The sequence below is a fragment of the Mytilus trossulus genome, chromosome 6, assembly GCF_036588685.1.
Source record: "Mytilus trossulus isolate FHL-02 chromosome 6, PNRI_Mtr1.1.1.hap1, whole genome shotgun sequence".
In the NCBI taxonomy this organism is placed as follows: domain Eukaryota; kingdom Metazoa; phylum Mollusca; class Bivalvia; order Mytilida; family Mytilidae; genus Mytilus; species Mytilus trossulus.
In genome coordinates this window covers 32724731-32796819 of record NC_086378.1, presented here as the reverse complement: position 1 = coordinate 32796819, position 72089 = coordinate 32724731, and the positions used below count along the sequence as shown (strand labels likewise).

General features: G+C 30.8%; 1 protein-coding gene across 3 annotated transcripts; it reads right to left on the bottom strand.

Moving 5' to 3' along the window:
• Positions 1-16642: 16642 nt before the first annotated feature.
• On the bottom strand, positions 16643-69227 carry LOC134721143 (ras-responsive element-binding protein 1-like). Of its 3 annotated transcripts, none has more exons than XM_063583939.1 (17): positions 69041-69227; positions 49191-49318; positions 37954-38247; positions 37421-37477; positions 33463-33667; positions 32597-33102; positions 30994-32146; positions 28784-28961; positions 27237-27909; positions 26428-26785; positions 25228-25517; positions 24046-24256; positions 23349-23522; positions 22256-22452; positions 21077-21674; positions 20346-20611; positions 16643-19821 (listed from the first exon to the last, which is right to left on the bottom strand). In XM_063583939.1, the coding sequence occupies exons 1-17, from the start codon at positions 69078-69080 to the stop codon at positions 19618-19620; spliced, it is 5532 nt and encodes a 1843-aa protein (XP_063440009.1). In that variant the 5' UTR covers positions 69081-69227; the 3' UTR covers positions 16643-19617. The 3 variants fall into 3 exon arrangements, with proteins under 3 accessions (XP_063440009.1, XP_063440008.1, XP_063440010.1); XM_063583938.1 differs by lacking the exon at positions 69041-69227 and adding an exon at positions 62966-63209; XM_063583940.1 differs by lacking the exons at positions 37421-37477; positions 69041-69227 and adding an exon at positions 62966-63210.
• Between the last annotated feature and the right edge of the window lie 2862 nt (positions 69228-72089).

The following is a 72089-nucleotide window of genomic DNA, read 5'->3' as shown; positions in this document are numbered from 1 at the left end:
ATAAGTCAAAAGACATAATTTAAAAGTATAATTCTACTTATTTTTTTCCATTTTAATTACCACACTTAAACGTCTTTTTAAATTACAAAACGCAATGAATTCGAAATTGTTGATTCGAAAAGTCTTTATTATCCGTTGTGCATAAAAAATAAAAGTCTAGTTATCTCAATTAAAATGTTACATATTTTTCATGTCTGGTTATTTTATAGCAAACCATACTATATGGGTTTTTCTCATTTCTAAAGGCTGTACAATTTGCTATAATTGCTGATATCCAGTTCATTCGAACTTTAAGGGATAGTTGTCTTGTTGGCAATCATACCACATCTGCATATCTTTATACCTTTATTATATTTTAAAGTTTCAGAATAATATCACCAACAGTTATCAAAACTAGAAAAACTAGATTTTGTCCATAGTACACGGATGCTCCATCCTCATTATCGTTCACTGGACAGTGAAAACGGTGTAAAAAATCTAATTTTGCATTACAATTAGAAAGATCACATCATAAGGTCCATGTATTCTAAGTTTCAAGTTGATTGGACTTTATCAAAAACTACCTTTACCAAAATCATAAATCTGAAGCGGGACAGACGGACGGACGGACGCACAGACCAGAAAATATCATGCGCATAAATTGGGCATAAAAATATAAGATCCAATGGTCGTTGACACTGATAAATACAATATGTCAGGAATTAGATAAAGTAATTTTAGACAAAAACTAGTATCGTCTGGAATATTTCAATAAACTGTCCAACTTGTTTCATTGGTAGATAACTTTTTGATTTTGTATTTTTTTTACAATAGTTTAATTATATATTAATAAATGTTTTATTAGTTGAAGTTTTTGCTGTCTTTAGATTCTAAATGCTCTAGTGAATCTTTAAAACTGAAAATTAATAGAAAATAAAATTGAATAGCTTTCAAATAGCTTTAATTTGTGTGTTTCTTTGTCAATTATGTTCTCCTATTTATTTATATTGTAGTCCTGTAACGTTGAGTTGCCATTTTAACACATGGCAATAAAAGAGGGAGGTTTGGCATGCCACAAAACCAGGTTCAACCCACCATTTTTTCCTTTTAAAATGTCCTGTACCAAGTCAGGAATATGGCCATTGTTATACTATAGTTCGTTTCTGTGTGTGTTATGTTTTAACGTTGTGTTTCCGTTGTGTCTTTTGTTTTCTCTTATTTTTGAGTGTGAATTCACATGCCTATAAGACGTGTCTATCCCAAATTCATGTATTTGGTTTTGATGTTATATTTGTTATTCTCATAGGATTTTGTCTAATGCTTAGTCCGTTTCTGTGTGTGTTACATTTTAATGTTGTGTCGTTGTTCTCCTTTCATATTTAATGCGTTTCTCTCAGTTTTAGTTTGTTACCCTGATTTTGTTTTTTGTCCATGGATTTATGAGATTTGAACAGCGGTATACTACTGTTGCCTTTATTTTTCGAATGTTTTGTATTAACTGATATTCAGAATTGTTTTAAGTTATGAAAAGTCTACTTTTATTTGGTATTTAATACACGTAAACCGTTTAGACCTTCGAATTTGATACATCTTGACACATCATTCCTATCTGTTACACCCTGTCATGACTTTTCTCCCAAACAGTAGGTATTTTCTACTCCAGGAATAGATAAATTTAGCTGTATTTATAAAAGCCTGAAGAATTGTAAGTCCTCAATGCTTATTGATTTCTTGCTTGATATGACCTTTAAACCTTTTCATATTCTAGTTTAGAGTCTTTTGTATGCAAAACCTGCGTCTGGTGTACAAAATTTTAACTTAAGTTTGTAGTCAAATGGAAAGACTATACGAAATCAGACAGCTATCATATGTATATTTAAGAAATGTGACCAACTTAGTCAGAATATATGATTTCCCAGGCTTTTGTTCTGTTAAAAGGATAACAACAGGAAACATTAGACAAAAGATGAAACTTTGAAATGTACATAGACGACGACGGGAAATAGAAAAGAAATGATTAACACTAAATCACAAAATGTATGCAAAGCTTCAAACCGCAGAGTAAAAATAGGCTAAACTTAAAGAATTTACGTTATCTAAAAGACACTACACAGGATGCAGATATTGTCGCCGGTTTATAATGGTCTCAGTATATATGTATTTATTTTCAATCATAACAAGATCTTTGGCGCAAGCATTCCCCGTAAACGACAAGATACAATTAAGAATCTTTGATCTTATAAAATGTATGTCTTGAAACAATTACAGTGCCTGAACATTTGTCAAACTAAGACCTAGGTTGAAATATAGAAATGTCTTGTTATAATCTGAGTACTAGGTACTTCTGCACTGTCATAAAAATACTAGAATTATTTTTATAGGTGTGATAAATCGTTGCAAATTAAAGAAATTCAAAAGGATTCAAATGAATGCTTATTATTCTTTTGCGGGTCTTGCTTAACTTTTGAGTTTTTGGGGTGAAATCGTCTTTTATCTATTGGTGTATGATTTTTAATTAAAAAATATGTGGAAAATCTTTTAATTTCATTACAGATGGCATATTTTTGTAGTAGTATTGAGTCACTCATAGGGTCTAAGCATCGGAAATAAACATATGTATTCTAAGACCAGTTGTTTGCATGATACTGTCTATGATCTTCTCATATACTTTATAATGTGTGTATGATATTAAATCTTGAAAGGGAGGGACCAATATTTATGTGAAGAAGACATTATTTTTCAATCAGTCTGATTGAGGTCTGGAGCTGGCATGTCAGTATCTGCTAGTATTCCATTGTCAATTTATGTATTATTGTCATATACCTCAGATTCTGTTGGTTCATACTCTGACATCAGACTTGGACTTCTTTTAAACTGAGATTTACTGTGCGTATTGCTTTGTGTTTCTTTATTCGACATTGACCCGAGGTATATGAGAGAGTTGAAATTTCACAAAACATAGTGGGTAGCCTTGTATCCTTTTGTTTTTTCTAATTTTTAGTTCATTTCCAGTACGAATTTCGTTGCTCTTCAACTTCGTACATTATTTGGCCTTTTTAACATTTTTCGATTCGAGCGTCACTGATAAGTCTTTTGAAGACGAATTCGAAACCTGCGTCTGGTGCAAATAAAAAATTTGAATCCTGGTATCCATGATGAGATATTTTATATTCTATGACTTTAAAAGTTTTTTCCATTGATTTCATAAAAGTAAAAAGAAGAAAACTAAACACTTATCTTTAGCCTTTCTCTGTCTAAATGTACCTTTCACGTTGCTTAGTGAAAACCCTTAAATTTTATAAGAATATGTTGTTTAGTCTGCAATATGACTCTAACCTTTTTCTAACTCTAACGTCTTGAAACATTGCTTTCAATATTGAAGTGAATCGTTTATACTTTGTTTTATTTTGGGACAAATAAAGATTTACTAGTATGCTTCAAAATAAATGTAAAAATGTAAAAATTTTGGTATATTACTCGTTAACTTTATCCCAAATTGTACTTATATATTCCTATCTTTAAAAAGTTATAAAAATGGATATAAATTTGCTCTACATTCGACAGCATCATATGTATGGAACTTATCAATCTTAAATACCCTATACCTTATACGCTAATCAAATTATTTAAAAGACTTGCATGTACGTAAGCAAGTTAGTATCTAATTTTAACTTAATTATAACTATAAGTGCTTTACTTTATCGAAATAGAATGTTTTTGTTTCCAGGTTGGATTAAACGTGAAACATGAACGTAAATGAAATCTTCTTTACGGCTCCTAAAACTGCATCATTAGTTACGCAAAATATCTGCAACTCCGAGAAATGTTCTGCCACTACCACGATGAACTTTTAAGAAACACCCTAATCGGTATTCATTTAATGCTGTTTTAATTAATTTGGCCTTTTTGGCTTTTGATTGATGAGTCTTGTCGTTACAATTGATAAATTACAAATCTTAAATATCCTATACTTTATACACTGAACAAATTATAAAAAAGATTTACATGTACGTAAATAAACTCATCACAGATACCAGGACTAAATTTAGCATATACGCCAGACGCGCATTTCGTCTAAAAAAGACTCATCAGTAAGCCATTTGGTATTTTATTATTAATAAGATTTGCTTAACATTATCGCAGTAGGATGATCGTTTATTGGTTTTAATGAAAGCGAAGTGTGATTCAATAAAAGCTTCTTTATGGCTTCTCAAAATGCGTCATTAGTTACGTAAATTTCGGTAATTCAATTGACAGTTTTTCCCCTATCAAGTAAATCTTCGTTTTCAGTAGCTGTAAAAAAGAGAAGGTCCAGTAAGCCCCGTTTTCCCCAAACAATAGCAGTTTTACAGAATTGCTAAATCAGTTCAAATCTTTCACTTAAATTAATTGAATCAACTATAATAGACACATGAGTGTTTGAATAGTGTCCAAAATCTTTCGTCAGATGAACCTGAAATTTGAGGCCGAAGTCGGACCTACTCTTTCCTGGTTTTAATGTCGGTCGATGCACTTTATAGAACCAATAAACTTAGATATTGTTAAGACGTTCTTCAATAATTTGATCCAAGCGTCTCTGATGAGTCTGTTGAGAACGAACAAAATTGGATTAACATTAGTTTCATCAATTACGCGTTTGATATGACTTTAAACAGTGAGCAAATTATAAAACAGATTAATATTTACGTAAGCAATTTGGCATCTTAAATGTATTATTAATTAATCGCTGTAGGATATTCGTGTATTGGTTTTAATAAAGGCGAAGTGTGTATGAATGAAAGCCTCTTTACGGCTCCTTAGATACCATTCATTAGCTGTTTTGTGTAATATCATTTGTCTGTTTATTTTTTTTTTTTAGCCAAGGCGTTGTCAGTTTGTTTTCGATCTATTATTTTGACTGTCCCTCTGCTATAGTTTGACCCTCTTTTATGCAAATTTTCGATAACACGAGGGACAGTTTTTTTTGCTACTAAGCAAACCTTCATTTTCGGAAGCACTTTAAAAAAATCGGCTTTCGTGACGGTTGGTATTCTTTATAGAATCGACAAACTTGAGAAGTTGCTTTTCGACTTAATTTTACCATTCTAACTTTTTTGATTCGTGCATCACTAGTGAGTATGTTGTAGACGAAACGCACTTCTGCCGTACAAAGTTTTAATCCTGGTATTAATGATATATCTATTGATTCTTGTCCTTGATATATATATCACGTATTTGCTACTGGACGTTAAAAATGAAATTTTATTTTTAAGACAACGAAATACATGCACACATTTATGCATTGCATGGCTATGGCAGATATCCAACAAAGAAATTAACCTTCTTCCTCTTAACCGTAGATATGATTCCTAATCATGCAATTAATGTATGTGATAATACAATAAACTAGAACAATCTGACTTCAAATAGTTGTAGAATTCATTGTAATCATATGTTTTACATGCGCTGGGCACATTTCAAATAAGAAGAAAAAAATGTATCAAGTTTAGCACGTGCATTTAACCTTTAATTTAAGTGTGTGAGAGTTTATATATCAAAGTGGATTCATCAATGGAAAGCATGTTATCATGCTCATGACTTTCCTGACAATTTCTGAAATTAGTTCCAACATAACTTTTGATTTTTAACCCTGTATTCCACCATTCCACATGTGAAATTATAATTTTTTTAATAAAAAAATACTTTGAACGACAAACTTATTTTATATGTCTTCTTATGTGACGTTACATGTTCTAACGTAGTATACGCGAAACAATGATTTGGTAAATTTGAAAGATGCTTTTTGTGATTTTGTATTAAATATCGGTAATCCAAAAGGTCCAAAAAGTATATCCAAATCCGTGAAAGGAATTAGAGCTAAACCTCTCACTTGAATGACAGTCGCATCAGATTCTATTATATTCAGAACGATGTGTGAACAAAACAGACATAAAAGGTAAAATTATCACAATATGAGTATTTCTGTCTTTTTTGTGTCACAACTTTTATATAAGGTTTGGAATTTAAATATTTCGGCCACGAGCATCACCGAAGAGACATGTATTGTCGAAATGCGCATCTGGTGCCGGAAAATTGGTACCGTAACAAAACGGCATCGGAGATCAACATGAGTATCGTGAACTTTTATTGCTTTCACTTTTAGCCAAAGATGAATAACAGGTCTTTCATTAACTGTTTTGGCTACCAAATTTACTTAAGTGTCATAACAGTCAGCTAACTGCGTAACGAAACTTTTTGCAATATAATTAAATCAAAGCCATGGTTACTGTTAATCTATCCACCTATTCGGAGGGCAGTGTGAATAAAAAAAAATGAATACTGAACAAATCTAAATATCCTTAAAAAGAAGGGCATTATATACCAGAGGGAAAGTCAAACTCACAAAAGTACATAAAATTTGAGTCTTTTTCATGTTGCTAAAGTGAAAAAAGAAATATAATCACTCTTGTATTACTGATTTTTAAGTCAAAGATTGATTGAAATGATCAATCCAATTATGTTCCATTTAAAAGAGCTAAACCAGTATACAAATATATACAAATATAACAATTCTAAGATACAGTCAAATCAAAGATAGTTGAGTTTTTAGATGTGAACATATCTAATGGTTTTGGAGTTAAGTGGTTTTTTATACAGGCAATCGGCATTGCTAAGATTTCAGTTTTTAGTTTTTGAATTCCTTTTTTTTATTTGTAAACTGTTGTTTGTTTCACGTCGTTTTTATTTTTCTACCATGGTATTATGGGGTTCGCTTCGACTTATGATTATCCCTTTTATTATCTTTGGGGGGATCACTTATGCAACTGTTCATATTAAAAAAAAGTCATTCGTTAAGTGTGTGGTTGTTCGAAGATTCGAAAAGAATGGGATCTGCAGATGTAGAATGTACAGTATTATCAGTTCTGGTTGTCGTGCCATTTAATATTTTACTTGATAATATGAAAATAAAAGTTTAAAGGAGAGACAATTCTCTATTTTTAATTTATTTATGACCGTATCCATTGATTAACTTTAATATTAAGAAGTGTTTTAAGAGAAGAAAAGTTGAACCTCAAACTCGTTTAATTTTGAAAACGCATTTCTTTTTGTTATGGTACTGTTATTGTTAAAAGTCATGAAAAAACTATACTAAATCAAACTAATATCGTGAAAAGATTTATAAGAACGTGACTACCTTTATTAGATTATCTGATTTTCCAGACTATTCTTTAGTTTAAAGGATAATAACAGCAAACATAAGATAATATATCAAACTTTGAAATGAATATAAAGGATGGCAGAATACAGAAAGAAATTGTTAACACTAAAAAAGAAAAGATTGAGCTCTTTATAACAGCAGTAAATAAAAATACTTAACCCACAAATTGTATTTTTTATAGCAGACATCTCAAAGGAAGAAGAGATAGTGTTGGAATATAAAAATCCAATCATACAAAAGTTTCATTTATTACTGGATTTTTTTCTGGATTTTTTTTTTTTGGCATTTGCTGTTAAAGACAAGGTAAAAGAAAGGATATTTGATGTATCAAAATACAAGTATAGAAAAATGTTCAGTGCCTAATGAAGTTGTCAAACAAAAATTAAGACAGTCATATAGAAATGTCTTGTAAGCGGATATCTTTCTTTTATGAAATTTTAAATTATTTAATCTTTAGGGATGTCTTTAAATATAGGAAAGAACTTTTATCACGCAAAGCTCGAATTTTTCTTGACTGTGCTTTATCGTTTAGGGCTTCTCGGCCTTCATCCTTTGAATCAGATTTTGAATTTTCAAATATGATGCCCTTAGACATCACTGAAAACACCTTATATGCCGTAATGTACATTTAGTGCAATAAATCAATAAACTTCTAACTGTTGAATATGATGTTGATATATTTAAAAGAGTGGCGAAAGATACCAAAGGGACATTCAAACGCATAAGTCGAATTTTACACTGACAACGCAAAGGCATGAAAAAGAAAATGACCAACAGACAAACAAATGTACACAAAACAACATCGAAACCCAAAAACTGAGTAAAACTAACCTCATCAAAATGTTGGGGTGTTAGGGTTCAGTACGACAAGTGTGAAAACGTGTACGCATGATTATATTTTAATCAACAATGTAACTTTTTTGTCATAACACTTACTGAGTACCGATGAGGGAAATGTTTTATATATTTTATGTAAAAAAGACTATTCAAACAGGTGTCATTCGACCAATTAGTTTAATGGAGAGAAAACATGTAATAACAAAAATAATAATAAACCACTTTCGTTAAAACATTCTCTGCAAGATAACGTACTGTGCTGTTCTGATACAATGTGAACAAACCTACCAGCACAGAATCAGGACCCACCAGCACCCGTCAGGACAGAATCACCAGCACAGAACCTTCTGTCGCAGGACAACTTTACCCACCGTGATTCTGACAAAAAATGGACCTAGTTTAACAATGGATAAAAATGTAGGGAAAACTTTCATAGCATCTGTTTGTAACTACTTAATACCTATACCTGTCACTGATATCAAAATACATGTCATGCTATTGTGATTGCTAAGGTACTTTAAGATTTACAAAATATTTTGAAAACTATTGAAAATCCTAGCATGATCATCATCGGTTTTCTTTTTGTATTCGTGACTTTTTAACTCCCAATTTGACCTGACAGTCCTTTAAAAGACCTGAATATGAACTGGTTTACTTGCTGACATTGAAATAGTAGAACTTAATGTAGTGAGACTTACTTAAAAGTTAAACTTAGTAATAATTTTAAATATATCATAAAAATGATTTATCTCTTTTTATATTTTTAAAAGCTTTTGGTTATATTTAGCGCAAGGTCTCATTTATCACTTTAGGAATGGAATGAAATTATTCAGAAATTAGAAAGTGGGTCTTCTATTGACCCAATCGTGAATTATGTATCAGATCTGACTCATCATCTTTCTATTAATTCGTAACCTCCATTATTGTATCAGATTTTATTTCATCATAATGGTTTAACACGAACCTATTTTATTCAGATTTAAGCCCTCTAATAGCCCTGCAAAATTATGAAGGATTTTGAAATTAAAAATTACGAAAAACATGTGTAATATAAAAATTGCAATGTGACAAAAAGATGTTATGAACGTTTAGCCCTACATGGATGCACACACTTTCATAAATTGTACTACTATATGTATTATTTTGTTAGATTGATTAGACGAATGTAGCTTTTCATTTTGTTGTTATTCCATTAAAACAATTGGATACAAAAGACATGTTTGAATAAACTTATTCATAAAGTTATTAAAAGTTCTGTTATACTTTTCGGTGTCTGTACTAAAATTAATGTTTAGATTAAAAGTTGTATTGATGATCAAAATATAATGATGCTAACACGTTGGTGCATATGTGGTACAACATCCTAGTTTAGTTTAGTTTAAACATATTTATTTTTAGTTGATTAGGAAACAAGCTATGCAACTTATATTAATCCCTTTTAACTTTACGGGTGCGAGTGCTGCCTTGTAGCGGCACTAGCCTGTTCTTTTTCGAAATCTGCAAGGGTGTCTTTTACATGCAAGATATATGGCTCTCTCTTAACACGGGTCAGTCATTTGATGAGACTGTCGTAAAAGTGTGAGGTTTGGCGTTATAAAAGCAGGTTCAATCCACCATTTTCTACATTTGAAAATACCTGTACCAAGTCAGGAATATGACAGTTGTTATACATTCGTTTGATATGTTTAAGCTTTTGATTTTGCTAGGGACTTTTCGATTGAAATTTCATCGGAGTTCAGTACTTTTGTGATTTTACTTTCTTTGTCAATCTTAGTCAAATGCAGTATGGTAATGAATCAAATACTTCCAGGCAGTAGTGTCTTTGTCCTTGTCGTTTGAGTATTGTTTTATAGACATTTTAGTATAATCCTATGTTTTATTTGTGTTTTAACTTAGCGGAGTTTTATCTTTGATATTTAGTTATTGAGCATTTGACTTTTAATTGTGCAATTTCAAGTTTTTTTCTTGTTACCATTTCGAAACATTATTTTGTTCTTCGACAAACTATTTTTAACTTGCTGTTCTCGTGTAACATACAAAAATAGAAATATAACATAACATTGTTTAGAGTATCAGTGATTTGAAGGATTTTTCATCATATATCATATAATTATTACTTATTTGTGAACAACTGTGAAAAAGGGTCGAAAGATACCAAAGGTACAATAAGGAAAATAAACTGCCACGAAGACTCTACAAACGAACCCCAGACAGATTTTTGGGTAATGCCAGGTGCTCTGAAAGGTTAAGCAGATCCTGCACCATATTTGCTTAAGTTAGTCCACTATACTCATGATACACTGCAAATATTGCGGACGCCTGACGCGTCAAGACGCGTTCCATTTTTAAACACAATATGTTCAGTTATTAACATTCGTGTTCCACATTGAACGCCAGCGTTAAAGAATATAACACATTGTGTTCAGTCTTTGAACGCACATGTTCAAGACAAGTGTTCTAAATTGAACACTAGAAATGTTCTAATATTGTAATGGGGAGTGAAAAAATATTTCATCGCTTCAGAGTCAAACAGACGATGAATAAGGGTGATTCGCACTATAATTTGACGATAAATGTATTTTAGCTGTATCAACATAAGCAAATTATAGTTTGGTAAAAAAAAATGAAAGAGCGTATTTATATAAGCGTTCAAATGATTGGTTTTTAGTATAAATCTTCTTTCTAAAGGACTTAAGTTCTTTGGGTATATTTTTTTACAATGTAAATGTGTAAATGCTCATGAAAACGTTGCTATTGTAAAAGCGTTCTGGCGTCGAACATGATGCGTTCAAATTTATCATTTCCCCCCGAACGCCATGTGTTCGAAACATGCCCGCGTACATAACAGCGCGTGACGTATTTAATGTACCGGAAGTTTGGTTTTTGATCGTGATTGAAGAAGCTTCACTGAAGAAAATTACAGCAAAGCTTGATTTAATAGGTATGTTTAATTATCTATATTTATCACACATTTTTTTTAGTATTAAATCAACAAATTTCTACTTTCACAGGACACACTGAAGAATAAATGGAAGTAGAACATTTTGTGTCAACACATAACGGTGCTGTTATGCCATAATTCGATTTAAAAAGTAGGAGGTTCGTTGAGAGAATATATTTAGATGATCATGCTATAAAAAAAAAATTACCAATGTAAATTTATACGTAAATGTTTAATGATATCGTTGCTATTGTAAATGTGTTCTAGTTTCGAACATGAAACGTTCCAGCTAATCATTTTCTCTGAACACCATGTGTTCCAATGTCAAGACAGAAGTTTGTAAAAAGGCATACTGCAACACTAATTTTAAATTTCTTATGTATATGTTATATTAATAGCTTTCTCATTCTTAAATATTTAAATCTTAGTAATTCATTTTAGCAAATGTCCACCGTTCATACATGTATTGTTATGTATTCTTATGTTACTTTTATAGGGTACAAACACAACTACAGTACTGAGGGGTAATAGGGCTCTTCACGGTTAGTTCGGCCATATTGGATAGGGGGCAGATTTTCATAATAGAGGTAAAAATGGTGTGAAAAATACGGGTAAACATCATTAAAACAGAGCTGTTGCTTGGAAACACACATTTTTTTCACACCTTTTTGGAAGAAGGTGGAAATAGTATGAAAGTGTGGGAAATCATATGTGTGTTTCCAAGCAACAGCTCTGTTTTAATGATGTTTACCCGTATTTTTCACACCATTTTTACCTCTAATATGAAAATCTGCCCCCTATCCAATATGGCCGAACTAACCGTGAAGAGCCCTATTGTTCGTGCATACCTCGCCGAGAATGAAGAGAAAATTTCGCAGTTCAAGAGATGACTACTTATCCTGCACCATAAAAGTACTTTCATATGTAAGTTTAAGAATTTTAGGAGTGCCCATTGACTTCTTACAAGTTTTGTTATTGCAGATTTATCAATAAAATGTGCACCATTCACTGGTGTACATTATAATCAGAAAACTATTTGAGCTAAATTCGATATAATAACATCAATTTAAATTGGAATTACCGTATACAGATCATAAGTGAAATTACTACATATCTTAAAAAATAAAAGAGGCAAAAGTTTTAGTTTCTAGAAATGTGAGCAGTTAGTTTAGTGACAAGTCTAACGACAAAGTTTTGCCTAAAACACCTACTGTATGAGCATTTGCTGGACACTTCCTACCATCTTTTTTTAAAAGCTATAGAACACGAGAGCCCATATACTTAAAAATGCATGTATACCACTCTAACAAAAGTATCTTATCTAATAATGCTGACAAGTATAATGGAATTAAAAAAACGAAATAAGAGTTTAATTCTTATTCTTAAGGAATATCGACATGATCCATAATTTGTTTACTCATACACTTTATATTTCATATTTTAGAACTCACAGTTGATGGATAACAAGATTAAAGAGTAGTTATAACCCAAGGAGACGAATGTTCTAAAAAATGGAAGCTCAAAAGACGAATGTTCTAAAAAAATGGCACTCAAAATCAGTTGTAGACGACTCAAATCATGTTCAAAAGTACCTAAGGTAGCAGTGTTACATGAACACCGACTCGACTAGTAGAAGCATATACACAGGGTATTTTATGTTTGATATTGACTATCTGAGTGCTATGAAAGCTGTGGATCATCGAAAATATTGGTGATAAACGAGTCATTGACATAAGTATTTTGTAATTCAGGACAGTGCTTGACTTGAGAAGTTGCAAACGATGAGTTAAACTGTGTTCATAAGTCACTAAACTTTGTTGTTACATACTAATTTTAAATATGACGAACAATTTGTTTATGGTTAAATATTTGGACACATTAATTTTTGCAAATTACAAATGTTATATTTTTAATTTGTCTAACTTGTCATTTTAAAGTTGCTTCAATATTTCACATTGTATTGTACTTTTTTTTTTATAATTTTGCCTCTTTTAATCAATTAAAGTTGTTTTTAATCAATTTAATTATTTGTTTTACAAGACCACAATAATGTTTCAGAGAATAGAACACTTTTTTCTGGAACATGTAAAATTGTGTTCCACTAATACATGCATATGTATACACTATGTGTTCTGGATATTAACACATACTTCTGGAACACAGTCCGAGCGTTCCAGAAGTGTTACAAGGCTTGGAACGCGTAACGGCATACAATTTTGCTCACAAGGTCATGTTCCAGATTCAAACACTAGGCGTTCAAGGAGTACACACTATCCGATCAAGAATAACACACATAGCGTTCGAAGGATGCACACATGATGTTAAAAACTGGAACACCAAAGTTAATATTTAGAACACTGTTACGCGTTCCAGATTCAAACACTCGGCGTTCAAGGAGTACACACTATCCGTTCAAGAATAACACACATAGCGTTCGAAAGATGCACACATACTATTAAAATCTGGAACACCAATGTTAATATTTAGAACACTGTTACGCGTTCCAGAAGTGTTACAAAAGGGTGTTCAAAAAGTGTTCAGATTCTTAACACTTTTATTTACAGTGTAGAAACCAGGATCAAGATTTTATATTTACGCCAGACGCGCGATTCGCCTTCAAAATACTCATGAATCAGTGACGCTCGAATTAAAAAATGTTAAAAAGGCTAAATAAATCACGAAGTTGAAGAGCAGTGAGGACCACAAATTCCTAAATGTTTTGCCAAATACAGCTAAGGTAATATATTCCTGAGGTAGAAAAGCCTTATTTTTCAAAAATTCAAAGTTTTGTTAACAGTCAATTTATAATTATGAACAACTCAATGTTAACTCAAGTAGTTAATTTTGTCTAATTTTGTAAGTGCCTTCATGGGAAAGGGGCGGCATTGCAGTAAAACAAAATAGTAGTATCCGTTGTCATCTGTGAAACAAATATTCCATATCTGTAAACTGACAGGTACAACTTTCAAAATTAAACCTTTCTCAGATTAAAACACTATTTCGTGCTTCAAACTATATATTTCAATTGCAAATAATTTTATGTCGTAATTAATTATTGCATTCAAAGGGAGATAACACTTTCTCATTATGTATTGAAATCTGACAAATGTTACTCAGTTGGCCAGTAAAATATCGAACTTGTCATTAACATCAAGTGTCTATGATTTCATTGTGTTTCCTGGAATGTTGGAATCTTTTGTTTCGAACATGTTTTGTCCAAAAGGTTGTAAGGCACGGTCAAAAATATTTTACCTTCATAATTTCTCGTTTTAATTTTGAATAAAGGCATAATTGGTCACCGCTGTTCAAAAGTCACAAAAAGATTGAGAGAAAACAAATCCGGGTAACAAATTCAAACCGAGGAAAACACATCAGCTGTACGATGAAAGCAACGAGACAACAGAAACACTGAAGTGCAAGAAAAAACAAACGCCAATACAACATATATCAAAACGAACTATTTGAAAACAAATGTCATATTCCACACTTGGTACAGGACATTTTAAGACAAATGGTGGGTTGGACCTGTTTTCATGGCTAGCCAAACATACCATTTAGATGACAATGTAATTTTGTCTAAAATGGCATCACTGCTTGACAGAAATACGGCACAAACAAACGCAAGAACACTCAGCCCAGAGAAACACCCAAATAATAATTATCAAAGGTACCAGGATTATAAATTAATACGCCAGACGCGCCTTAGCCTGGGGTCCTGGCTAATCTTGTCAGTATAGCCAGGCGTGTATCAATGTACTGCCTGTCAATGATCGGTTCATACTAATTTTTTCCTCAATGTTTGTTTTACATCTGTATCCAATCAATTCTTTTTTAACATCAATAAGTAAAAATTAGACTGTAATTATTTTTCTTTATGAATTGATGTTATCATATCTAATTAGTAGTATGCTAATAAACAGTAAGCAGAAAAGGGTTAATTCTTATCAGCAATCGCCTGGTGAGAAAGTTAAAAGTTTAAGATTTTACATGTCAAAGGTGTCAATTGGATTCCCATTGTGCTGGTTTACATCAAACATCAAAATTTATGCAAATATTTATTCAGCCTCACTTTAGATTCAGAGTCAACTGGCACTGAATCGATCACATGGTATTTGTTCCCCACCTGGCCCTTACGACGCGCAGCTAGATTGGGCTGGATCCCAGGCTAGACGTGCCTTTCTTCTACATAAGACTCATCATTGACGCTCATATCAAAATAGTTATAAAGTCAAACAGATTCAAAGTTGAAGAGCATTGAGGACCCAAAATTTCCAAAAAGTTGTGCCAAATACGGCTACAGTAATGTATTCCTGGGATAAGAAAATCCTTAGTTTTTTTTCGAAAAATTCAAAGTTTTGTAACAGGATATTTATAAAAATTACCATATAATAAAACATCTAATGACTTATAAAACTGATCTGAAGTAATAAAAAAGTCAGTAAACTTATGATCAAGTTTAGTCTTCAGTTTTTTGTGAAACACAGGCCAGCATAAATTTCACACCGGATATAATTGATAGGGTAGTTTTGATTTGAAACGGGACAATAAAATTCATCCATTCATTTAAACCAAGGAAAATATTTTATAATTAAACTAGGGTATATGTAAAAAAAAAAATACTGTATTGCTGATTCGTGTTATCAAAACATTATAGCCGTATATATACTCCAGGTCGTGTTGATCGTATCTCCTATTGTTTCTAACGTATTTATACCTCCCCGGATATTAAATGTATGAGTTTGAGCGTTCCTTGAAAACTTATCCATAAAGAACTTTGTAAGCACGAAGTAATTGGCTGTTATTTTCAGTATTAGCCCCCGATCGTTTTATCAGCAAAGTAATCTGATTTTTTTTTAAGTATTAGGAAAATTGGGTTCCAACTCTCTAGTCAATGTTGACTTAGTTGGATTTGTCTATTGTTTTAGATCCCTTAGATGTCGTGATGAAGATCCTTTCCAGTCAACGTATTTATGCATCCAACTCTTTTTGGTGTGTTTGAGAGTAACTGGTGATGGTCAATCCAGACAAAAAGTGCTACGAATTTAGGAAACTAGAGTTACTGATCGTTACTAGCTTCTACCCGTCATTGTTTTATTGTGCTCTGGTAAACAATTTGTAACTGGGGTTATCTTTTTTATAATGTGCTTTGTATATAAGCGTTCAGATTTTTCTTTCCTGACATATCTTTATAGTGATTGAGATTATAACACAATGTTGACTTCTGTACACCTATTTTTGACATTGTTACCTATTATGTCTGGTTGTTTTGTTCACACATATAATGAAATCTATGGAGTTTGTCATACAAGTGAGAGGTTTGGCTAGCTGTAAAAAGAAGTTTGATCTACCAGTTTCTACATAAAGATGTGAAATGCATGTACCAAGTCAGAAATGTGACACCTGTTATCCATTCGTTCGATGTGTTTGAGCTTTTGATTTTGCCATTTGCTGAGGGACTTTTCGTTTAGATTTTTCCTTGGAGTTCAGTACTTTTGTTATTTTACTTTGAACTAACACTGGGTCTATGTCACTTCTAGTGGAATATTAACCATCTGAATCTCTTTCATTTCATTAAAGCAAGAAACATATAAAAGTTATCATTTGAAACAATTTGAGACAAAAAGAAAGTGATGTGATCCTTCAATGCTCCTGAACTTTTTGTGTAGGATAAAGAAATATAAGACAAATTAGTTTATTTGAGATGTTTATTACAACACCATTAGACAGAACAAAATACTGGGAAATGAAAAGAACACACAAACATTTAAAAAACAAAACATCTACAACTAATAAAAACAAGAGAATGTTTCCATATAGGAATGTCATCAGGTCTATATATAGAATTGTAAGTTCACTTTGATAAGCACTTGAAAACTGAGACTTCTGTTTATGATCATGTAAATTCAAAATATATGTATACATTTAAAAGAAACTGATAAAAGCTTTTTCATTACAACATGAAAATGAAAAGGGAAGTATCTGTTGAATACCTACTGGTGTAGTTGTATCATTACCAACAGAATTTTATTACAGAATAAAATCTTACACCCGAGACAAAATATCCTACAAGATATTAGTAATTACATATTTTTTACTATTTAAATAGTTAAGCTTATTTTTTTTTTACTTTTTTTTCTGTAGCAAGCCTTACTTATTTTTCTCTAAATTTTGTTAATTGGTTGTTCACAATACTGAATAGCCCCTTCCCCTAGTTCAAGTTGAACCAATGAAACAGCCTCAGGTAACAATAATTTTCTAAACAGCAGAATGAAATTCAAAATTAGTGCCAATATTAAACATAAATTACAAAATGAATACTGATATTGACAAAACATTTTAACATGTTTACTTGTTTTTTTTTCTTGATGTAATTTTAAGAAATTCTTCAAACAACATTTAAATTACTGATCCATCCCCCTATCAAAAAGTGCAATCAAAACACATATGTGTGAAAATTTTCCACAGCCAATATCCATAAACCCCTCAAAAAGATGACAATTTATTTGCGTTTTTTTTTCAAATAAACCTCTATTTTCCAATTCAAAACTTACAAAATATGATAACTTGAACTAAACTTACAGTAAATAATGGAATGTACAAAAAACATTTTCAAAAAATATGTCTATCTAGGAATGACTTAGTTTTTTTCTATATATCATCAAAAATTCTAAATGTAAATTCAACCAAAAACTAAATTGATCTAAATTAAATATTGAGTTGGAAGCCAGCCATTCATTTAAAACTCAATAAATGTATACAATATAAAAACAAATATAATATTTCACAAATTCTTATCTTTTTTCTCCAAAAAGAAAAAAAAAGAAAATTGATAGTATATACAAATTAATAAGTAAAAATAAATAAATTAGTAATACAACAATAACTGGTATTTTACAATTAAAATATTCAAACCTTAAAAAATAAAAACAGAACCATACCATCAACAGCTGTTTAATGACTTTCTAACAATTGTTTTTCATTTAAGAAAGTGTTATATTGAACAATATGCGTTTTTGATATCCAATTTCATTCTTTTCCATGTTTCATTCCATTAAGTTCCTGCTATAGTGGTATGGTGCTATTTCTATTACTTAACGTCTTGAACATAAAGACTAGTATCATTTACTTAAAGATTGCCACAAAGCAAACACTATAAAGCATCTACTATACATGTATATTCAAAGAGCAATAACTCTTACTCAAAACAGTTCTACAATTATATGAAGAATCTGACTAATAAAGTTTATACATAAATTTTCAATTTATTGTCTTCTAAGTGTTGTCAAATATATTTTCAAAAATTTTGCTGCCATCAATCCTTTTAATATGTATTGAATAGTCATAATTATTTGACATTTAACTTGAATATAATTGTTTCACAGTCTTACTTTTTCAGATATGAAAAAAACATTGAAATAATGTGACTAGTCGTTTAAAAAATCTGCCCTTTGAATACTTAATATAACAAAATCTGGTCAAAATAAATAGAGAAATCAATATATTTACAATACATCTAAATAGATATTCTAAAAAATATACAATTGTACATTACTAATGATTTTTCCTTCATTGTTAATTTCATGAAACATTACGCAATACATGTATTCCTAGCGATTTTCAAACTCAAATTCATGTATTTTAACCTCTTTCAACATCAAAGAAAATCATTAATAATCGGTTAATAATCAAAAAGATATGTATTATACAGATGTGTCCTCCCTGATTAAACATAGAAACGATTAAACATAAAAACAATAAAATTCTATATACATTATTATCACAGGTTTCTTCTAATAAAAAAGACAATAATTTCCGTTCAAAGCACTGCAATTATATCCAACTATATATAAGTCCATTCCATTTTCAATCACTTTATAGGGAAATTTAAACTCATTTCTAGTAAAAACATGAGCAAATACATATGTATATATACATAGTCATGGTATAAATAATCTTTAAGAAAAAATATCTTGAACACAAACAGTCATCGTGTGATTGTGAAAAGCCAAGACCAGAACACAAAAAGATAATTAAATATGGTCATATTCTAAAATTAAGCATCTAGAAGTATTCTCTAACCATACAATGTTAATTTGATGTTTAACTACCGCTAAATATAACTTGGACAAATCATCCAACGGTCTATCGTATCATATTTCTACAGCATAAACTCATTATAATTTCTAGTTCATTACTATAAATCTAGATAATAAATAAGATATAAATTTCAAACCAAAGGTCAAAGGTCACTCTTGTGCAATGTACAGTTACTTAGCAGATTATAACATTCAAACATTCATTCCATAACTAAATCTACTGTGAATTGTCAATCTTTGTCACTCTATCCCACTAAGAGAGAAAGACAATAAAGAGACAGTGAAGCTACAACTCAAATCAATTTCTTGCGATAGAGAGACAAAAGAGACAGTGAAGCTATAACTCGTATCAAATCTTGCATCTTGAAAAACTCAATCTGTCAAGGTGGTATTATGTCGAGTAAGTGAATGGCGACGGAATATGTAGCAGCTCTACATTCCAAGTAATTGTGTAGCAGAATCTACGGAATCTAACATCTTGTCAATAGATGATACATCGACTCCTAGTAGGTTATGTAACATGTCAGCTGTGGAGTAAGCGAGTCACCACAGAATATTCAGCAGCTCTACATTCCGAGTAATTGTGTAGCAGAGTCTACAGAATCTAACATCTTGTCAATAGATGATACATCGACTCCTAGTAGGTTATGTAACATGTCAGCTGTGGAATCCTTTCCTAGAGACCCTAGAGATGGGGTTGAGATCGTAGCAGATGGTGTCGTTGATTTAGAGGTGATGACTGGTGGAAGGGTATAATGTCCACGAGATTCCTGAAATGATAAATAAGAATTGTTGCTTTTGTTTCTTAAATGAGGCCTCAACTACATGATTATAATGTAACAGATGGATTTAAATTTCTATAATTTCCATTATCCAAAAGCATTTGGAAATAAATAAAGAAATCTTCAGCTGCAGCAGATTTATTAAAAATTGTGGGTACCAATATTTGTTGATTGAAAAACAATATATATTTCATAGACACTTGATTATGTAAGTCAGAATTTGTTTTGCATACAAGTAGTATACGAAATTCATATATATTTGGGGTTCACATTTATCCTAGAAAGGAATGAAAATAGGTATTGAATAAATAAAAATAAGTCCTATGATGTGAATAAATCTGATTTTGGCCAAGAAGGAAAAATCTTTTGCCCATAGGTCACGTAGAAAACTCTAAAATTAATGTTTGACTTTGACTGATTGAAGGATTTTAAAAGTGAAAAGCTCAATTATGACACAAGACAGTTTATAAATTAGCTTCAATTACAAAAATTCAAGTTATATTAATAATTACCCCAACACTTTCTCCTCCATTTAAACTGGTTCCAAGAGAGATGGAAGGCATAACAGGCATGCTCATGGCAGGAATAGTCATAGGTAGGCGAGGTAGAATTGGGCGATTGACAGCCTTATGTGCTGACTGTTCTTCATTGTTGTTTTCAGCTTCATCATCGCTGGGACTGAGAGATCCAGAATCAGCATGTTTCTTACGATGTCTCATCATGCTGTGTTTCAATGTAAATCTTTTCTGACAGATGTCACATTCAAATGGTCTTTCTCCTGCAATTAAGTAGAATTATTCCAATTAAATTACAAATAACAAAATTTAAATGCAAAATTTTCAAATATAAGTGGAATTACTTGTAATTTTCATATGAAAAAAAAACCAAAACATGTTTGGCTTGAATATAGAACAAGTATGACTGTTTATCAATAAGTTTCATCATACAGGTATTTTAAAAATTGCAGGAATATACATATATACTGATATTTAAATTTGAGTCTCATTGGTGGTCTTGAACTGTTTTCTGCTCTTTGGTTTGGTTGTTGTCTCTTTAACACATTCCCTATTTCCATTCTCAATTTCATCTTGACATGATTTTATTTTGATATCTTTTTGCAAAATTTAAATAAGAAAATTTAAGAGGCTTTCTCTGGCAAACTGACCAAAACTTGATATTTGACCCATATCTAACAAACTGAATACATGAACAAATATCCCCAATGCAAATATAATATACTAACCTGTATGAGATCTCATGTGTCTCCTAAGGTCTTGTAGAGACCAGAATCTCTTAGGACAAAGGGAACAGTACACTTTACGCTGCATATAATCAGCTGACACAACCTCCATCTTTGGATCATCGGCATTCTGTCCTGGAATCTCCAAGACAACATCTTGATCCACCTTGTTAAGATTGTTTTCCACAACTTTATCCATGTGCTTCGAAAAATCACCTATTTCATCAACTTTATTTTTGTCTTTCAAGATCAACCAATCAGAATTGTGGTTTCTTTCCTGATGAAACAAACATTCTTTTCTACTGAAATACGAGGCATCACATAGGTAGCATTTAAATGGCAGATCAATATTGTGTTCCTTCAAATGACGAACTAATAATTTACGGGAGACAAATTTCTCGCAACATTTCCAGCATTCAGTGATCTTGTCAACATTGTAGTTGTCGCGTTCAGGATTCAGTTGTTTTTCGCCAGTGCCGCTGAATGGGCGGATATCTTCTGTACGTTGTGGAACTTCAGGAGACTCGTCAATCTCAAGGTCATCTTCATCAGGTTCAGATCTACCACTGGACATCAGTCTGTCCTCGAGTACCTCTCTATCCTATAACAGATAATTGAAAACATATAAAACACAGTTTTAACATTGTGTTCAAATGAAAATAAATCAAATGACACTACCTTAAACTAAGTCTTTGCTGGCAAAATGATGACAAACAAATTCAACAATATGAAAATAAATTGATATCAAAGTTCTTATGAGCATATCCTTTGTGTAATACTCAATAAATGAAATTAAAGAGACATGGAGAGTGTGTTCCCTGAGTATGCATTACATTTAAAAATGTTTAAATATGTAATTTGATTGGTGATTTGATTTAACAAAAGATCACAAGGTTGGAAAAATGTAGCTGCAGCCTGATTTTTAAATTCTAGAAAGAGAATGACAGTAATAATGTACACTCTGATCTAACTAATTTTTGTACATATATTTTTTAAGGTTTTGCATTTTTCAGCTGTTTCCACCACAATTTGTGTAGGGTTTTAACTTCTATGTTCAGAGAAGTACATAGTTTCACTTATTCACAACTATTTTAATCACTCCTCTCTTAAGTCATGAAAATGAGTTAGTTTAAAGTATGGAGAAGGAACCATAACCTATATCTGTCATTTGTTTCTACTTACCATAGACTTATTCATCTGTTCTTCAGCTAGGTAGCTACTGTCATTACTGTCATAGAAGCTACCATTAGATCCCAGTCCCCTCTCTTCTGGAGGTATTGTCTTACTCATACCGATTGTCACAACTCTGTCTAACTCGGCTAGACCTTCTGGGAGTGAACTGTTTGGATGTCTCTCCTTATAATGCTTCAATAGATTGCCTGTAACGAGTAAAAGAAAAGTTTTTAACATGTGCAAAAATATTATATATCTAACTTAATCCTATGTAATATGAGAAATTAATACTGTAAATTCAGAAATTATTGCGTTCATTTATTATTGCGATTATGTCATTTTAGGCTTAAATGCGATTTTAATTTTTACGATTTTGAGAAAAATCCTGTTAAATTCATATAAAATATTTCAAAATGAGAGTTTAAATTATTGCGTTTACAACTCAGTCGCATTTTTCGCAATAATAAAAACCTCGCATTAATTTCTGAATTTACAGTAGTCAATTTGCTAATCATTAAATATGTTGTAAGCTTAACTAATATCTAACTGTTTGGATATCGAAAAAAAACTTGGTATTACAGTATGTCTCTTATGAGTTCAACATTGCCTGTTAGGCGGTCTTTTTTAATTTTTCAGGTTAAACATTCATTTGAGCTGCAATAGAAGTCAATCTTATGAAAGTGCATAAAAATATATACAAGACTATGAAGGTCTTTTTATAAGGTACTTATATCAACTCAATTACAGCTACAGACTTTGTATACAGATTTTTTCAACCCAACATAGGTAACTGTAAATTCAGAAATTATTTTAGGTTTTTATTATTGTGAAAAATGCAAGTTGTAAACGCAATAATTTAAACTCGCATTTTGAAATATTTTATATGAATTAAACAGGAATTATCTCAAAATCTTAAAAATTAGAATCGCATTAAAGTCTTAACTGACAAAATGGCAATAATAAATGCACTCAATAATTTCTGAATTTACAGTAACAGATTACTGATGTTACTTTGAATAAGGTCAACTTATATTGAATATTTTGGTAATCTCTTTAACTGTTAGAAATATGTGTATAAATCAATTGAATAGTTTGTATTTACCTTGTGTAGAGAAAGAGCTAAATACACATAAATGACATTTATATGGACGATCCATAGTTTGACGAGACAGTGGGTCCAACATATTAACACCATGTTTTCTTATCAGATGTCTCTCTCGGTTAGACTTGGTCGAGAATGTGACTGGACATCTTGGACATTTGAATGGTTTCTGACCTGTAAACATATGAATAAATTAGCAAATGGAATAAAAATTCAAATAAATGATATCTCATCTTTAATTCATTTCTTCAGTATACAATCTATACAGATATCTAATTGAGTTATTAAGAGCCTATAGGAAATTTGTACTTGGTAAACTTATATTAGACCGTTGGTTTTCCCGTTTGAATGGTTTTACACTAGTAATTTTGGGGCCCTTTATAGCTTGTTGTTCGGTGTGAGCCAAGGCTCCGTGTTGAAGGCCGTACTTTAACCTATAATGGTTTAATTTTTAAATTGTTATTTGGATGGAGAGTTGTCTCATTGGCACTCACACCACATCTTCCTATATCTATTATAAATTTGTGGTTCTGTCGTACAAGCTAGTTCCTCAAAACTGGTATCCCACGAATAATAATTAATCCAGTGTTCAAAACCAATGACATTTTATGCATCTCTGTTTCAATTCCAACTAATTTATTAACAAGAAAAAAAAATCAAATAACAAATTAAATTACATTAAACAAATCTTACTAACCAGTATGTGTCAGGAGATGCCTTGTAAGGGAGCTAACCCATGGGAATGTTCTGGTACAATATGGACACTGCAGTTTATGTGGAGAGTCAGCATATGAATTCCTCTTCTTTTTTATTGCACTTTTATCATCCATTTTTTTGTCAACAGTAGTTGGAATATTGAACTGATGTTGTAAGGCTCTTTGCTTCTCTAGTCTGGCGAAGTGTTCAAGCTAAATGAAAAAAAAAAAAAAAATGATGAAAACAATTATCTTAGTTACATAATAATTTGCTTGAATAACTATAAACAAATGTTATTTTTATTTTTAGACACATCATGGTCAACATTTTTCTATTTATACATGAACTTTTACCGAAAGAAGCAATTACATCTCAATTTCTCAAAGAAAGGCACAAGAATATCATCAACTGAAAGAGAATTCTAATTAGGGGTTTAGGAAGAGAAGTTACTACAAACGTGTGTTGATTTGACTAGTCTATATCATGCCAAAGGATATAATAAAATTGAGAATGGAAAAGGGGAATGTGTCAAAGAGACAACAACCCGACCAAATAAAAAACAACAGCAGAAGGTCACCAACAGGTCTTCAATGTAGCGAGAAATTCCCGCACCCCGAGGCGTCCTTCAGCTGGCCCCTAAACAAATATATACTAGTTCAGTGATAATGAACGCCATACTAATTTCCAAATTGTACACAAGAAACTAATATAAAAATAATACAAGACTAACAAAGGCCAGAGGCTCCTGACTTGGGACAGGCGCAAAAATGCGGCGGGGTTAAACATGTTTGTGAGATCTCAACCCTCCCCCTATACCTCTAACCAATGTAGAAAAATAAACGCATAACAATACGCACATTAAAATTCAGTTCAAACACTCATTAAAATGAATGGGTGAGATTTCACAAAAACCTGTCAACTGTTTCAGAAGTGTGGGGAAACAAATGTAGGAAAAGAAGGACCCTACAAACACTCCTATCACTATATTTCTGAAAGCTTTAAGTTTGAATGTGATAAATAGATATAGGAAGATGTGGTATGAGTGCAAATGAGACAACTCTCCATCCAAATAACAATTTCTAAAAGTAAACAATTATAGGTCAAGATATGGCCTTCAACACGGAGACTTGCCTCACACCGAACAGCAAGCTATTAAGAACATTTAGATCACATGATTTATTACCTGTTTTGGAAGATCCCCTATATCCATCATCATAGGTATCTCCTGACTGTCTCTGCTATCAGATGGGTCCTCTGGTCTTGGTCTAGATGCTGATTCATTACTGTCAGGTCTAGGTTCTATTGGTCTTTCCTCTCGGCTCCTATCTGGATTGACACTTCTCAACAAGTTCAAACGATTTCTCATTATTTCATTTGTAATACTGCCACTTTCACGTAACAAAAATGACTGAAAATGGTGGGAGTTGGCTGATTCTAAAATTCTATTCACAGATGCTAAATCACTACTGTCACCTAGAAGATAAAAAATCTTGCATATCAATTCTGTTGTATTTTCTTAAAATTCCAGTATGGATTATTGTATATTTTTTTTTATTTTCGAATAGATTATTGTATTTTTTTTAAATTCCAGAACACATCATTGTGGGTCTTTTGGGTTTTTTTTTTGTTTTTTTGCATATCTATATTTCACAATTATTTTGCTTAGAAACAAGATTTCTTATTAAATATTACAAAATAGGTATATCATCTTTTTTAACAAAGTCTTCATTTAGTTTAAAATAAGTATTTTACAATTATTTATTTTTTAATTTTAAATTAATAATCAGTTTTATCATATTCTAAGTATCATTATATTGAACAATTAAAAAACTGCAAAATGAAAGGAAAAACAGGGGTTTAAATTAAATATCTATAACTCATAAAACTGAAAATACAAACACACACACAAAATAAATATAAAATTAAAATAATATGAAAAAATAAGGAGTTATCTCCCCTAGACTGTAACAAAAAGAACTAAACAAAATATAATTACACTAACACAAAATTAAAGCATTCAAATAGTTACTACTTTTACTTACACACTTATCCTAACACTGTAAAGCTATAGGTTTAAAGAAATATAATAAATAAGATGTTCTGTGTAAAATTTTCTTTCACTATGTGCCACCAGGCATAGCAGGAACTAAGCAAGTAAGTAAGTATATAATTGTCTTGCAATACACTTGAGTACGCTTTCTAAATTGTTTAAATTATTCCAATGACTAGCTTGTTGATACTAATATATAAAATTTATTTGGTGCTAAGTAATGAAAGGTTTTTTGTTCTACAATAAAAACTTAATTATAATATAAAGTAGGATTTTCACCAACCAATAAATTTACTTTTCTTTCTATGTTTTTGTTCTGTAAGAAAGACCTACCTGAAATACTAGATCTGGGTTCCGTTTTGATCTGGTTCTCCATCCTCATGGCCTGTAGATTATTTATCTTATCCATAAGTTTGGATGATCTGGACGAAGTTTCGTTATCGTCTAAATTCTCTGACGGTGGTTGTACCGGGAGACGTAAATTTACAGTTTGTTTTAACTTTTCTGTCACCGTTGGGTTTATTCCAGACAGTGATTTGAGGTACGAAGGATCTAACAATGATGTAAGCTGTGGATGGTTCTGCCAAAGATGGCGCTCCAGAGCACGAGGATTTGAAAATCCCATTGGACAAAACTGGCACTGGTGCACACTATTTTCATACATTACTCTGGTCTGTTGAAGCAGATTAGCCTGAAAATTCAATAACAAGTTAGTATAGCATTTCCATACTGAAATATGTTAGCTAATTTTATCTCACATCGACCCATTGATATGATTTATAAAAGACTTCTGAAATAAACAAGCCATTTACCTTTAAAAAAAAAAACATAAATTAAAAAAAGTAAAAATTAAAAAGTGCCAACGTTATTCCTTTTTCATCTTAGTTAGAAATGTTCAACAGGTTAAATTATAAACATTCAACATCTTTAATTACCGATGTGCAACCGCTTCAATTACAAATGCGTAACAGATTTTATTGCAAATGTGCAAAATGATGAATTACAAATATGCAACAGCACTAAAATCAAAGGTGTAACAACATTTACTACAATTGTGCAACAGCTAACACATAACATTTGAATTTTTACTTTTTTTACTAAAAAATCTACGAAAAAAACTTGAATATCTAGAAAAAAAATACCTTCAATATGGGTGCTGGTGATGGCGATGGTGATTTTTTAACTGACAAGTCCATAGGTTGATCAGTCCCTCTACCTGTAGGTTGGTCCTTCTTAGGGGTCCCAACCGGAGTATTACTACCAGACCTAACACTGAAATCTAATGGCATAATGTCATCCTCATCCAAAGGTTCAGATTTAATATGGACGGGCGTGGCTGGACGGCTGCTAGCTGGGGTGTATGGGGTTGTATGAGCAGCAGGTGGCGCATATGATTTGCCACTGATGATAGAAGAGGGAGTGGATCTTTCATTTATCTCTGGTGGCATACCGTCATCAGAATCTCCAAATGATTTGTCGCTATCGTCAATATTGAACGGCTCCTTGACAGTAATGTACTGTTCTATCTGGTTGTTAGAGATTTCTATATGCTGTTTCTGTAGATGACGAATACAGTTAGCCTTAGTCGAAAATCCAACATCACAACGGGTACAAATGAATGGCTTCTGACGGCAACTACTGTGTGATCTAAGATGGTGTTTCAGTGCACGGAAGAATTTGAAATCAATGTTGCAATATTTGCATACTGTATCAGGTGAATGGAAGGAGGTGGAAGAGTTGGCATCTTCTAGTGCATACTTATTGTAGCCTATAGCTTGTTCAACATCATCCTTCATGAATTTACCATGCTTCTTCCTGTAAAAAAATAATTACAATATTAGGGAAAAAAATCAATTTAAATTTCATAATTAAGAATAAATGCAATTCAAATTCATTATTAAGAAGAATACATTTTTGTATTTATTTTTTGAAAAAATATAAGTTTATTTTATTTTAATTTTGAAATTTTTTTAAACAATGTTGATTGATTACTTTATGCTGCCTCTTCACAAAAAGGCTATAGCCTCAGCACAAAGAGGCTATATTACATTGAAAACAATACAAAAAGTCATTGAACTCTGAATACATATTCATGTCTTGAGTCTTTCAGTAAAAAGACAATAAATATTTTGTAGAATTATCTCCCCTGGACCAGGTACAAATGTGTAGGTTGTGAATACAGGAAATAAGAAAACATGTACATTATCATGTTAATGCATAAATTTTCTGCATTTATGAGGCATTAATGTATCAATAAACCTCAGCGACAATATATTTCTTGCACTTACTGTATAAGGTCTGTAACAGCACATAAAGGAAATGATTTATCAATTCATAGAATTAATTATGTCATTAAATCATTAAAATCAATTGGGAAAATGTTACAAGGTGTACCAGGTGTAACCATATAAACCTTAATTATCTTTTTAATGTATTAATTAAAAAACATTTTATTCATAAAGTATCTTCCTTAAAATATGTTCTTGTGCTACTGTTTTATATGTCGAAATTTTAAACCATTAAACAAAAAATCACTTTTTAATTTAAAAAAAAAAAAATATAAAATCTACTTTTTTTTCTTTCATGCCTTTACAGTTTGCCTTGGTAATGAAGGTAGTCACAAACAAGACATTGGAATGGTCACTCTCCATTTCGAGTTCTAAGATGTCTGATTAATATACCGGCTTACCTGACATGCCTTTCACAGTTTGCCTTGGTGGTGAAAGCAAAGTCACAAACCCGACATTGGAATGGTCGCTCTCCATTGTGAGTTCTTAGATGTCTGATCAATGTACTCTTGTCAGCGCTGGAGTAACTACACAAGTTACACTTATATGGAGATAGACCTAAATGTGTGCGGGTATGACCTGAAAAACATAAACAAATATTAAAAAATCTTTAAGATATTTTTCAATGATCATCTTAGAAGTTTGATTTCCGTTCTCATCCATATATTTTTGTGTGGTTTGTATTTCAACAATCTTTTTATACAGATACCAAATTTTGGTATATATTTGTGTATTATTTCACAAATTTGCTTATAAATTTTATTTTTTTTAAATTAGAAAAGCAAATCTGTTTCTCAATAATTGCAATAATTAATTTTTTAAGTCAATATTTAACATTACAACAATGTAAAAAAAACACTTAAATTTATTTTCATCAATTATATACAATGGTATAGTATATATCATCACCATAGAGTATAAAATTACAAAAAATAAGGTGGGTGTAAATAGCAAGATGATGGGCATCCCAAAAGATACATGAAACTGATTTGTTGTAGCTGAATCAAAAATATTTCTTTAATCAGAGGATGAGAAAAATCAAGTAAAAAAAAATTTAATTAGAGGGTGAGTGAAAAATTGAGAATGAAAAAGTAAGAAAGCAGAACTGACAAATGTACAACACAAATAAAATAAACTAGTAAGAGTTGGAAAGACATTTTTTTTTACATAAAAAAGTAAAACAATTTAAATACAAGACCAATTAATCAATTGATCCAATTAAATTCAACTCCACAAAATTATGCCACATTACATGCTTAAAATAAAATAAAACAAGAAACGACTGTCATGCACTTATAGGTAAAATTTCATTCATAAAGAAACAGGAAGTTCTCATCATATAGAATATGCAACTTAGGTAACTACAAGATCCATCATTTCATAACTTGACAAGTTTGATAAATCTGCATGCAAATGAGATGCTAATTCTCAAGTTTTTACATACATAAATTAATTTCAAGCTTCCCATTATAATGCTAGCTATTTATATTTTTTTGAAATCCATTAAAATATACAAATTGCATCGTTGTTTTGTTTATAGTTACCATACATCATAAATGAAAGCGATAAAAGATGACAATTATGACTTGAGGAAATTAGCTAAAGAAAAAAAAATGATGCCTCCCATCTCATTAATATAAAAAAAAAGTGTGGTATCTCATCTTTTAAAATTAATTCACTAAAATAATAAAGCCTCCCTTTTCCAATGATGACTTCAGGTAATTAACTAAAGAAAAAAAATGATGCCTCCCATCCCATTAACAAAACAAAATATCTCATCTTTAAAATAATTCACTAAAATAATGAAGCCTCCCTTCCTATGTTCTAAAATTCATTCTTTAAAAAGTCTGTATTGATCTAAAATTGATTGAAACCTCCCTTTGGATGAAAGTCTTCCCTCTGTAGTGGTCATTACAAGTTATCTATACAATTTAACATTTTTGGTTTTACTTACAATTTGGTTCAATGGAAATAAAAATGTTAAATTAACAATTCCTAAATATAAATCTTCCTGGGTGTTAGTAATTGTATTTTTACATCGTTAATCTATTTCAGAATTCTGAAATGTATTTGCATAAATTTGTAAAATTACATAAGATTTACTATAAATATTTAGTTTTTGGTAAATAATTGTAGCACGGACTACAATACCACATCCTAATTCATTCATAATAAATTGTATTTAAAAAAATTAAGGTCCCCCCCAAAAAAAGCATATGCATACAGATTATATCAAGATGCACAGAAGACCTTTGATGGGACAACAATGTAATACTTAACACAAAATATTACAACAATCCAATTGATGCTGTATACTTACATCTATAGAGCAAATTGATAAAATATAAATACAATTGTTAAAAAATGCTGTTGTCATCATTTATTTTAAGTTTACAATACTCTCTATTTGCAATATTTATGTTACAAAATGTGAAGCTGTAAAAATGAAATTAAGCTTCTTCTATCCCTATCCCTTTCATAAAAAAAAAACTAATTTAAAAAAATTCCTTTTTTACGTTTTACATGTAATCTTTAAAAAATCTTCAATTATAACTAAATTTTAATTAACTTTAAACTTATTCAGAATTTTACAAAAATAAAAGCTGCATACCTTTCAATGCTCTGTAGTTGGGGAACAACATGTCACAGTATTTACATGGGAATACCCCTTTGTTGTTCATTTCACCGGAAGATCCACTGCCACTCTCACTGCTCGGGGGCGGAGTTGGTAAAGGACTAGACATATTTTGACTACTTAGTGCTGCATTCATCATCTGACTTGCGCTCATCATGGCGGCTAATGTAGGTGTCATCTGTGAGGCAAGGCTGTATGGTATCATGGAAGGTAAGAAGGCGGAGAACTGATTCAGGTTGATACCATGTAGATGTTCCATGCCTGGTATTGCTGGGAAGGGAGGCATCATACCATTAGACGAACTCTGTATTAACTTTTGCAGTTCAGCCATGCTTTTGATTTCCTCGCCATTTTTCTTACCCATTGGATGTATAGGCGATATGAAAGGTGAGAAGACCTGTCCAAGTTTTGCAAAATAATCGTTATTTTCATTCTTTTCCATGTTCAATATTGTTTCAGACATGGGTTTCTCCTTTTTGATTTTTTCGTCCGTTGGATTTTTCTCAGCGATCAATCCAAAGCTAGCTAAGAAGTCATGTTTCCCGACCATTTCTGGTGTTCCGTGACCATCAGTATCTTCTTCATCGATGTCATCGCTATCCATGACTTCGTCGAATGCTTTGTCCGCCATGTGTTTAGCCATGTGAACATGAAGTTCTTTGTTGTCGATAAAGTCACATTCACACAGAGGACATTGAGCCGTCTTTTCAGGATTGTGTGTATGTATGTGCATCAACAATGCACTCTTGCACGGAAAAGCCTTTGTACATTCTTTGCATATATATTTATGATAATCGCTACTTGATTGTCTGACATTTTCCTCACACCAAGATTTGGCAACAAGTGGAAACTTTGTGACTGAGAAATCCATAAAACCGAGATCATGAAATCCTACGACGGCTTCTGAGAGGGGTGATTTTATGCTTTTTTCGTCATCATCCTTAGATTTGCTATGAGCAACTAATTTATGTAGATCTAATTCTCTGGTCGATTGGAATGATAGATTGCATTGTTGACAGTTTTGAGACAGTTCTGGGTGAGTTTCTAAATGACTCTGGTAACCATATTTGCACAGAAATGTTTTATTGCACACTGGACAATGTAGTTGATCTCTTTCTTCCTCCGTTGGCTGAAAATAAACGAAAACATAATTTAAGAAACAATTTTTTTACAGATAACTAAATGTTAAAAGCAGAAAAAACATATATACAAAATAAAAAGTTATATCAAATTCTTAAATAAATTTTGTAATTAATAATTGTCTGTCAAATAATTGTCCATCAAATAATCAATCAAAATCTATATCAAATACTTAGCACTATTTCTTCTCATGTACTTGACATATATTAAACGTTGCCGCAGGATGTTAAACAACTAAATAAAAACATCTCTATTTACAATTAAAAATAAATATCAGCTTTTCGTTTCCAAATCACGTATCATCTTATTTATCTTTTTTAAATTCCTATAAGAAAACTGTAACACTGATAAAATTAAGATGACATTTGTTTCCTAAAAACAAGTGAAGGAAATGAAATCAATCATTTAAATGCAATTAACATATAACAGCTGGTATTACCTGTCTGACAGCTACTGGTACTCTTTGTGGCTCTGGTTCCCCTTTCACTTCTGTTGTGAGCTCTGATGGTATTTTGGGTGATTCTTGTGGCACAACCAGTGGAATAAATGATGAAATAGACTGAGGAGGGAGAGAAGAATTAAACCTTTCTTCCAAAAGTTGACGTTTTGGTAGTGACCAGTTTGGCGAGCAATCTACGAAGTTGAATGTCCTTTTCAGACCTTTTGGCGACATATAGCTGGATGGAGTTGTTGGTTCTCCAAAATTTAAACCTTTTGGAGAAAATTCTCTGGATGGAATTGGTGTGGACATATTTAATGAGGTTCCGTCATAATCTATTGGACTAAAGAACATTGCCTTTGGCTTAAAAGTTGGAGTCTTCTTCCTGATTTTTGTTCCAAGAGCTTCAATATCAGTTTCCTTAGAATGGATTCTCATATGTCTGTGCATATTTCCATTTGTTGTAAAAGACATTTTACATACTTTACATTTAAAGGGTCTCTCTCCTGAAAATAAAATAGTCTTGATTACTTCCCTTAGATAATAAAAATGTTAGAGAATTACTCATGAGATAGTTATATTTTTACTCTTTTCACTATAAAGTTTCTGCAAAACACAATTGAAGCCCACAAAGACAAGTAATTCAACAATATTCTTTCTAAATATAAAAAAAAAAGATGTGATATAATTGCCAATGAAACTCTCACAAGAGACCAAAATGACACAAAAATTAACAACTATAGATCACTGTATGACCTTCAACAATGAGCAAAGCCCATACCTTATAGTCAGCTATAAAAGCCCCAGAAATGACAATGTATATAATAGTTTAACACATATATATCTGCAATGATGCTAACACCTACCAGAATGTACCAACATGTGTCTGTCTAGTGAGCTCTGGGAACTAAGAACCTTCCCACAGATTGTACAAGTGTTAGACTGAGACGCTGCAGCGTGGGTATTATGAGTTCGTATGTGTATCGTCAGATCATGTAATGACTGGACAACTTCCTGACAGATTGGGCATTGATATATGGCTTCTTCTCCGTCTCCGTTTAATGGCAGAATCTGGAATGGAAAAAACAAAATTGGTCATGCTGGTGCCATTTTTTTATTATTCAATAACACGTTTGAACAAACAGATATTTTTTTTAAATACACAGATAAAAATGTTTACTATCTATCTGAAAGAAAAAGTTTGACAAAATGCATAAAAGAATTTAACAAAAGGTGCACTTGATTCATTTGATCTTTATGGACAAAGCAGATTTATTAGAGAACATGAAATAAGTATTTAAAAATTACCATAATCACATGATAATATGGCAACTTCAAATGGCAAAATACTGGCAAAATGGCATAAAAATAATCATTTGCAATCATAATGAATTAAACTTGAAACAACACATTCCATTGTGTCTTCAAAAACTACCTATAAAATTACAGCAACTACGAAACAGCTTCAACAATAAATTAAAAAAAAAATTGAAACACTTCCAATGGAAATTTTAAACATAAGTTAATAAAATCAGCATTTTTTTCCAAGAATACTCTTGTCAACCTACGCCACTCTTATACATAGTTGTAAATTTATCCTCATTCATCTGAATAAATAGTAAGTTATGCAAATAAAAAAACTCCCTAATACTTGCAGGTGAAACATCTTAAACAGGCATGTCACGTCTTAAAAGATACATACAAAACCTAAACAAAGAAACATTCAACAAGTCTGTTACAGTTGATATAAATCATACTACATTAAAATATCACCTTGTTATGTACCATTGTCAAAAAAACGGGACTTGTCGCTGCATCATGAATAAACCATGAAACTTTCAAACAGAAAGTGATGAATCTTTTCATACTTAAAATCAAAGATTGATAAACTCATTAATGTTACATTTAATTACCATCTGATCACCCAGGTGTGAGATCATTACCATCTCCCGATATTTTTTTTATCGTATACCGCAAAATCTTAAAATACTTATTTCGTGTGTTGCTCAATAACCATTATTATTTTTCTAAAATACTTTTAAAAAGCCATCAAAGTAAGACGTGATTCATAATCCTTTAATCTGTTACTATTACATCATGTTTAGAGTAAAAAGAACAAGCTACCATGTTGTATCACGTAGGATGAGAAATTCCTCCCTACTCCATCTTTTACGGTCCATGGTCAAATATCTTTCTGCTTCATTACAGTGACATATGAAATTTGTTTGTCACATGAAAAGAGACGGGAGACTGATAGGAGTCAAATACTTTTTATATCCCATGTATAAAGGTACAATTCAACTTAATATAAAAAGTTTTCTGATGTATAAAGGTGCAATACAACTTATATAGAAGTTTTCTGATGTATAAAGGTACAACTCAACTTATTATAAAAAGTTTTCTGATGTATAAAGGTGCAATACAACTTATATAGAAGTTTTCTGATGTATAAAGGCACAATTCAACTTAATATAAAAAGTTTTCTGATGTATAAAGGTGCAATACAACTTATATAGAAGTTTTCTGATGTATAAAGGTGCAATACAACTTATATAGAAGTTTTCTGATGTATAAAGGTACAATTCAACTTATATAGGAGTTTTCTGAAGTATAAAGGTACAATACAACTTATATAGAAGTTTTCTGATGTATAAAGGTGCAATACAACTTATATAGAAGTTTTCTGATGTATAAAGGTGCAATACAACTTATATAAGAAGTTTTCTGATGTATAAAGGTACAATACAACTTATATAGAAGTCCTTAGTCATGTTAATATGAATCAGAATATTGATATATCAGCTTTGGGTCAAGAAAATAGTGTTTAAAGAAAATATTTAATTTCAATTTTAAGAAACTATTTCTTTCTTCTTTTTTTCTTCCTTTTTTTCAGAATATTTGGCCAACAACATCTGAAAATCCATTACAAATTTAATTCAAGTTATTTAGTATTTGGACATCTGAAACTTCTTTGAACTGCCTATTTTTTTCTCATGAGTCATTATAAGTAGCCATTTAATGAATAATTACACAAATTTTTCGACATATTCAAAGTACAACTTGTTCCTACATTAAAGATGCAAAACCATATAAAATCTTTATGGGTGACAAATACCTTTGTGTAAAAGTCTGATTGACATCCATTTCAGGAATAAGGTAATTAAGTAAATTAGGAATGAGGTAATTAACCAACATATTTTTACAGATTAATTGGCCTTTGGAAATTTTCATATTATGTTTTCCGAAATTAATCAAAACAAGATTAAGATGTAATTTTTAAGATGGATTTGGCATACTTATATTACTTCACAGTTTCAAGTTAGGGCACCTTGTAGATTAAAATTCTAAATCTGAAACAATACCCTCAGCAACTTATCCAGTTTTTGTAAAAACTCTATTAATCCTCTTAATTCATCTATAAATATTAATCTTTTGTGCTAGTTAATACTAGCTAATCCATGGATTATTGGATAATGAACAAATATGTCATGCAGATTTAGAGAATGATACTAGTGAATTATTGCCGATGTTGAGTACTAAATGTCAATTTGACAACAACCCAACGGCAGACATAACAAAATAAATATATATCTGGAATATACAAAAGGTGGTTTATATAAAACGACATGCAAATTTCCACCCACAAAGAAATACCTGAAATCACAAATATTTGGAAACATACAAGTGTCTTAACGTGATAATATTTGAATTAAATTTTTTAATTTCAATGATAAGTTTCAGATGAGACTGGATGCTGAAAATAAAGGAATAAAAGAGCACTAAACCTGCTTACTTAATAAATTAATACTGTGGATTCATAAAAATCGTATTTTAATGCTGAACACAAGTCTTAAGAAAATGAAACTTTGTTGAAAATGTAAATGCTTGGTTAACCTATATCAATAAAATCCAAAAAAAAGTTTACATTCCAAGAATAAAAAGAATCTACAAACTAATCATAAGATTTGACACCTGGATCACATAAAAATAGATTTGACCAGCAGTGACCATGATAAATTCTAATGAAAGAAAATATTGCTTCTTTCACAAAAAAGAAATAAAAAGATCAGATGAGACAAGAGAAGATCTATTGTTATTGTCATAGCTAAAATCTATAACCGAATGACCATAGACATTATTGGGATAATAAATCTATATATTATTCATCTATGTTAGATATATAAACATGACTAAAAGAAAGAAGGAGTTTTTTGATTGATTGCGTCATTTCAAAAATAGAATTTCATAAAACAATATAGTCAATGAAAATTCATAATAGTTTTAAGTCATAGTTTCACTGCAGTAACTTCTGTTAAATGTTTTGTCTAGAAATTTTCATTCTTTGGAAAGGTCAATACCCTTCTGAATTGATTTTACCAATTCTGTTTCTTTACATTTTAAAGATATATCAAAAGTAAACAAATTAAAAAAGATGATGAAAAAATTGTCAACAAACAGAAAAATAAAATAAACAACAAATGTTGCACCTACTTACATGTTTTCCAGTTCAATTAATGAATATAAACGCAATCAAACAAACTTGCTTGCCAATCATGCAGGATGTACAAATAAGAGTAAGCGAATCAAAGATGATAAAATTAATCAAGCATGTCCATATTTACCTATACAAAATATATGGATAATCAAAAATATATTAAGTGCTTTATCATCTGGTTTCCGCCACCAGTAACATTCATGCAAAACATGCCGTGAAATAGCCTAAAGGGGGGTAATAAGAGGACAATTATGCATTTATGAATCTAAATTCATCGTGCAGAATATACAGCGACAGACATTGATGTCCCTGCATAAATTCCAAAATACCTTGTTTTCATTTTCATCATGGTTTTCATCATAAGTTGTATCGTCTTTAACGTGATTCTGAAAATAATTTCATTTTTAATTTGAATTTTCATCACATTATTTATTTTTCTTCTGTTCTCAAATATTTTCAGTTGATTGGTTGCTGATGTGGTTTTTCTACATTTTTGGAACAAATATGTACAATCTTGCCCTTTTTTTTTGTTAATCAAAATTACATAAATAAACCAAACATTTCTTAAAAAGATGTGAAAAATAAATAAAGACAGAAGAAACTTGGTTTAATTTTGTTAATAAAAGAAAAGTTACTGATATAAGTAAGTATTTTTTTTTTAAATAAGATGTGAATCCAAAAAAGTGATGTAAGCAAAGAAACACACACAAAAAACTCACTAAGTGTGAACCATATGGCTATCACAGACACAAGAAATTTGAAAGGCAAGGAAAAAACTTCACACACTATTATAAATTAATCCACCACATATAAAACCTACTCATCTGCACAAAAATAAATAAATAACAAACAAACGATTTACCTTCTTTCCTCGTCTGTGGGTTTTTGCCGCAGAAATACTTGCACTGATTGAACTAGGACTGAGCTGTGCTGAGGAAGAATGTGTCCAAGACGAGTTAGATCCACTCCCGTCTAAAAAGGATGCGGTATTTAAATTTATTTCCGTGAGACTGTTATTGGCAGTAGTTACTATATCCTCGATTTTAGTCGATAACAGAGAACTTGTATCTTTATTCTGCTGCACTGGCACTTCATTGTCTAACTGGCCCGAGGTGTCGACAACAAGGGGACCGTATTCATCAAAGTCATCGTGGTCCTGCAACAAATATGACAGGTTGTAATAATCATCAGTTTATGATTAGGGCGGATCGCAAACACACATTTCCTAACATGTCATCTTCAGCAAGCCACAGCCTATCTTAAGTGACGGCGAACCAAGAAACGACTTGAGCCTGAGGCCATGTACATATTATTGCTATAGTTAACTGCTGGTAGGTAGTAACACTTTACAAAGACAAGACATTATCAGTGATAATTATCCAGTTGACAGGGTAAACAAATTGCTGACCAAAAAGATGATGTATAATTCAGGAAGAGATTTTGTCCCGAAGACAAGGAAATTGTCATCATCTATCTGTCTCATGATCTCAAAACTTCTCTTTTATCTTCAGTTACATATTGAACTTCACACGTTTCTTTTTATGTTAAATTTCATTTTAGTTTGTAGACTTCTCAAATCTTTTTTTTTTATCTTCAGTAACATCATGAACATAGAGAACTTAAATCATCTCTATTTTGCTAAATTTTAATTTATTTTTTATTTTATTTCTTATTTTTTATTTTTCCGATAAAAAAGAATCGAGATTCTAAAAAAAATATTTTTATCTTCAGTAACATATTGACCATCACAGATTTCTTTTTTGTTAAACTTTATCTAAGTTTGTATTTTTCAAAACACCATATGCAGCCAATTTAGATATGTTTATCGTTCAATGGAATTCAATCAGTTATGTAGTCAAAATGCCTTTTTTAAGTATTTTTTTTTTTTTGGTAGTAACTAGGCATGTAGGAAGCTATCTTAAAGAAATTTACCCCACATTTTCTTTTATTCAGTGTATTGTTTTAAACTCATATCTAATAGGTTTAGTTCAGAAGCACTCAAATTAGGAGACTTTATAACCTCAATGTTGAAGGTTGTGTGTTGACAAATAGTTGTTTACAACCTTATCCTTTGATCTCTTGGTATATACTTGTCTCATTGGCATTCCTTCCCCTCTCTCAATCTTTTCATACCTTTCAGATTTTTTTCTTCAGAATTCCATTCCTGTTCTCAATTTAGAATCTTACCAAAATAATTCCAGAACATTTAAAAATAATGAAAAATATTCTTTACATATGATGATATCATAATCACTGAGTAGCTTCCTACCAAGTTTAATGGAAATGTTGTATAATTTGAAATCGCACCCTCTAGCAAGAGATTACAGATTGGTCACCATATAAGATGAAACTGAATCAGGAAGAAACACTTTGGCCTGCAGTTATCAGACTGTCAATATCTTCAATAAGAACATGTTCTATTTGCCTCCAGGGACAAGAGACAAAATATTTGTACAAAATTTAGCTTCATCAATGCATTTTATTAACATAGAAAAAAAATTGGGATTTTATTTTGTCTAGTACAAAAAGTGAGAAATTTATTCAAAATTTGAGGAATTATTATTTTTCTAGTTTCATCTGACGAATTAGTTTCTATGTTTTCACTGCTATACTATACTATCTCAATGAAATCTCCTTTCACAGAAAATAAATAAATACTGTACATCTAGAAAATTAGTGTTTTAATTATTGAACAATCAACAAAAAAATAGATTCATACTTGCGATTCCAGAAAATGCAACACACCAATAATGCTATAAAAATTTTAATGGGACTATATATTATTCCAAACATCTATTTCGTCTCAATTTTTGTAATAAAAAAAACTTTGTAAAAAGTCTGAATTTACAGTTACTATTTCTACTTTTCTTAAGCATCTCCTAGTTTGGTAATTCGGTTTTTAAACAAATCTAGGCTTTCCAAATTTTAGTCTGAATGCATCCTGAGGGAGGTTAATCTTGCAAACTTTTAGCTGCAAATTAAATATTATCTATTTTCAACTTGTCAGATGGCAGTAAATTTCCTATCCCATTTTTGAAAGAAAGAAATTGTTATAAGATTCCCTCCAAACTGCTGATAAATTACTAAAGTTACTAAAGGAATGTATAAATCATAAAAACTGGAAAAAGTACGTTTTTATTACATTTGTCCCGAGGGCAGAATCACATACCAATAAAGCTCTATTGATCTTCATCAATTATCTTTTTACTACTGTTTTGATAGAAACAATATTTGGAAAAACAATTTTTGTCCCTGTTTCAATTTTGGAAGTTGAAAAATCGGAATTACCTACATGTAAGATTGAGTTCTCACCTCCTACCTAAAGTGTTTTCAAATATTTTTATATTCATTAAAATTTTCAAAAATGTAAATGGAATATTTTTCAATTATCAAATTTTTTTGAACAATTTCAAACAAGAAATTTGCAGACAACTTTATTCAGATGTTAGTCTTTATGATTTTTATGTCATACATAAACAGTCATCACATAATCATAACCAATATATTTGACAAGAAAATGGGAGCCATTAACTGAGCCTAGTGTATTTTGACTTCAATAAAAATCGTGTTGCATTTGACGATTTGAAAGGATCCTAGCATCCATTTATAAATGTCTTGATCCTACTTTTTAAACCCTGACGGAACAAAATTAAGTGATGAAAAGAATTATTATATCAAACCACATTCATCTTTTAACGGGTCCTGCATCATGTACTTATATATTTTGTAATGTGATATCCTCGGCTACATTTCACCGAGTTCATGACACTTATGACAGCCTGCTTTAACATCTCATGCAGATCTATGTTTTTTAAGATGTTTTTCGAATGCTTATGAATTAGATTTGAAAGTAATACATCCTGTATCATAAAATCGTGGGGTTCATAAAAACTTACGGGTTTGGATTCTGAGAATCAAATTAGATCTATTATATTCATTATAAACTAACGGTACTTTTATCAAATACTGAATTAATGATTTAAAAGGCTAAGGATTGGTCGAACAATATTTAACAGAATCTTTTAGCTAATGCGTTTGTATCATTAAAACCTCATAAGTTGTAAAATCCTGAAACCCAAACTTTAGAAATAAATGAATATTTAAAACTTCCTAGATGATTATAATTTTTAGCAAGGGCTAATTGTTAAGTTGGTTTTTGAGTTTGGTTTCTGGATCAATTTCTATTTCTGACTAAAATCTTTTTAATCAGTATTTTAGACTTGCAAGATAAAATTTATCCCATTGGGATCCTCTTTTATGTCTCATCTTCATCAGTATACCTGTCTCTTAGATTGCTGAGTAACGACAGGTGGTCCGAGAACACAATTAATTCGTAGTGCATTTCTTTTAGAACATAAATGAAAATTAAAAAAATCCCACCTGCGCTTTCTCAATGAAATTTTTACAGTGTGTTGTACTACTTTTGGGACAAATTATATCAAAATTATAGAAAACTTCATCGCCTCAAACTCAAAATATGGACAATTTTGTGTTTAGGGTGTCTTGAAATCTTTTGACAGCTTCCGAAGTGCTAATTTTTAACCTTTTTCAGCTGGACCGAATCACTACTTTCCTGTAAAATTCTGGACCCAAATTTTTTTACTGTGTAATTTCACCCCCCTACTTACAATTTGAGGCATTAAACATGGAGAAATAAATTTGGAAGGGGTATAAAAATTATTGGCAAGTAACCCACTGTTAACACTAGGGACTATATTCGTGAACAACGAAAATCAAGGGACGACAATTGTGGTCTCGGACCTAATAGGATAGAAAGAGTTGACAAATCTTAAAAAAACTTGGTATGACCAAAGCTTAATTAATTATAACACTGCTTGCAAAGTTTTATAACAATAGGATATATATTATAGACAATATGTTAAATTCAATACTCATCTTTGCGTGTTAAATTTTGACGTTAAAATTGAATAATTTCAACTATCAACATTATGGGCTTTGAAAATTAAAATATTGCAAAAAAATACTTTTTAAATGCCCTAAAATATCATTTATTATGTACTTAAAGCAATAGAGTACTCATTTGATTGATCAGACTTAGCATAATTATTCAAAAGTGAAATTTATATCAGCCTGGGCCTGAAAATTGAGGTTTTTCAATGAAAGGGGGCCTTACATGAAGATGTAATATTTTCCAGCAATTTGAAATTTGTGAAGCTTTTTGGTTATAAATAATCCTTACATATGTATTGAATGTACTTTAAATGGAAAGAAAAGTCACAAATAACATATCATATTAGTTTAAAAGGGTCTTAAGCCAAGTAAGACTGGAAAAAAATAAGGGTCAATTTAGGCCTTGCCACATATTTACATTTAAAAATGCATATTGAGGCTATAAGAAATAAAAAATTGTGTCTTTTTTATCATTTCTATACTCATGTGACATGATACAACAAATCTGAGCACAAAAAGGCTCTTGCAATTAACTTTTCTTACAGAGAGTATGGTCTGATACAAATATTTTTGCCTTTTTAATGAAATACTTGAATGCATTTTTAGTCTCAACAGGCTTATATTTAAACTACTTGCTATCCTACAAAAGAGAAAATGATATTATGTGAGATGGAACAGGTACAATAGACATTGTAAAGTGCTTTGGATACAAATTTAGTGAGGTCTTAATTGTGGACTTCAAATTTTATGTACCAAGAACCCCACTTTTGACTTCATCCAAACAGGGCGTTAGACAAGGGTCATTTATACAACACATTTTGTACATATTGTCTGAGATAATCTTCTTTTCTGTAGATTCTGAGTTCATAAACAAGTAAAAGAACTAGATAAAGGCATAGAAACACAAGTATTGACACATGAAAACCTGTCAGATAGAAAGTCAGGATGCCATGTATGCATCAATATTGAAAAAGCCTTAAAATGCCTATTTTGACCATAAAATGCCAAAATTGGTCATTTTTGCAGAAATTCTATAAAATAAAAGTTTAAATCCTTTAGTTTCATGCTATTTGACAAATTGACACCACCAAATCATTTAGGGAAGTTGCCAAATTACAGATTCTATTTTTACAGACTTCACCTCTTAGGTCCGAGAACACAATTAATTCGTAGTGCATTTCTTTTAGAACATAAATGAAAATTAAAAAAATCCCACCTGCGCTTTCTCAATGAAATTTTTACAGTGTGTTGTACTACTTTTGGGACAAATTATATCAAAATTATAGAAAACTTCATCGCCTCAAACTCAAAATATGGACAATTTTGTGTTTAGGGTGTCTTGAAATCTTTTGACAGCTTCCGAAGTGCTAATTTTTAACCTTTTTCAGCTGGACCGAATCACTACTTTCCTGTAAAATTCTGGACCCAAATTTTTTTACTGTGTAATTTCACCCCCTTACTTACAATTTGAGGCATTAAACATGGAGAAATAAATTTGGAAGGGGTATAAAAATTATTGGCAAGTAACCCACTGTTAACACTAGGGACTATATTCGTGAACAACGAAAATCAAGGGACGACAATTGTGGTCTCGGACCAGGTGTATGAATAAATAGAGAAGTTCAACTTTACCTCTTTTTCAAGATAGGTACTTAGTCTTTAACAAGACAGGTACTTTAAGTACATAAAAAATGATCTTTTTATATAAGTAATAAATTATTTAAACAAGTATGTATAGTAGTACTTATCCCAATTTTTACATCCACTTATTAATCATAAATTGATGTACAGGGATGTTACGAAACAGGATATTTTGTAACCAAATCCACCGATCGGGAGACCAATGGAGAGTTTTTAAGTTGTTTAAATAGAGATGAAATTAACCACTTCTTGCATTGAATGACTGAAAATAGTAACAATCTGTCATGTGAAACTTATTCCACATCATTCTGACGTCGGCAAGATTTGACAAGAAATTAATGTGATATATATATATGTGTGTTATATAAATTTACTTTGATCATATCCATAACTGTTTCTTCTTTTGGATACAGGTAGCTACCTGAGATGATTTATTATTCAGATTCTGATGAAATTATCTTTGCTGGGGATTAATTTCCAAAAATTGTATCAAATTTCACGTATTTATATAAAATATTTTGAAAAGATCATCTTTAATGCATCCGGGAGTATGAAGTCTCTATTAATATTAAAATCAGATGCTATATGTTTTTTTCACACTTTTTTGTTTAGAAAAAGTTTAAAATAAATTAATCGTTTTTAACTTTATGTTAAAATTCACAGCTTAGAAAGACAACAAATTTAAGTTTGTCAACAAAAAATTCGCCAATTTCCATCAGTAGTGGAAAGAAAGAAGGACAGGACAAATACAATGTCTGTCAATATGTGTTATGAACCAATATCTTGAGATACAAAAGAAAATCCATTCAACCTAACTTCCCTTATTCTTCCTTTTACAAAACTATTTCTTATAACTTAGTCGAGTAAAAGCTTGATACACATTTTTACAGTCAGGGCTCCACCACTAAGGAACCTGACACTCGACATAATGTTCCTATACGATTCCTTTTTTCAAAATCAATTGTGACTTTATCAGAAACATGGCATGTTAAAATAACATCGTGAATCTTTAAATTTATTTTCTTTGCATTTGGACTGAAATTGAATGAAAATTAAGATTTCAACTGATGAAAAATGTTGACTATTATCCTTCGTAATACCTAATAAACATGCCAATAGTTCAAAAATAAATTTGATTGAAGTGTGAGTATTTAATTTGTCGCTGAAATTTACAACTACAAACATCGCACCTTGACCCCAACTAATTACCCAATTTGTCGATATTTTAAATTAAAGAATTTCTCAATGCATCATGCAATTTTAAAAATGTTTTGCAAAATCTCTGTCTCATGTCCTCTGTATGAAAAAGCCATGACAGGAGCCAAATAATTTTAATTGATCGGGAGATCATATCGGTACAAACCATAATGTTTCACATCATGTTTTTCGATTGTAACCTTATAAAGGAAGTTGACACTATCATCTCAAAAGTTTTGAATGAAACTCAAATAAATTATCAACATTCTCGCCGTGGACGGAAATTGATGCCTTGGGTAAACGTAACGTTTATTTAGTTCCAATCAGTACTCAGTAATCGTCTCCTAGTTACTTAGAACAGTTTCACCAAGGACAAGTGGGGGTTACAATATATGTTTGATAACTCTCAAGTCTATGCCTGCTCTTTTAAATTGGTCACATCATTTTCATTTCAATTGCTTTTCAATGAGACCGTTAATTGATGTGTATGGGTAAATATACAATACAAACCTCAAGAGCGATACCCTTGCACAATGTGGTACGTCAATGGATATCTATTGTTAGAACGGAGATCAACATCCTTTTAATAAACATCACTTTTTATCATATTTTTGATGTAATTACAGACTTTATCTGAAGGTTAAATAATACATATAGATTGTATCAATTTAAAAAATATTAAAATTTATTTTTGGCCTCTTCATTTCTCATTTACTGATGAATTTTTGAAGAAACAAGTTTGACGGATAGTTCGGTTTCATTTTTCAAAGCATGAAAGGACAAAAATGAAAGTGATTCTGCCATTTTAGATCATAATTAATTAAAAGAGTGAAATCTAGTATGAGATTGGTTCATAGAAGAACATGTTAGTATTCGGTACAGATATCGCCCACAATTGAATAAGAATTGTCTCCCGGGATGTTAACTTACTATAAGTGTCATTTTAACAGTTTTATTTCTCTAAGTATGGGAACAACTGTCGAAGGCTGATTTTTTTCATTTATAAAGGAAGAAATTTTGTACCTTTATAATAAAAATTATCAATGACAAAATATAAGTTCCGGCAGTTTCGTTAATTTCAAATTTTCTTTTCCTTTACTTAACGACCTTTTTGTTCATTAATTTTTTAAACAATTATCTTTTTGTTCATTAACTTTCAAAACAATACGAGATTTCAAAGCAAATTATTTTTCATAATATTTCCCTCATCCCGAAGAAGTGATTTTCTGTGAAAATCATGATAAATATCTATATTCATTTTTATGACAAAACTAATACAACAAAAACTTTTTAACAGAAACAATACCTGTCAACTGAAAGAAATTTTTATGGAAAACAAGCAACATTACTGAGGACGAAAAAAAAATTAACATACATATGATTGGATAATAAAATTTTTGTGTCTAAATGATAAACATAAATAATCATAGGACAAAAACAAAAGACAATACTATTTTAGCTTCAAATATTTATGACTCATCGATCATCTTATTCCCACATCCTAAAAACATCACAGTGGATAACACAATACACAAAAAAATCGTAAAACAATGATTCATTTTTATGTCTGCATAATTTGTGTCTCTTATCATAATGACATATTAACAAATAAAATATTGTCGTATCAGTATCCCGTGCTGAGGTTTATGAATATATTCAATTATGTATGCAAATCAGCCAACCCAGACACGAAATTCACATCTTGTATTGACAATACCCGTCAAATGTTCCTTTATCTACGTGTATTTACTAGACGCTCAACTTGAAACTATTGTTTAAATCTTTGGCAGTGTATGATGCTTCTGCAGCCTTATATAAAAGCTTGATGGTAAATGATAACTTGAGGTGATTTAATTAAATTGAAATAAACTTTAGGATGAGACGGCTTACAATAGGTTCTCAGGAAGAATAATACACTATCCTATCAGTGGATAAGAGATTCAAATTATGCGTGTGCATCGATCTACAATTAAATTTCAGCACTATGGCATTTGATCTACATAAAATGTATAACATATAGCGATTATGTCATTTAACGATTATGTAAAACATGTTTTGTGTTCTTAACAAATTTCGAATTTTTTTTAGTTTAAATTTTTAATGATGGCCTGTAACACAGCTATAAAGTACATTTTGAAGAATTCTGATTTTAAACAGATAAATTTTATTTTTACATTGATATCTGCCACTGGACATTAAACATGCAATTTATGAATCAATCTTCAATATCTATGTTTTTTTCTGAATTATACCATTAAAAATGATGATTGTGCATTTATACAGGAATAAATTCCGAACAGAATTAGGTTGAATTTATATATTAACATTTTAGAAAGAAAACTTTGACAATATAAAATGAAAACCTTTCAATGCAACCTTTCATTAATAGTACATTTACAAAGAATGAATCAAAAACACATTTTAAGAAATTATTCATCAAAATACCATTTCCAACCCTATTTATGTGCGGCAGCATCATTATCATTGGGAGCTTTTCATAAGATGTTTGACAAACCCACTAATTTATCAACCTACTTTTAAATTTAATCATAATTCAAATTTTAGATATTAAATTATTATTCTATTTAGTTTGAAATATCAAATTTCACTTAATTGTTGATAAGGGGAGAAGAACTTCCATCAAGTTATCGAATTTTTCTTTATTTGATGAGGGCCACTCCATCATTTTTAATTTCGGCCACGTTTATAAAAGCCCTAGTTATCACCTGGTGACAACAATTACCTATACATATTTTTCTTTCAATATACAATCTTTGAAATGTTCAAAGACTACATGAAAATTAAGGTAAAAATCAATTTGCACAACAAATATACCGGGGTAAGAGCTTTGTCCATGGGATTGAGTTTGCAACAATTACTTCAATGAATTGAAAATCGTTCAAGTGTCAAAACGATAACTGTAAATTCTTTTCAACCAATCATCCTGTCAAAATATACTTTGATTCTAAAAGCATGCTACAACATATATAAGTGGACAGCCTCGGGCTGATGCTTAAAATGACTACATTGTGTAACTTTTCAATTTCCAGATGATACAGTTAAGACCATAAGGGTGATTAGGTCCACTATGGGAGTCCAGTTATTATGTCAACATTATAGGATTAAAATTTCAATACCTTTTATATTATATATTTTGACTCAGGTGACGAGAATAAGGCATTTATAAGTAGCCTTTCATCTTAATGTGGAGGGAAACAAATCAATAGTTAAAATTTTGTATAAACAATTTCTCATAAGACTCCTAAAGATGATTCAACAGGCTTTTAATAACATCATTTCTCTGTTTTTAATTGTAATGAAATTTTCACGGAGTTTAGAACCATGACCCTTTATATATTTACTGTTAGACTTAAAAATTCCAATAAAAGCATTTACTTTTCATATTGCTTCTGAAACTATTCAATTAAAGTGCCTTATTAAAGTAATATCTTAAAATTTACGACATCTCATATTTTGTTGTTTTTACAATTGAACTGGGATAAAATGCTTTAGAAGTCACGTTTTCACTTAAAAGATTTGTAACATACCAGGAAATTTGCACACGATAATTATGAAAAAATATAGGAAATAGAAATTTGGTTTAAGTTAAAAAAATCTTTTTTCATAAATATCAGCTTCCTTCTGCTGACATATATGTGAAGTTTTGTTGTAAAATTGACTTTTATTACCGACAAAAGAAACTTAATTAACATTGCTACAAATCTGCTTATAAGGTCATCTCAAAGTCAAACTAAGAAACTGAACAATTTGATTTTTAATTTTCAATCCTACGGTTCCTATCACTAATGTACGATGTAACTGTGAATAATTATGTACTGTATGCCAAAAAAATTATCTCTCAATTACTTGGAAGAAATTCATTACATTTTTTTATCAAAGCTTGAAAATATGTCTTTAACTATGTATGACACATGTTTGAGGCAGATACATGTATAAACTTCAATGTTACATCAGGTACAGGTAAAAAATATCAAATTTGTTTTTCATCCATCATTTTAAAACAAAAATCCACACTGGTAACTGGTTGTCCAGTATGTGGTCAATAACCTCTATAGTAATAGTCGTTTTCATTTGTTGATGAGGTTCCCATTTCTCATTTTTTATATAGATTAGATGCTTGGTTTTCCCTGTTTGAATATTATTACTCTCCTAATTGTTTAGGCCCTTTATAGCTTACTGTTTTGAGTGAGCCAAAGCTCTGAGTTGAAGAACGTAATTTGAGCTATAAGGGTTAACTTTTACACATTATGACTTTGATGAGAGAGTTGTCTCATTTGCACTCATACCACATTCTTATTCCTAATAACTCTGATGTCCAGCTTTATATACCTGGTCACTTTCTTCAGGTTCATCTTCTGTATATGGTGTGAAGTGGTGGTCATTTGGTGTGAAGTGATGGTCATTTGGTGTGAAGTGATGGTCATTAACTGGAACAGCAACAACTTCATCCTCTTGAGCTGTAAATAGAAAACATAAAATTTGAACAATTCTGAAATGTTAAAGTATGACTTTATTTCTGCTAAAAACAGGTCTTAAAAATAGTAAATATGAAACCAAGTGCGGTAGGCAGTGGCAATAATCGATTTCCTGTTGTTCTGGTCAATGACAATGGTATCAGAACAATGCCTCTGACTAGCCATTTTCCTAAAACACTGATGTAACAAAGAGTTATATCAAATGTTCATCAAAAGAAGGGCAAAGATGCTGCAAAATCTTGGAAAGAAGATTAAGCTTATGAAATACACGATTCATCTGAAAAAAGCCTACTCAAAGCACTGTTTGGTCCATTAAAACTGGATAGTTACTAGAGCCCATGTCTAGTGGACAATTTACAACCATGTTAATCTGTCTTTTTATTATTTTTTATTATCTCTTTGTGTTTATTGTCTATTTATAGAATTGCATTTTTTCTAAGTTTTTTAATTGTTCTGTCATCTCAGTTGAGTTATTTCAAGACATGTAAATTGTAATTTTGTAAGGTCATCCAGAAGTGTGAGTACAAGGTTACCAATTTATAAAGAAATTACAATATTTGTGCAGACGTTATAAACTTACACAATTAAAATATAAATTAAAAATTTGTACATGTATGCACATACAGGTGTAAGAAGTATACGTTTTTTGTTTGTAAAACAAGGACCCCTTCATCATTGAAACCAATTGTGACCTTATGACCTTCATTTCTCGCCGCCATTAATTGTTGGGTTGCAGCCTATGTGACATTAACCCCATATACAGATTAACAGGAACTATTAACACGATGAATATTTTAATATTTAGTATTTCAGCCATGATCAGACCTTTTTCATGTTATTTTTCACCTTTGAAAAAATATCATGTCATTATCATTTCACATCCCTGGTTTGTTCAAATATTTTCCCATAAAATACCAATGCATGTTGTGAAATACCTATAGTAGCAAACTGATAAATATTATTAAAACCGATTTGGCTTTATTAAATACAGAACGTTTTACCAATAAAATCAATAATTCTTTTTCCTGAATCACTGCTAAGTATCATTAATGCTTTTTCTTAGTAATGCAAACATCCTTATATCAAAACCGGGTACACTTTAATGCTTTTATGAAAATTTTATGGGAAAAATACATGACGAGACTTAGCAGGATTGAAGAGGTTGCGGTCCAAAGTAATTCATAAGAAAAACTCCATCTATTTACAATTTATGAGACCCAACATCTTCTAAAGTATTAACCATTACAAAGCTGAATAAAGAAATTGTAAAGACATGTATAAATATTTACAGATCTGTTTAAATTTAATGTATTTCAATGGTTTTCCCAACATCATACATTTATCAACGGAAAAATTCTTTAATGTGCTTCAGTTTTCTTATAGAACAAAATGCTGTGTCAAAATTGTTTAATATAGGCCTTTGATGAAGACATAAATAGTTAATTTTATGGTTTTGGGTGGTACGAAGTGCTGCTCATGATCAGAACAAAAAAAGATTTTTGTAAAATTAAGACATAGCTACTTAACCTTTTCAATATTAAATTTTTGAGAAGATAGATTTTAAACAATGTGCTTCTATGATTAAGGAACTGAATTGCAAACGTATAGTTTTCTATATAATATAAAATCTTCTCTCCTAGCACCAGACTGCCAAAAAATAGGATTTAAAACTTATTTTAATGCAACATAGTTTGTATTGTTTATCCTGATGGTCTGTTAGGTGTGCACAAGTGCAATTTTTGGGAAATTGAAATTTTGTTTTCGTTCAGTTGCTTTGGAATGGAAATTTAACAAGTAAAGAATTTGAAGATTAATGAACTTCAAATCATCAATGTTTTTATATAAAAATCCTAACTAGACAAGTTTTTGTGCCAAAAGATGTACTTAATAATGGTCAAATTAAAAAATTCTAAAATTCATAAGACTGACCAAAAGTTTTTCTGTAAGAAATGAAATTATTCATTGTCTAAAAATTGAAAAAAAAACTAATAAAAAGTTATAAATTCTCTACTTTATAAATAGTGAACTTGTTATCTAGTCCACATACAAATGTAGGTAAATCGTTAATTGCTTTCTTCATTGAGAACATGTAGATCAAAATCTTAAGATGGTATATAGGTAGACTTAAAATAGCCATAAACTGTTTGTCACATCATCAATACATGTATTAGAACACGGTTTTATGGATCGGGAAAACATAAAAGCATCCATTAAAGGCAATGATGTCCAAAAAACATATATTTGCTATTTCTGCAACAATAATCGTAGGATCAATCAAATACTAGCCCTGCAGGCTGTATACTAGAGAGATGCTTGACCTTGGGTGACAAAGGTCATGCCATAACAAATGTAAACAAGTAAATATGGAGACAAAGAAGCCAGGTAAATTCAATTTGCATGCCGACACAGGTGTGTCATAAAAATTGATGTTGAGTTCTTGGTCAACATCAGGTACAATAAAAGCAATGTAGACCAACATCAATGTGATAAAAGTTAACAACTTGACGTCAATGGATTCTGAGAACGGGAAAATCAATTTCCGAGAGAGAAAATGTCGGCAAACAAAAGTCAGCTAAACATTTTCTTTATATCAAACAAATATGGTTAAATATTTAATGAAATTATTTTATGTCTTTGTATGATATTTGTTTCTTTTAAAGTGATACCGAAAAGAATGAAAATTGATTCTAAATACTAGAAGCCAATTAACATCAAAACTTTTCTTTTATCCTTTTTTCTATAAAGGCAACTGACTAAATAAACTTTGGTGGCGACTTAGCATCTAGCTGGATAACAATGTCTTGACATACAATCAATTTTTACGATTCTTCTACTTTTAAGAAAGGAACGCCCTCATCATCCCAGTTTTAACCCATGAATATAGTTTCTAACAGTTCATCACGTAAACGCCTATCAGTTCAACAAACATGGAAAATAACAAGTTTCTTTCAAATAGCATCTCTTTGTCCCAACTTTATTATCATAAAAACTTTGAAATAAAGAAGTTTAAATATATGTAATGGAATATGTTTCAGTAATTGCAATTCTTTTAGGATGTTCAAATATTTTCACAAATTCTATACTTTTTTCCCATTTCCTACGAAATTAACAATGATGGCATTTATTTGTTCGTGATCCTTGATCTTCAAGTGAATTCAATTAACTTCTAGTTCTGATACTGAGTCTCTGAACTTTTATTTGTTTGTAATGAATTAAAAAGTTTTGAGATGAAGCAATAACATTTTTGCCTTATAATTAAAATTGTCTAATTCTATATCATGGATTTCCAAAAAGTTACATACACGAATTTAAAATCTCGAGATTCAATCCAAAATTTAATTACAAGTCAGGGATAATTTTTTTGTAGGCTATTATCTTGATAAAGTATCCATATATGAATTGTATAACAATCGTGTCTATGTATCAATTGTTCAGACCCATTTTAGATGTTTAATAAGACACTATATAATAACATCTTTACGTTTAACGTTACCCATTGAGACATATTTCAATACATCATTATTAAATGCTTTTTTCATTCCTAAACAACCAGAAAAATATCCCTATATTCATCACTGTAGCGATGAATACAAAGGTCACAATTTTTGGCAATTGGAGATGGTATTGGATTTAGGTGTATTTCAATGGATGCTTAAAGAGCCCATAAAGAGGCTAAAATCGTTACTGATAACCCCTCCTATCTTCTCATAATCAGTATCAGCTGACGTTAATCCAACCGTGCTGATGAGAACACAGCCAGATGAGGTGACCCCGATAAGGGTTTATTTAACCGACAAAGGGGATAAGAAGTCGTAGTATCTGAAGCTTTTAAGAAGATTAGAAAAGAAGTTAAATAGTACGAATGACTAATACCAGGAAAATGTTCATTTAAGGAAATGTCTTGTACTATTTAAACAAAGCAGAACATTGCTGTAACAAAATGAAACAAAAATCTTCTTCCGAAATTCACATTTTCATTCAAATTGCATAATCAAAAGGTGAAAATAATAAGGGGTGTTTATCATAATTCTTTGTTTCCAACACAAAAGTTGTGAAAACCAAAAAAAATGATACAGAATTACATTATGATTAATTGACAGAAATCTGCATTCTTGCAAAAAAATTTATAAAGCAATTATTCTTCTACATGCATTTTATTGTCAAAAATTATACATAATGATTTGTTTAACCTCCTGTTTCCAATTTCTTAAACTCAGTACTGGTTCTTTCTTGGTACTTTTACTCATTAAAATTTTATAGAAAGAGATACTTTTACAGTTTATTTCAAAAGAAAATGTTTCAGTAACATGTTTTAAATATTTGCTACTGAAATACAAGTAACCTTCAATAAATCAAAAGGAAACAATGAGATACACAATAAAGCAAACAGTTATGCACAAATCATCAAATGGACTAAATAAACCAAAAAGCTGACCACCCCTATTTACCATTATACAAGTCCTGACGGTGTGAGACCCTCATGTGTATTCAAGGTCATTAAACATCCCCTAGTAGTAGAACCATTATATTCACAGAGGACTGTAAAACCACATCATTAATTTCAATTCAAATTCATTATTTTTTTCTTTCAAATTGTGCTACAACTGATGTTATAACTTTGATCTCAGTCTTACATATACCCCCAATTTGTAAGCAATTACAATTTTAAAATTCTAAGAAAGGGTGTTCTGACCTTCAAAAACCTTCCGACGGAGTTGCTGATGACAGAAGATGACATTTAATAGTTATATATATTTGTTACAGCAAAAAGTTTCCAATGATTGATAGTGTTACATCTTCCTCTTGGCAAATATGCAAATGAGCTCATGACATGTCTATTAAAGTCCCGTAAGGATGACAAATTTAGCATCCAAGGGAAGATAGATGTGGCCCATCGCTTTCTTCTGTATTCAAATCAAGTTTTTAAAGAATTCATTAACATTAACTTTCTTCTCATGTACTTATTTTCTTGTAGGTGTACGTACCTTTACAATGAAAACATATATTATTCTTGGAAGATTAATTTCAAAATTTATAAAGTTCAAGAATTATGAATCCAAGAACATGAAAATGTGTTTAGAAAATCCATTATTTGCTGTTCCATTAATTGCCTTTTGCTCACATTTCTGACATAAGAAAACATTAAATGCACATATTTTTTTTTTAATATGCTAATAAATTTTAATTAAAATATTAAATAAGGAAACAATGTTTCCAGATCATGCTTAATAAATTAAGTAAAACAAAAGTTTCATAACAGAATTTCTGCCCCAAAAATGGGACAATCAAATTTTACTCCTATTTTTTAGAATAACATACATGTATTAAAGAGAACCTTCAAAGAGATTTAGAAATTATTTTGCAAGCTCAATGTGTATTTCTCTAATACTATGGTATTTCTAAAGAAAAAGAAAAGTTCACAAAAAATGGAATCTTTGGTACCCTACATCCTTTTCTCAGCACCAGTTTTTAATATCTTTATCAGGTTATGTTATTTTGAAATATAGCAGTTGTAATTTTCTGAACAAATGAAAAACTTTTGAGAGGATTTTGTTCTCTTATGCCTTTTCTACTAGCTATGAAAAGTAGGCTCCACCCCCTTGTGGAAATTTTAGCATCTATTTTTAGAAATGCTATTTCATTACATGCAAGACAAAAACATCTTTGTTCTTAAGTACAAACAATATTTTTTTATGAGGTGAACAAAGTTCTGAATATTACTACTCTTACTTTTAATTTTTCATCTAGAAGGTCCAATTTTTTATCCTATTTTAAAGGTTCTACTTCTGCCCTGTCTTTCAAATTAACATGTCAATTACTACACCATTTCAAACCTCTAAAATTTCACTTTGTCAAAAAGAGCAGAAAGCAATTAGAAAGTCGTCAGAAACAAAGTAACAATTACAATTTGTAATTATACGGGGAACAACTCCAAATTTGTTTTGTCATTGACTGATTTGGGACCACAGGCAAAACTAACACCTAACTTAACAAACAAGACTAGAGGAGACAAGAAGGTTTCCATGTCAATTAGTTATGTTATTAATAATGTGTTTTACATAAATGGCAAACCTTGTCACTGTGTTACTATATATGTAAAAAGGTATAAAAAATCTTGACTTTTTGTGTGTTACAGGTTAATTGGCCCAATCAAAGTGTCATCTCTTAGTTTTTCTATGAAAAATGAACGATTCTGAACTTTTTTAATTGTTCGAACCTTGTTAATAAACGATGATGAAGAAAATAATATAAAAAGTTGATTTTTTTTTAGTTAATGTTTCCTGTACAATTTGTAAACGTATTGCATCCTCTGTCTTTTTTAGCTGATTTTTTTAAAATTCAGTTGTAACCATTTGCAATGAAACATTATTTGTAAGTGTTCAAAATTATTCAAACTCATTTAAAAAAAAAAATTTCAACCTCAGTCAACTAAGCCATAAACTTAATATTTTCAAATTGAGAACACAAAATTTGACTTTGATAAATTAGTTCTGTAAAATTTTGACAAGGAACATAAAATAGTTAAAATGGATTAAAGTTAAACAAAAAAGTCCTTAGAAACTTTAAACAGATATAAAACTTTGTTTGCATCTCATGTTGAGGTACAGGCCTGACCTATCTACACGTATTGATTTATTGATGAAACGGGACATTATCGTAGGATAAAACTATCATCCAGAGATCTTTTTACATCCCCTCGTTCTTTTTCTCTCTTGTTATCGGGCCGATTGATCAATATGTCAGCCCCAAATATATGGCACAAATATCCCGCATAACGACATCACCACCGAGAAAACTGCCAATAACATCCTAAATAAATCTTATGTAGGGTTCTGTCAATAAAGGTTTGTTTAATTTTGACATGTTAATATTATTCAATATAAACCATGCAGTTTTTCATCAAATATATTCTTATTGATCTAGTGAAAACTGCTAAGTATCTGATTTCACAAGAAAAACCAGGTCCAATTCTTTCCTTTAAATTAGTTCAAGACATTTCTTTGAATTTGTTTCCTAAATTAAGCAACTTTTACTACTTTGTATTTTTGAAGATTTTTAAAACTTCAATTTTAACATGACAAATCAAATTTATCAAGATGCTAGTTTAGCTTGTTAATTTTTTCATATAAGACTTTGTATAGAGACATTTATATCAATATACTATACACTTTGATCAATTCTCTTCAATAACGATCTTTAAATTTGGTCCAAATTTCACCCAAAAAAGTGATCTCGTGTTTAGAAATCCTGTAATCTTAAATTAATTCAAGTTTAATTTATTAGAATTTCGGATTTAAATAAAAACATCAATCTCGTTTCCTTGTTTCGTTTGCGTTTCTTTAATATTCCGACACTTGATTTTTTTCTTACGAGTGAAAGGCTTTTGTTACCTAAATGTATATCAGCAACTGGATTATGAAAAAGGCGGAAAATTATGAATAGTTTACAATATATAAAAATTTCATCACTTCATTATCAGTAAATAAGATCACAATTTAATTTTAAACTCATTGCACATCGAACATTGATACTTTAAATGCTGTACTGATTTAATAAAGGATTAGTATTTTGCTGCAAATATAATTACTTCTCAACGTTGATGGTTGCTACCAATTAAATCCTGATGTATTTGAAAGGATGTTGAAAGAAAATCCCTTTTTTAAAGCCAGTCGCATTATACTTATAGTGACTCACCGATTGTCCTTGGTTTAGATAGACATCTCAATACCAAACGACGGGACTATAGAAAAGGTGACTGCACGTAGTAAATGGAAACTGCCAACCGATCGACTAATCTCACAAAAAGGGAAAATGTCTTTGAAATTTGAGATTTTTACATCAAGCATCCTTCATTCTTTGCCTTAAGAAACTTGGCTCCATGATCAAGGTACTCAACGACAGAAAATATCAATTAAAGTTATCATAAAGACTTTGTTCTTATTATTTCCACCAATGAATACGACCTTTAAGATCTAGAGATTGGATGATGTACAAAAGAAAAGATAACTCAGTTTCCAAAAGATAAGGGGATGTCGGCCTTTATAAGACCACCACTAAAAGTTGTTTATACTTTTAATCCCTTTGTAAAAAGAAAGAAATCGGTTATAAAAAAATACATTTCAAAATGAATCAATTTCAATGAAAACCATTATGATATCTAATTTTAAAAAGTTCATGAAGTTCAATTTGAACAAAAATCAAATGAAACTAAATAAATTTAATTCTTTTAATCTTAAACATTATATGGTTATAAATTGCATAACCTGCCAATCATTTTTAATTTAGAGGAAATATTTTACCTCAGGTTACAGTCAAGTCCATAAAAATATCAAATGAAGCATGAATTTAAAAAAAAAATATATATTTGTAAATTTTGATTAATATATCAATGAAGATGCAATTGTATAAAAAAAAATTTAAATATCTTCTGACAGTAGAAAGTCCTATTTCTAAATGATACCAGGAAGCTAATTTCTATATTTAGGTCAACTTTTCAGAAATACAACTAAAACTAAATTGTATTTGAAAAAAAAAATAAACCCTTTAAGTACCCCAGATACCCTGAAAAGGATGAAGACTGTAGGGCTGGCTTTATCACCGGAAACAGTTATCAAGTTGCTGGTTTTGTGTGAAGATTTGATTCACCATACTGAAAGGAATACCAGCAGACAGGATTAGTGTCGACAATAGGTGTGCTACTCCTATCTCAGTACTAAAATCAACATCTTTTTCAAAATGACAAAATGGCCCTGGGTGGTCAGGTCGGTTACTATGGTGGGACAAAATACAGGTGCTTCATCCTTTTATCTTTTCTACCTGAGATAATTCAATGAGATAGACCAAAGTATTTGGCAAACATCACATGACTTAATACAACAAATAACTATTGGATGCTGACAATAATAATGTTACAATAGGCATTTGAGTAATTCATTTACATCAAAGACCGCCATTATTGATTTAATAAACACGTTTTGGGTAGTTATTAATAAGCTTAAATAAGTGATAATTCTAATCCCAAGAGGAGATAACTCTATGATAAAAGTAGACAATGACAAAAGTATCACCTATTTTTCTCTATCATCTACAAGGTAATTACCTGCAATTAACACCTTTGAAGATTTCTTTGATCTCATTTAGAGGATAGAATCTGCTCAAATTTCTCTTGTTAAGCCTATAAGTTTTATCTTATTGTTGCTATACTTCTCTTACAATAAGAGTGTGTCTCAATTTGTGATAAGATTCAGGTACTAAAAAACTGAACTCAAAGCTTCTAAAGACATTGAAAATAAAAAAGACTTTTTTTATTTTTTAAAATGATATTCGATTTAAATCCTGTATTGCTGTATCATTTGTCAAGCTTTGAAAAATAGTATTCTATGAAAGCAACTTTATTTAACCATTTCAATAATGATATTAATGTTATATATATAAATAAATGGGTAATAAAATTCTACTAAACCATTTCACGGAAGTTACATACATATATACTTAAAGATATATATATGTAGGTCATAATCAAATAAAGACATATCATAAATGAACTCCAAAATGAAAGGTAACTCAGTTCAAATGCATCAACTACCTTAACAATCAAGCATCACTAAAAAAAGCTTTAAATAAGGATTTTATCGAAATTTGTTGAGCGTAACGCCAGCACCTGATAATTGTATAGATGTGAGGGTAATATCATCCTGGGTACAAAAGATAGGTCAAGATGATAACATGGCTGCCCGCTTTACTAAGGCCACACCTCCTGTACCGTTACACAGTTAATGATGACTATACACGAGCGTTAATTTCTATGTGCTTATGATCTTAATAGATGTTGTCATTGTTAAGACTTTGTCATTTTCCTGTTCAAGATGATTTAACAAAGATACCTGGTATTAAATACATTTCTGAAGTCTCATTTGAATCTTCAACCATGTATTAATGTTGTCTATTACACACTTTTTACGAGCTTTCAAATATTTATATCACATGTAATTGCGATATGGTCAGAGATTCTACTTATGTCATACATGTCTTTATAATCAATTTAGGTACGAATACACCAAGGAATTTAATTTTTCAAATTTATCATTATGGTTTATAAATATGTACTTTGAGCTTATTGACTTTATTTCAATTGTCTTATTTTTAAGTCACTATTTTTTTCTGAATTCTGCAAGAAATTCAAGACAAACATCAAAGATGAATTCTTTCATACAATGAATACATAAACTTCAAACAGTTTGAATTTATTTAATATGTACAATTATGATATGACCAGTATCCTTTTTTAAATTTTTTCTTTCAACTTTCAAAAATAAATATAGTTTCATATGTTGAACTTATGAAAGTTTCCTTATTTCAAATGACAAATTCTTATGTACACTGAACAGAAAGTAGCGTTTCACTCAAGTACATGTATCAATAATTTTGACGTGACAAGCTGAACAAAAGGTCACACTGATGAAAATTTAGACAAACAAATTTGTCAAAAGATTTCTGAATACTTTGATTTAAAATTTCCTTTATGAGTTTGAGGATAAATCTTAGAAATCAATATATGGGTCATCTAGAATTACAAGTCTCTGTGTGGAATGATTGGGGCTCCAGGATGTAGACAATATCGCTGATATCAAAAATGAAAATCAATTTTCAAAATGTTATACAGGTGTTCAATTTCAAAGATAAAGATGTATCATCAATTGATTTCATCTTGTCCAAGGTTAATAGGGGGTATGTCTCATATACCAAATCAATATGTTATAAAAATATGAACATCTATCCACCAGGGTCCAAATGGTAAGGGTATGTCTTGTGTACAAAAATCAAGAACGCTGTTGTGGGTTATTGAAGTAGCACAAGGGTACATGTTGCTTGCCATTAGAAAAAGTTGACTATCAATCTTGCTTTTAAAAGCATCCAAATTTTAACAAAATACATGTATTTTCATATATTCCAAATATAAACAGTGACTGTACATATTTTTCAAATTAAAGATCTAATCAACAGAATCTGCAGTCACGATAGTTTTATATATATGGGGAGATTTATATTTTAATTATAAGTATTGTGAAATATCATAGAATTACTAATAATCATCTGATGTGTTAACATAATAACAACATCTATATCATAATATTTCATATTTCATTTTTAATAAATATGAAAATCTGATGACCAAGAAAAAATTTCAGTCACCAAAAATTATTTATGACAATTGAAATGAATACAAAACACAAAGTCATTCTTGACTTTACAAAAACTGATAAACATGACAATCACTTCGGTTGTATTTTGGCAACCAATAAGAATCGAACAAAAGAAAATGAAATATTAACTTTTTCCAATATGCATCGATGTATTATTCAGCGGTGAAACTGAGAAGAAAAGTTATAACGGGACAATAATTGCAGCACTGGGGCGAGAAGAATAGGAGCCCAGATGTTAATCTATTAGGAAGACAATACCCCAATGAGATTAGTTTTAAAAGTTTCTTTAACAATACAAAGTAATTTCAATTGTTTTCCAAATACCTACATCTATTGTTATAAAGGATAGCCTATGACCTGTATTGTACCTTATCGTAACACCATAAAGTCGGCAGTGAAAGGGAAAATAATGCTTTCAAATATTTGTGAAAGAAAACTGGCGATGGTTGCCAAAAATTTAATGAAAATTCCTGCTATCTTGTTTCTTACATATTATTCTGCAACTGATTTTCTTTTGTTTAATTGTTATTGAACATCTTTTGTTTTAAGCCAGTCTAATAACGATGAAAGTGACACGATCTACCGAAGGGCACACTGTTCATTAAAAACAGATGAAGCGGTTAAAGTATGATAGGAATGGAGTGACATTTGTCTTAACAAGATTAAGTTGGTGAAGTCATTTAATTAAATCCTTTGTTAATTAACAATCTTTTGTTTGAAAGTTTAAAATGGTTTTAAAAGTACCCAAGTATACTTTTTAACACTTCAACACATTTTGATGTACTGTTATATATTCAATGCTAAAGCACATAGTTCAAATTCATTTATCAAGTTTTTACTTAAGAGTTCCAAAATCGTTTAACATCGGCAATTGTCATTCTGCAAATTAAATCGGAAGAATTCATTATCAATATAATTATACTAATTTTGTTATGAATCATCATTAAAAAGTTTCTGAAAACTGGAAACTGTTTTAATTGACACCTCAAAATGACTAAAAAAATAGCCTTCTTTAGAAAATTATTTATTGATAACATGACAAACAAGGACATTTTTATCCATTTAAAATAATTTGTTCCAACCACGTTTTAAATCGTATCTCCACTTAACAGGACATCATTCAACAAGTTTACTGGTCTACAAATTAGATAAATTATAACCATTTATTCATCATGAATAAGATCTGCGATTACTCGACCTTCAGTACCATGCATTAAAATATTTTCATTTTGTAGATCAAGATGAATAGTCTATTTTAAACAATGTTGCATGATGTTGTCGTTGGCCAAATTCCAAGGTATTTAACCACCTGTATCTCGGTAATTATAACTAAATCAGAGATAATTACACAAAGGTGCAATTCAACTCATCTTCATCAATACAATTGTATAGATATCCTAGTGATAAACTATTATTCATTAAATCCATTGAAGATTAAATGAATATTTTGTCACTGAACTAAGAAGGGGTTTGAACAGAATTCACGGAAGCTTAATCTGGCATGTTGAATCTGTTAGTTTGTATTTATGACATATCAATGAATTAACTTCATATTGTTTTACATTATAATTCAATACTTCAAAGATATCTTCTTCATACATAACATAAATTAATAATGCTCTTCAGCTTTACACTTAATTCATATTGTACATCCTGATGCAATTTTCTTTCAAGGAATCAGTTTTTGTCAAGAAGTTCAAACTAAGAAGAATTGTCTTATCCCCTAGTCGCTTCAATGTGGGTCCCATTGGGGGCTAAGCGTGACGGGTGATTGCTGATAATTTGTTAGCATGACACGTGAAAGTCAAATTATTATGTCATGAAAATGACAAAATGGGGTCTAGTGGGACCTGGGAAATGACAAAAAAAAGAGAATTGCTTACGTACATAGTGTAAGCGGGATACAGGAATGTAACAAAACAGTAAGAGGGTTACGGGATCGGAACCTAGCAATGAGAACCCCTTCAATAAGTTCAAAATAAACCCCCAAAAAATTAAAGGTATTTTCTTCAAGTCTTGTGTTTTGCAAACCCAGTAAAGATTCAGTTATCTAGCTTAAATATGTATTGTTTCTAAAATTCCAATAATGTATGAGGTAGTGTGCGCACATAGGTTAAGCAAGACGACAGACTATTTAGATATTAGTCCAAGAATTATCTGGATTTCAAGATCACTTTGGTAGGGGGAGGGTAGGAGGGGTCCTAATCCCCAAATCCCAAGGTCCAGATCCTGAAAGGACCAATCCCGAAATCTAAAGCTTAAAAAGACCAACCCACAGTCCCAAAAAAAAGGTCCTACCCCCACCCCCTCTTTGGTAAGTTGAGTAATTTAATAATTATAAGTTCAGATTGTTATTTATTATTACCCCATCTACTCAATGAAAAGGGAGACGAGAGGGTTATGTCAACAGATCTTGATTACTCACTTTTGTAGAACAAATAAAATTGCTGTGGATGTACAAATAGCTGGGACAAATCGACATGTACATGTGCCATGATCATGTGGGAAGTCTAAATCGATTGATCTGTATCAGAGCCCGCTAACTCAGTGATCGGTTGTAAATTGGTTTGTTTTCTTGTATTTTGTATTTCATACATATTTGTACTTTGCTAGTGTGGTGTGGGTTTTTTTTTAAATTAAAATTGTTGTTTTTTTTGTGATTATCTTCTCTGTGAGCGCCAGTTTTTCATCCCAGTTACTTCCCTTTTATGTTGATGATAAAAGTCGTCACGCATTCCGGTATTACTTTCCCGCGTTTTTCTTGTATCCCCGTTCAGCTGAGTTTGTCTGAGTAACAAATATGTGTTTACATAGTAGTCTCAGATTTTCAGAACTAACTGTTAAACATCAGTTTTGTTAACTTTCATCAGAAACGCTCCAACACAACAAATTTGAAAGCGGCGGCCTGATTCCGATAAATACTTCTCTGGGAAATACTTAAAATTATTTTGCCCACTCATCATATGATAAAAAATACTATATGGAAGTTCATGATTGCTTTGAACTAGTATTGCCCGATGTATTAATGATAATGATAGGTCGATCATTTCAAGTAGACTTGTATAACCAGAATTGTCCAGAAACATACAATTTGACTGAGAAATCTGTTATTGCAGCCATAGTATTGACTGGGACTATTATATATATACTAGTCTCATTAGTATTAGTTATTATAGTCCCCGGCATTAGTTGTGACTTAAAATATAATTTAGTTTCAATCAATCAGAGCTAAGTGTTCGCACTGACACGTCATATGTCAGTACTTCTTTTTTTAAAGTCACATTAACCTAATATCATGAATCCTGGCCCTCTATACAAGTTTCTCTACCGACGCAAGGCAGATCCCAGGCTATGAACACGATTTCTTTTCTTGATGTTTGACAAAAGTGTTTATTTCTATGTTATCCAATTTTTAATATTAAATACAGATAAATCATTCATTCAGTACATAAAGTAAATATTTGTATTGAGCGTTATCATCAACTTTGAGAGGTTTTTCTTTGTCCAACATCATTTACGACATTCACCTGATTCGGTTTTTCTTGTAAGGAGACTCTTTTCATTTCATTCAAAGGTGCGACGATAAATACACATTACCTGTATTTTAACCAGATGTGTTATCAAAGAAAAGATGCAGGAACTAAAAGCGTTTCTATAGATGGTTAGCAATTTCCTTTTGTGTTCAAATCGCTTTTAAAAGAAACGATTATTTGTTAAAACACACCCAAAATTTAGTATTCTATAACCTAGTAGAATACAATGCTTATATTTGAAAACTTGTAAGTGAATATGGCATAAGACAGTTTAACCAGAATTTGTAGCTACGGTATCAATTATAATAGATACAGAGAAAAGATCGCAGTAGGAAGATCCACTTTAAAAACTCAGAATAAACACAACAACTCTTGCATACAAATCTTAAACATTCAAAAAGAACTTTGTTTTCGTATTTGGATCGGAAATGAATGTTGAAATAGCAAATTACACGTTGCATCCCAATAATACACCTACTCGTAACTGAACTTAGTAGCGAGAAAACTGGTAACGTCTAACAGATTTGAAAACGGTGTGCATTACCCATACGTTACAATTTGTCAATTTGAGGTTCAGTTAATGACCAAAAACGAAGCATATTTATTCAGTTTAGTAGTCCTGAAGTTTAGTTCAGAATAAAGTTCGCACGTTACAACTCGCCACAGTTTAGCAGCTGGCCAAAAATGAAGTTAAACTGTTAATCGGTAGTACCAGAGACATATATATTGCATGTATTTATATGTCTCTGGTGGTACTAGTACCTGGGAAACTTTATTGAATGTGACAAACATTTGCTAAGGGACAGACAGAAAGTTATGCAACATCGCAGAAGTGTGACATAATCGTGTTGCAACCCAGTCAATGAAAGTGCTTCCTTCTATCGAAATAAAACTGAAAACTTCGGGAAGATTTTTTTTTTCTAAATCCAAGCTGTCTCGACATTATTGAACATGTTGTTACAGCATTTAAAGAGATCAATTTTTGGCTTCGGGGTTAAAATGCCTGAACTGGTTCGTGATGAGTAAATGTATAAATATTATGGTTGCAATGTTTTCTTTCCATTGTTGAGGAGACCAACAAGACTCTTAAATCCGGACTTGTTTTACCTACTACTCCATCAAAATTTAAAGTCAATAACATCAATTTATGTTTGGGACACGTTACTCCTTGACAACGACGCAGAAGATAACTTGCTTACCGATTTCCCCATACTAAAAAAAAAACCACCCGCAACGTCCGCCTCGAGGACTCTATATATGTATCTCTTTTGAAAAAAATTAAAAGAGATATATCTTTAATCATTATTTTGAACTATTTTTTTAAAATGAAAAGGCGGAAATTCACCCTCAAGATAATAACAAAGGACTCCATCAATGATAGAAACCCACGTAGTTCTTTTAGAAATCATTTTTTATGAAATTAAATTTTTGGTATCAGTTTCAAGAATCTGAAGGTCTTCTAGTTAATATTGCGTGTATGTCGGGTACAGCTATCTGGATGAGGCCTTGAAAGTGACACTAATTGTCGAGTTTTATCATTTTCATCAATCAGTCTTTTAAACTTGTTCAAAAGAAGAGAAAATGTAAGAAATTGATTTGGAAAGAAAATCTTGATACAAAATTTTTACATCTTTTGTGATAATTTTTACATCTTTTGTAATATTTTAAAATTTTGATAAGTTAGAACACAGTCGAATTAAAAAATGAAATATCGATAACCGCCGCGTTTCATCTTGTTTCTGTATGCGTATTTGACATGTTAGTATACGTACTCCACATTCTAAACCATATTTCCAATCTCTCCATATATTCAGTTTATATTTGTGCACGTAATGATTGAAAACTTTAAAGATAAAACGTAATTTTATTGAATGTTTAATCAATATTTGGACACCATCTTATTAAATCTTAATAACTGATAACAATGCCGCTGAAAATCTTGCATAATTCCAACTATAAGCTGGGTTCTGTCATCCCAAGTAGATAAGGCACATAACCAAAAGTGGTCCTGAGAACGTAACATCTGAAATCTCGCGATCCTTTGCCTTTTATCTTGTCTGCACTTAAATTCGTGCAGCAGAGAAGGGTTCGTCATCTGTGCAGTTTCTCATCTTTCAGTGTACTTGTTATCTGCGTTGTAACTTTTGAATGGTATTCTAAATGCGGAGATTTTTGTTCATCCAGATTTTGAACATTCCTATATTTTAAGAATACCTTTTTCATCACTACCTTATTTGGATGTTTTGTCTTTCTCCTTCAAATATACATTCTTTGATGTATAACGCGTGATGTATACAATTACCTGCCCAGTCAAAGTTGCTCACCTTCACAAGACAGTTCAAATCACTTTTCGTATACATTTGTATAAAAATATTACTATAATTTGCATCTTTTCATCAACATGAAGATGATTTCTTCACCCCTCCACCGTATATATATATATTGGCCATGATTCGCCGCATACAAATCTCGCAACATCGTTTTTACCCATACATATCCAGTACACTAGGCGCATATATAGAAAACTTTTTTTTCATAAAAAGTGCATAATAATTTAATGTTTTACGACTTATAATTTATATTTTCGAGTGACTTTTCAGTTCAAGAAAGTTCATTGTCTTTGTGAGAAAATAGATCTGAAATAGTTGGTTGTTTATACACGAGAGTGTCGGGTGGAGAGAAAAATACTCAGGTAACCACTATTGTATTGTTAAGAGATGCTACTCATCCTAAGATTGCTGAATCACAAATAATAAAAAGAGGCCACAAAGGGGATAATTGTCGTTTAATACAAATAAAATGTAGTCTGAAGAGGAAGAAACTATCATAAAACAAAGATGAAGAGATCAATAAATCGATAATTTTGTAAGGTTTCTTCCTTGTAAATATAACATGGTAAAAGCAAACAGAAATTGTTATCCCTCGGTGTATGTATCACCTTTGAGAAGTTGAAGTGGTCTGATACCCGTATTATAAATCATCAACCTTGGTCAACATCTTGTTTAAATAGTAACAAGTGATGCAGATAAAAAACGCCTTAGTAACCCAAGATTATCCAGGGGTAATTGTGAGAACGAGACCATAAATATCTACCCAATTTATCATCAACTACACCACGACAAAAACAGAATACACATTGATGTGTAAAATGAAACAAGGAAACAAATCAAAATATTTGGCATCTTTGCATCTATACCTGTAACATCACCTGTGAATACCTTTAATTGGTTCAAGTGTGAAGCTGAAATGTTCCACGTAACAAGTCTCGTTCTATTGTGCTCAAGTGTTTTTTAAACATCTTTAGTTGGAAAACCATTTTAGGTTTGAGTGGAAAATTCTTAGGCCTTTTTTTCATTTTACAAAAAAATAAGTCATTGTTTACACACAACTAACAAATGGTGTGCGTATTTAAACTTGTATTTTGTATCTGTATATCTTTAAACGAAAGCAAAATATTAATTTTAGCGAATTTAATTCTTAATGAATAACTTCCCAGTTAGTTTTATTTTATTTATATTTTTGCTTTACCATCCGATTGGTATATACGTATATATGCGTAATATACACGTAAACTATGAAAAACATTCTAGTGCATATGTCAAACTCAAATTGACTTATCAATATAGAATCGTTTATCTAATTGATAATTTTAATTAATAACTTTTTGTGAAACTAAATTGGCAGTCTATAAAAGTTTGGTACATTATAAAAATGTCGTCAAGATAAGTTGTCACTAAGTAATATGTCATATAAATGCCAATATCTACTCCACTTCTGAAACCGTTGATGAAACAATGTTAAATACTTATAATTGCTTAAGGTTAATTTTACCTTTATTGTTATTAGACAATAAGTGTTAAAATTTGGACTGAAAAAGACTTAAGGATTTCTATGGAGATGTCTGCCTTGGGCAAATCTGGACAATAAGGTTTTACACTTTTTACACAATGACATTTAATCACCTTAAAGTCGGATTTTGACGTTTAACATCAAGATTTAATTGCATTAAATAACACAAACATCAACCCGGCAAATTAATACTTTAATTAAACAAAATTTAGATAGATGTGGTGGGAAAGTCGAAGAAATTGTTTTCAACCCCGAATGAATAAAATAAATTTTTAACTATTTTTAAAGTGGTGCTTCATTTTTTGCAGCAATCTTGTATTTCATTAACATAATTTGCCATCAGCAGCAGATTTTTAATACAGACACAAAAAGTCATCTTAAATTTCAAATAAGTTGCATTTAAAGGATTACAGATCCCACTTTTCTAAACTTTAGTTGAGGGCCACAACAATACATGGAAGTAATTTCATTATAACAATGGTTACATTCTCTGTTGAAAATTCGACCCTACTTTTTGCATCAATTATTCACAGCTTCACCTGCTGAATAGCTAGACCTTTTTGTTGTTAGATGCGAGACATTCTCTGCAGTTAATGGGATGCAGGCATAATTTATTCACTGATTCATGTCGCTCATTGAAAGGAATTTGGCGGCGTTGAGATGTGGACTGCATTCTGATACACCTGGCTCAAAAAGCGGTCAGAAACTCAATTTCATATCATTTTATTTTCAGTTTAATCTCGCATTAATTGATTTTAATATTTAGAATCTATATAATTTATCTTTCAGACTTTGTATATTATCTGCATCAGTTGATGAGAATATTTTACCTGAGATATGATACAGGTGCAAATTTCATCCGGTATGATTTTGTGACAGATATAAATGAAACTAAGGTTATTTCTGAATAATGACAAGGTCAAATCCATCTTCAGAATCCATGAAATATACATCAGCATCTTTTACACCTGTGTCACAGGTAAGAAATTAGCAGACGTCATTTTCTCTTTAACTAATTTAAAAGTTTTTAAACTTCCTTAAAGCCAAATACTAGAACACAAATCAATAATATACTTATAAAATAATAATTATTATTTGTTATGAAATAATTAACTCACCTTTTAATGATCTGGGATTCGCCTGCTTCCGTCGTGACATGATGCGACATCTAAGGCTACAGGTAATAATCAAACTGATGTAAACTGACCAAAAATGACTCCAGGGAGCATGCGTGCTGCTTCTCAAACGAGGGCCAGGTAAGGGTATCCTGAGACGCTGTTTAAACAATCGGGTAAATGAGGACTGTGAATGAAAATCAATCAAGCGGCTATTGAACACTTTGTTCCGTTGTAAAGGATTGTGGCTTCATAATACGAAGTACGTTGCATTTGATATCACAACTAATTGAACACTCACTAATTTTTACCTGGTTGACTGAATAACAATAGTTTTAAAATTATCACCTTCATATCTTAGCCATGAAATTGCTCTATCTCTATTTGAGCTGATAAAGAAAGAACAGTACTTCGACATCAGAAGTCATTACGATTGTAGATCTTTGCTATTAAAAAAAGTTACTTAAAAATTTCTATATATTTTTTTATTAACATGCACGTACTTTGCATTTCTGGTTGAGGTGCAATTGTTTAAAACTTTACATTTGGATTAAAGAGTTCTTGGGCAGTAAAGAAAAGTGAAATTGTATACCTTAGTAACAATTTATTTAAAAACAACATGATAGTTTGTCATACTGTTTAATACCATATATGTAATTATATCATAAATGAAATTAATATTTTTCAGTGTATCCTAAATTAAGAAATAATTCCAAGAATAAATCTGATCGGATTTTTTTATATGTGGGATTTGATATCTTTAAAACACTTTATGAAATTATCATATTTGCGGTTGTAATGACTTTTTAAAAATCGTTTAATAATTGCATTTAAATTGAATCATCAGTTGAGCTATGTTAACTTCCTCAACATAAGTACTCTAATACCTAATAAACAAATCGACATCCAAAAATACAAGTACATTCCTATTATGATTATTACTCTATTTATATATCTGAAATCAGAGATGCATATATATACACATATATATGTCTTTATAGTAATATATAGTTTGTATATGTATATACACACATATTTATGTCTCTGTTGAAATATTTATTTTATAATTACATTTTTTTTTCAATTAACTAAAATTACCAATTCAAAAAGGTGTTCTAATAATAATGCCTCGTCAGCATCAGATAACCAAATATATATTTTTTAATTACATTTTTTTTTCAATTAACTTTAACACTAATTTTAACAAGTGTTCTAATAATAAGGCCTCGTCAGCATCAGACTAAACTTGTCCCGTCTTGTATTCCAGTTGTACGGCTGATTATCACGACTGGTTCGTCAATAGATTAATTTACCCCTTATGTTTGGTTTGTGACATCAATAAGAACCGTTAGAAACAATAATTTGTAAGTACTTTCGATAAGTATGTTCGATTTTTTTTACCTGTAGACACATCACCTGAAATTTTTTGGAAATGATTCAAGTTTCCATCCTTGGACGAGTTGGTCATATTATTTTAACCATTTCAAGGGTACTAATTATACCCTAGTATTATATACCTTTTATCCTTTATCATTGCAAAAATGTTAATAAGATGTAAGACGAAAATTATCCGCACGTAATGTTTTTTAAAAATTATGACAGTTTTTTTTGTATGCTATAATTGTACCCGTATAATTCTGGACTACTTTTCTGAGTAAGAAAACGAAAACAGTATCTTGAAATCGATGATAAGAATTAAAATGTGTGTACATTACACGAATTTTAAAATCCCCAGTTCGTGTACAAACACAGAATAAGTGGGAATTAAGTAAATACGGTTCGGGGATGCTTTACAACACAGCTGTAATACTTTTATTGAATCAGTTGTTTAGCTGGGTATTTATTTGATAAAACGAAAGCGGATAATTATTTTGAAGTCCGTTCATCTGTTTCGTTTCTTTACTCAAGGGCAGCAATACAAAAGTCGATCTAAAAAGGTAGCCATTTAATTACCAGATGACATAATAGAGTTTAACTTTAAACAAAATAGTTACAATTTAAATAGATGTATATTTATACAAATTGTAACTTTGAAATAGAAGTTTAAATCAGATAAATTCATTATCTTTTTCGAATTTAGAAATGAGTCTAGATTTTCACTTTTGCTGAAAATCAGAATTTGATATTTATGAAAAAGGGTTAATCAACTATACTTTTTGATTAGTTGTGTGCTGCAAGTAATTTATAGCTAGTTCATTTTAATTGTTCTCCTAACTTGCATGGTGCTTTGGATGAAAAAGAAACGATATGAAAAATGGCGACCGTAAAACAAACATGCATAAACCGGTCCATTTTATATGCGAGCGTACTGGGGTAACCAAACGTATGGTCTTGATCGAATATGTTACATTTTATTCCAGTTACGTGCATTTCTAGACACAGATTACCTAAGCCTTATACTTGGCACAACATTTTGGAATTTTGGATCCTCAATGCTCTTTAACTTTTTACTTGTTTGGCTTTGAAATATTTTGATATGAGCGTCACTGATGAGTCTTATGCAGACGAAACGCGCGTCTGGCGTACTAAATTATAATCCTGATACCTTTGATAACTATTTCTATCTAGTTCTTCAGCAACTGCTGAATGAGAACATGCATCTTTTTTTAACAGAACATTTTTCTGCGCTCTTTCATCTCTCGTAGGTCACGTAGGTCAAGTGTAGCTATATCTTGGATTTAAAATAACTTTTTTTGTAACACTGAAGACATTAATTGCTAGATAAAACCTGATGTAAAAACAAAATTTATAACCACTTTGAATTAAAGGACTATATTGCTACAATTGTTCAATGCATCTTATCATAGTACATGTACCACTTGAATATTAGAAAGTATAATAACAAAAATACTGAATTCCGAGAAAACTTCAATCGGCAGGTCCCTAATCAAATGGCAACTAAATGACAAAACACATCAAACGAATTGACAACAACTGTCATATTCCTCACTTGGTACAGGCATTTTTAAATGTAGAAAATGGTGGCTTGAACCTGGTTTTATAGCGCTAAACAGTCGCATCACATAGGACAATGTTGAACTCACAAACTTAC

Bases quoted from the DNA above. Each gene is read 5' to 3' on its own strand.
- LOC134721143 (XM_063583938.1), bottom strand. From the start codon at position 63,041: ATGATCATGGCACATGTACATGTCGATTTGTCCCAGCTATTTGTACAT. The intron at 27,910-28,783 runs GTAAGCCGGTAT...ATTTTTTTACAG, and splicing joins AACTGTGAAAGGCATGTCAG to GAAGAAGCATGGTAAATTCA. The intron at 24,257-25,227 runs GTAATAAATCAT...TTTTTCATTTAG, and splicing joins TAGGGGATCTTCCAAAACAG to CTTGAACACTTCGCCAGACT.